The following is a 72,089-nucleotide window of genomic DNA, read 5'->3' as shown; positions in this document are numbered from 1 at the left end:
CATTAAATCTGGGCCAATTCCAGCACGTCCCATGTTTTGCACATACCTTGAATTTGGTGGTGCAGAATTTTTTAAAAAACGACAGGGGCGTGCAAGAGATGCTGTCGGTGGCCAGAAGAATTGCGGGACACTTTCGGCGTACAGGCACCACGTACAGAAAACTGGAGCACCACCAAAAACTACTGAACCTGCCCTGCCATCATCTGAAGCAAGAAGTGGTAACGAGGTGGAATTCAACCCTCTATATGCTTCAGAGGTTGGAGGAGCAGCAAAAGGCCATTCAAGCCTATACAATTGAGCACGATATAGTAGGTGGAATGCACCTGTCTCAAGTGCAGTGGAGAATGATTTCAACGTTGTGCAAGGTTCTGATGCCCTTTGAACTTGCCACACGTGAAGTCAGTTCAGACACTGCCAGCCTGAGTCAGGTCATTCCCCTCATCAGGCTTTTGCAGAAGAAGCTGGAGGCATTGAAGGAGGAGCTAACACGGAGCGATTCCGCTAGGCATGTGGGACTTGTGGATGCAGCCCTTAATTCGCTTAACAAGGATTCACGGGTGGTCAATCTGTTGAAATCAGAGCACTACATTTTGGCCACCGTGCTCGATCCTAGATTTAAAGCCTACCTTGGATCTCTCTTTCCGGCAGACACAGGTCTGCTGGGGTTGAAAGACCTGCTGGTGACAAAATTGTCAAGTCAAGCGGAACGCGACCTGTCAACATCTCCTCCTTCACATTCTCCCGCAACTGGGGGTGCGAGGAAAAGGCTCAGAATTCCGAGCCCACCCGCTGGCGGTGATGCAGGGCAGTCTGGAGCGACTGCTGATGCTGACATCTGGTCCGGACTGAAGGACCTGACAACGATTACGGACATGTCGTCTACTGTCACTGCATATGATTCTCTCAACATTGATAGAATGGTGGAGGATTATATGAGTGACCGCATCCAAGTAGGCACGTCACACAGTCCGTACTTATACTGGCAGGAAAAAGAGGCAATTTGGAGGCCCTTGCACAAACTGGCTTTATTCTACCTAAGTTGCCCTCCCACAAGTGTGTACTCCGAAAGAGTGTTTAGTGCCGCCGCTCACCTTGTCAGCAATCGGCGTACGAGGTTACATCCAGAAAATGTGGAGAAGATGATGTTCATTAAAATGAATTATAATCAATTCCTCCGCGGAGACATTGACCAGCAGCAATTGCCTCCACAAAGTACACAGGGAGCTGAGATGGTGGATTCCAGTGGGGACGAATTGATAATCTGTGAGGAGGGGGATGTACACGGTGATATATCGGAGGGTGAAGATGAGGTGGACATCTTGCCTCTGTAGAGCCAGTTTGTGCAAGGAGAGATTAATTGCTTCTTTTTTTGGGGGGGTCCAAACCAACCCGTCATATCAGTCACAGTCGTGTGGCAGACCCTGTCACTGAAATGATGGGTTGGTTAAAGTGTGCATGTCCTGTTTTGTTTATACAACATAAGGGTGGGTGGGAGGGCCCAAGGACAATTCCATCTTGCACCTCTTTTTTCTTTTCTTTTTCTTTGCATCATGTGCTGATTGGGGAGGGTTTTTTGGAAGGGCCATCCTGCGTGACACTGCAGTGCCACTCCTAGATGGGCCCGGTGTTTGTGTCGGCCACTAGGGTCGCTAATCTTACTCACACAGTCAGCTACCTCATTGCGCCTCTTTTTTTCTTTGCGTCATGTGCTGTTTGGGGAGGGTTTTTTGGAAGGGCCATCCTGCGTGACACTGCAGTGCCACTCCTAGATGGGCCCGGTGTTTGTGTCGGCCACTAGGGTCGCTAATCTTACTCACACAGCTACCTCATTGCGCCTCTTTTTTTCTTTGCGTCATGTGCTGTTTGGGGAGGGTTTTTTGGAAGGGACATCCTGCGTGACACTGCAGTGCCACTCCTAGATGGGCCCGGTGTTTGTGTCGGCCACTAGGGTCACTAATCTTACTCACACAGTCAGCTACCTCATTGCGCCTCTTTTTTTCTTTGCGTCATGTGCTGTTTGGGGAGGGTTTTTTGGAAGGGCCATCCTGCGTGACACTGCAGTGCCACTCCTAGATGGGCCCGGTGTTTGTGTAGGCCACTAGGGTCGCTAATCTTACTCACACAGCTACCTCATTGCGCCTCTTTTTTTCTTTGCGTCATGTGCTGTTTGGGGAGGGTTTTTTGGAAGGGCCATCCTGCGTGACACTGCAGTGCCACTCCTAGATGGGCCCGGTGTTTGGGTCGGCCACTAGGGTCGCTAATCTTACTCACACAGCTACCTCATTGCGCCTCTTTTTTCTTTGCGTCATGTGCTGTTTGGGGAGGGTTTTTTGGAAGGGACATCCTGCTTGACACTGCAGTGCCACTCCTAGATGGGCCCGGTGTTTGTGTCGGCCACTAGGGTCGCTTATCTTACTCACACAGCGACCTCGGTGCAAATTTTAGGACTAAAAATAATATTGTGAGGTGTGAGGTATTCAGAATAGACTGAAAATGAGTGTAAATTATGGTTTTTGAGGTTAATAATACTTTGGGATCAAAATGACCCCCAAATTCTATGATTTAAGCTGTTTTTTAGTGTTTTTGGAAAAAAACACCCGAATCCAAAACACACCCGAATCCGACAAAAAAAATTCGGTGAGGTTTTGCCAAAACGCGGTCGAACCCAAAACACGGCCGCGGAACCGAACCCAAAACCAAAACACAAAACCCGAAAAATTTCAGGCGCTCATCTCTACTGTTTATGTTACTAAAGTATTATTAACCTTAATAATATTGATGCCCACTTATTTCCAGTCAATTTTGACCACCTCACAATGGGGGTCATTCCGAGTTGTTCGCTCGCAAGCTGCTTTTAGCAGCTTTGCACACGCTAAGCCGCCGCCTACTGGGAGTGAATCTTAGCTTATCAAAATTGCTAACGAAAGATTCGCAATATTGCGAAAAGACTTCTCTGTGCAGTTTCTGAGTAGCTCGAGACTTACTCTGCCAGTGCGATCAGTTCAGTGCTTGTCGTTCCTGGTTTGACGTCACAAACACACCCAGCGTTCGCCCAGACACTCCTCCGTTTCTCCAGCCACTCCCGCGTTTTTCCCAGAAACGGTAGCGTTTTTTAGCACACACCCATAAAACGGCCTGTTTCCGCCCAGAAACACCCACTTCCTGTCAATCACATTACGATCACCAGAACGAAGAAAAAACCTCGTAATGCCGTGAGTAAAATACCTAACTGCATAGCAAATTTACTTGGCGCAGTCGCACTGCGGACATTGCGCATGCGCATTAGCGACTAATCGCACCGTTGCGAGAAAAAAATAACGAGCGAACAACTCGGAATGACCCCCAATATTGTTTTCATCCACTTTAGGCGTAAAGGTTGCAGCGAGGTAGCTAAGCTAATCAATAACGTGGTGCTTAAACTTCCAACATGGCACATCTAGGAGTGGCACTGCAGTGGCAGACAGGGTGGCAGTATAATGAACTATGCAAAAAATAAGATTTTAAACCTACCGGTAAAACTTTTTCTCCGAGTCCGTAGAGGATGCTGGGGACTCCGTAAGGACCATGGGATAGACGGGCTCCGCAGGAGACATGGGCACTAAAAAAGAACTTTAGGTATGGGTGTACACTGGCTCCTCCCTCTATGCCGCTCCTCCAGACCTCAGTTAGAGAAACTGTGCCCAGAGGAGACGGACAGTACGAGGAAAGGATTTTTGTTAATCCAAGGGCAAGATTCATACCAGTCCACACCATTCACACCGTATAACTCGGGTAATACGAACCAGTTAACAGCATGAAACAACACAGCCTCAGTCAGAGACTGAACAAAACTGTAACATAACCCTTATGTAAGCAATAACTATATACAAGTCTTGCAGAAGCAGTCCGCACTGGGACGGGCGCCCAGCATCCTCTACGGACTAGGAGACAAAGAATTACCGGTAGGTTTAAAATCTTATTTTCTCTTACGTCCTAGAGGATGCTGGGGACTCCGTAAGGACCATGGGGATTATACCAAAGCTCCCAAACGGGCGGGAGAGTGCGGATGACTCTGCAGCACCGATTGTGCAAACATGAGGTCCTCCTCAGCCAGGGTATCAAACTTGTAAAAACTTTGCAAAGGTGTTTGAACCCGACCAGGTAGCTGCTCGGCACAACTGTAATGCCGAGACGCCTCGGGCAGCCGCCCAAGAAGAGCCCACCTTCCTAGTGGAATGGGTCTTAACCGATTTTGGTAACGTCAATCCAGCCGTAGAATGAGCCTGCTGAATTGTGTTACAGATCCAGCGAGCAATAGTCTGCTTAGAAGCAGGAGCGCCAACCTTGTTGGCTGCATACAGGACAAACAGTGCCTCTGTTTTTCTGACCCGAGCCGTTCTGGCCACGTAAATTTTCAAAACCCTGACTACATCAAGGGACTCGGAATCCTCCAAGTCTCGCGTAGCCACAGGCACCACAATAGGTTGGTTCATATGAAAAGATGAAACCACTTTTGGCAAGAATTGAGGACGAGTCCGCAATTCTGCTCTATCCACATGGAAAACCAGATAGGGGCTTTTGTGAGACAAAGCCGCCAACTCCGACACTCGCCTAGCCGAAGCCAAGGCTAACAACATAACCACTTTCCAAGTGAGATACTTTAATTCCACCATCTTAAGTTGTTCAAACCAGTGGGACTTAAGGAAACAACACCACATTAAGGTCCCAAGGCGCCACCGGAGGTACAAAAGGAGGCTGAATATGCAGCACTCCCTTCACAAAAGTCTGTACTTCTGGGAGAGAAGCTAATCCTCCTGAAAGAAAATGTATAGGGCCGAAATCTGAACCTTAATGGAGCCTAATTTTAGGCCCAAATTCACTCCAGTTTGTAGGAAGTGAAGGAAACGGTCCAGATGGAATTCTTCCGTAGGAGCCTTCATGGCCTCACACCAAGAAACATACTTCCGCCATATACGATGATAATATTTAGCTGTCACGTCCTTCCTAGCCTTTATCAGAGTAGGAATGACCTCATCCGGAATACCCTTTTCCGCTAGGAGCCGGCGTTCAACCGCCATGCCGTCAAACGCAGCCACGGTAAGTCTTGGAACAGACAGGGCCCCTGTTGCAACAGGTCCTGTCTTAGCGGAAGGGGCCACGGATCTTCTGTGAGCATTTCCTGCAGATCCGGATACCAGGCCCTTCGCGGCCAGTCTGGAACAATGAGAATTGTCTGTACTCCTCTTTTTCTTATGATTCTCAACACCTTGGGGCTGAGAGGAAGAGGAGGAAACACATAGACCGACTGGAACACCCACGGTGTCACCAGGGCGTCCACTGCCACCGCCTGAGGGTCTCTTGACCTGGCGCAATACCTCTGTAGTTTTTTGCTGAGGCGGGACGCCATCATGTCTCTTTGGGGCAGTCCCCACCGACTTGCAATCTGTGCGAAGACTTCCTGATGAAGTCCCCACTCTCCTGGATGTATATCGTGTCTGCTGAGGAAGTCTGCTTCCCAGTTGTCCACCCCCAGAATGAACACTTCTGACAGCGCGCTGACATGATTTTCCGCCCAGCGAAGAATCCTGGTGGCTTCCGTCATTGCCACTCTCCTCCTTGTGCCACCTTGGCGGTTTACATGAGCCACTGCGGTGATATTGTCTGACTGAATCAGAACCGGTAGATCGCGAAGCAAAGTCTACGCTTGACGAAGGGCGTTGTATATGGCCCTCAGCTCCAGGACGTTGATGTGAAGACAAGTCTCCTGGCTTGACCAAAGACCTTGGAAGTTTCTTCCCTGTGTGACTGCTCCCCAACCTCGGAGGCTCGCGTCCGTGGTTACCAGAATCCAATACTGAATGCCGAACCTGTGACCCTCTAGAAGGTGAGCACTCTGCAGCCACCACAGGAGAGATACCCTGGCCCTGGGGGACAGGATGATCAACTGATGAATCTGTAGATATGACCCGGACCACTTGTCCAGTAGGTCCCATTGGAAAGTTCTCGCATGGAACCTGCCGAAGGGAATGGCCTTGTAAGACACCACCATCTTTCCCAGGACTCGAGTGCAGTGATGCACTGACACCTGTTTTGGCTTCAATAGGTCCCTTACCAGAGTCATGAGTTCCTGGGCCTATTCTATCGGAAGATAAACCCTTTTCTGGTCCGTATCCAGAATCATGCCTAAGAAGGTCAAACGAGTCGTAGTAACCAACTGTGACTTTGTGATATTGAGAATCCAGCCGTGTTGCTGCAACACCTTCATTGAAAGTGACACGCTGTTCAACAACTGCTCTTGTGATCTCGCTTTTATGAGGAGATTGTCCAAGTACGGGGTAATTGTGACACCCTGCTTGCGCAGGAGCACCATCATCTCCGCCATTACCTTGGTGAAAATCCTCGGGGCTGTGGAAAGCCCAAACGGCAACGTCTGAAATTGGTAATGACACTCCTGTACTGCAAATCTCAGGTACGCCTGATGAGGTGGATAAATGGGAACATAAAGGTATGCATCCTTTATGTCCAGTGATACCATAAAATCCCCCCCTTCTAGGCTGGCGATGATCGCTCTGAGCGATTCCATCTTGAACTTGAACCTTTTCAAGTTTAGGTTCAAGGATTTTAAATTTAGAATGGGTCTGACCGAACCGTCCGGTTTCGGGACTACAAACAGGGTTGAGTAATACCCCTTCCCTTGTTGAAGCAGGGAAACTTTGACCACCACCTGCTGAAGACACAATTTGTGAATCGCATTTAAAACTATCTCCCTTTCTGGGGGAGAAGCTGGCCGGGTCGATTTGAAAAACCGGCGAGGAGGCACCTCTTCGAATTCCAGCTTGTACCCCTGGGAAACAATTTCTATTGCCCAGGGATCCACCTGTGAGTGAACCCAGATGTGGCTGAAAAGTCGAAGACGTGCCCCCACTGGGGCGGACTCCCTCAGCGGAGCCCCAGCATCATGCGGTGGATTTTGTAGAGGCCGGGGAGGACTTCTGCTCCTGGGAACTAGCTGTGGTAGGCAGCTTTTTCCCTCTGCCCTTACCTCTGGCAAGAAAGGACGATCCTCGTACTCTCTTGTTTCTATTTGACCGAAAGGACTGCATCTGATAATGTGGCGCTTTCTTAGGCTGTGAGGGAATATAAGGCAAAAAATTTGATTTACCTGCCGTAGCTGTGGAAACCAGGTCAAAGAGACCTTCCCCAAACAATTCCTCACCCCTGTAAAGTAAAACCTCCATATGCCTCTTTGAGTCGGCATCACCTGTCCATTGCCGGGTCCATAGGACTCGTCTAGCAGAAATCGCCATAGCGTTGACTCTAGAACCCAGTAGGCCAATGTCTCTTTGAGCATCTCTCATATATAAGACAGCATCTTTAATATGATCCAGGGTCAATAACATGGTATCCTTATCCAGGGTATCAATTTCCGCCGATACGGTATCTGTCCACGCTATTACAGTGCTACAAACCCAAGCCGACGCTATCGCCGGTCTGAGTAAGGTACCAGAATGTGTGTAAATGGACTTCAAGGTAGTCTCCTGCTTGCGATCAGCAGGATCCCTGAGGGTAGCCGTATCTTGGGATGGCAGCGCTACCTTTTTGGACAAGCGTGTGAACACTTTGTCCACCCTTGGGGCGGATTCCCACCGTATCCTGTCCTTATTCGGGAAAGGATGCGCCATAAGAATCCTTTTGGGAATCTGCCGTTTCTTGTCTGGAGATTCCCAAGCCTTTTCAAATAACTCGTTCAGCTCATGAGACAGGGGAAAGGTTACCTCAGGTTTCTTTTCCTTATACATGTGAACCCTCGTGTCAGGGACAGGGGGGTCCTCTGTGATATGCAAAACATCTTTTATTGCAATAATCATATATTGAATACTTTTAGCCAATTTTGGCTGTAACTTTGCATCATCGTAGTCGACACTGGAGTCAGAATCCGTGTCAGTATCCGTGTCTACTATTTGGGATAGTGGGCGCTTTTGAGACCCCGAAGGTCCCTGTGACATAGGGGCAGGCAGGGCTTGACACCCTGTACATCCCCTGGACTCAGCTTTGTCCAACCTTTTGTGCAATAAATTCACATTAGCACTTAAAACATTCCACATATCCAACCAGTCAGGTGTCGGTGTTGCCGACGGAGACACCACAGTCATTTGCTCCACCTCCTCCCTAGGAGAGCCTTCTACCTCAGACATGCCGACACACGCGTACCGACACACCACACACTCAGGGAATCCTCTTATCTGAAGACAGTTCCCCCTTAAGGCCCTTTGGAGAGACAAAGAGAGAGAGAGTATGCCAGCACACTCCCAGCGCTAATGACCCAGGGAAAAAACACAATATGTTTACCCAGATAGCGCTGTTATCATCTATTTTGCGCCAAATTATGTGCCCCCCCTTCTTAAAAACCCTCTTTCACCGTGGTAAGCAGGGGAGAGTACGGGGAGCTTCCTCTCAGCGGTGTGCTGTGGAGAAAATGGCGCTGGTGAGTGCTGAGGAACAAGCTCCGCCCCCTCAGCGGCGGGCTTCGGTCCCGCTGAAAAATGTAAAAAAACTGGTGGGGGTCTCATATATACAGTGCCTAGCCTGTATATCACTATTTAAGCCAGATTTGGAGGTCCTTATTGCTGCCCAGGGCGCCCCCCCTGCGCCCTGCACCCTTACAGTGACTGCCGTGAGTGTGCTGTGTGGGAGCAATGGTACACAGCATTACCGCTGTGCGTTACCTCTATGGAGATCTGAAGTCTTCTGCCGCCTCTGAAGTCTTCTTTCTTCACATACTCACCCGGCTTCTATCTTCCGCCTCTGCGAGGAGGACTGCGGCGCGGCTCTGGGATGAACGGTGAGGGTGAGACCTGCGTTCCGTTCCCTCTGGAACTAATGGTGTCCAGTAGCCTAAGAAACAGAGCCTAACATTAAAGTAGGTCTGTTTCTCTCCCCTCAGTCCCTCGATGCAGGGAGTCTGTTGCCAGCAGGCTCCCTGAAAATAAAAAACCTAACAAAATACTTTCTTTTCAGGAAGCTCAGGAGAGCTCCCTGTAATGCACCCAGTCTCCTCTGGGAACAGTAATAAACTGTGGTCTGGAGGAGGGGCATAGAGGGAGGAGCCAGTGCACACCCATACTTAAAGTTCTTTTTTAGTGCCCATGTCTCCTGCGGAGCCCGTCTATCCCATGGTCCTTACGGAGTCCCCAGCATCCTCTAGGACGTAAGAGAAAGAAAAATAGTCAGCAATGCTTCAAACAGTGCATAATGCAAAGAAAAGAGGTAAGAGATGGAATTGTCTTTGGGCCCTCCCACCGGTATGCACTTATATTCCCGACTGTTGGAATCCCGGCAGTCGAAATCCCAACAGCAATTGAAATGCCGACGGTCGGGCCAGTAACCTAACTTGGGTGGTGGTCCATGTCACCACCCAAGGGGTAATAGAACCTTGTGGCGCCGGTATTTTGACCACCGGGATCCCCTTCCACCCACCCTTATGTTGTATATACAGTATTAAACAGGACATGCACAGTTTAACAAACCAATGATTTCAGCAACAGGGACTGTCATTTGTGGCTGAAATTATTGGTTTGTTTGGGCACCCACAAAACAAGCTGGCAATGGGCAGTGCACAAACTGGCTCTACATGGGCAAGATGTTGTCATCAGCATCCGATTCCTCATCCCCATCAGTGTGTATATCCTCTTTTTCACACAATATTAATTTGTCCCCACTGGAATCCACTGTATTAGGTGCCTCTTTATTTTGTGGACGAAATTGTTAGTAAAGGTCTTCCTCGTAGAACTGGTAATTTATTTTCATGAACATCATCTTTTTCAAATTTTTGGGAAGTAACCTCCTACGCCGATCGCTGACAAGATTCCTGGCTGCGCTTAAAACTCTTTCTGATTACACACTGGAGGGTGGGCAACTTAAGTAAAGCAAAGCCAGTTTGTTCAATGGCCCCCAAATTACCTTTTTGTCCTGCCAGTAGTGAAATGGACTGTCTGACATGCTTATTTGGATGCTACAGTATAACTGAAATAATCATCAACCATTCTTTGAATGGAGACTGTATAATATGCAGTGACAGTAGACATGTCACTAATTGTAGGCAGCTCCCCCAGTCTGGAAAAGATGTCAAAACTTGTTCCTGAGTGATCTTCATCACCGCCAGCAGGTCTCTTAGGAAAATGTTGCTTTTTCCTTGCAGCCGCAGTTGCCAGAGAAACTGAAGGAGGAGATGTTGCTGTGACACGTTCCGCTTGAGCTTACAATTTTCTCACCAACAGCTCTTTGCATCTCTTCAGATTTGTGTCCATCGGAAAGAAAGATACAATGTAGGATTTGAACCTATGATCAAGTATGGTCGCCAAAATATAGTGATCTGATTTCAATAGATTGACGACCCTTGAATCCTGGCGAAGCCAATTAAGGGCTTGATCTACAAGTCCGACATGCTTAGAGTACTAGCTTCCTTTCATCTCCTCCTTCAATTTGTCCAGCTTCTTTTTTAAGAGTCTAATAAGAGGAATGACCTGAATCAAGCTGGAAGCATCTGAATTAACTTCACATGTGGCAACATCGAAGGGTTTGAGAACCTTACACAACACGGAAATTATTCTCCACAGCACTTGACTAAGGTGCATTCCTGCTCCTTTCCCTATGTCATAGGTTGACGTGTAGCTTTGGATGGCCTTTTGCTGCTCCAACATCCCCTGAAGCATATAGAGGGTTGAATTCCACCTCATTACTACCTCTTGCTTCAGTTGATGGTAGGGCAAGTTCAACTGTTCTTGCAAGTGCTGCAATCTACATGCACTTGCAGAATGGCGAAATCGTCCCGAAAATTTTCAGACCACAGACAGCATCTCCTGCACGCCCCTGTAATTTTTTATTTTTATTTTGCACCACCAAGTTGTGTGTGCAAAACAGGGGACTTGTTAGAATTCGCCCAGATGTAATACTCTCACAATATTGGTGGCATTGCCAGGTATCACAAATCCGAGGAGAGTCCAAGTGGGGTAAGTCATTTTGCAATGATTTCTCTAAGAGGTTCTCAGTGGTATGCCTCTTAGTGAAACCGGTGATACAAAGCGTAGCCTTCCTCTGAATGAGTTGCCATTTGTGAGATGCTGCTGTTGGTGCTGCGGAAGGCAATACATCTACCCAGCGGGCTGTCCCAGTCATATAGTCTTTAGTTTTCCCTGTTCCAGTTTCCCTGTTCCACATATCCATGGTTAAGTGGACAGTGGGTACAACAGCATTTCTGAGGACACTAATAATGCTTTTTATAATGTCCTTGTACAGGCTGGGAATTGCTTTTCTAGTGAAGTTGAATCTAGATGGGATTTGGTACCGGGGACACAGTACCTCAATAAACTGTTTAAAACCCACTGCATTAAAGGCGAATACTAGACGCACGTCTAATACCAGCATAGTTGATATGGCGTCAGTAATCCGCTTTGCAACTGGGTGACTGCTATCATACTTGCTCCCTCTTGCAAAAGATTGTTTAACCGTCAATTGTTTTGTTAAATTACTACAAGTAGCCTTCCTGGTTCCCTTCTGGATAGCAGCAGCAACAGGCGTCTGAGGAAGCCCAAATAGGAGAGGAGTCAGTCATGAAATTGGATGCAAGACTACTTCCGATCATGACTGAGGATGTTGATGATGCAGGTGTTGGTGGTGGAGATTGCTCGCCCTTGGATCTAACAGAGAGAAGGGAGCAGCTAAATGACACTGGACTGGCTGTTACATTTTTAGCCAAAGTTTCTGAATTTGACATGAGTTTTGATGAATGCTCTCCAAGTGATGTTTAAGGGAGGATGTTCCTAGGTGGTTAAGGTCCTTACCCCTACTTACTATGGCTTTACAAAGGCTACAGATGGGTTGACACTTGTTGTCCGGATTTGGGTAAAAATAATTCCGCACAGAAGTGGATTTTTTTGTCTTTTGCTCAGGCATGACAATGGGCTTTTTCATTCCATGGGCAACAACTGTCTCCACTGGTGCCTCATTTAAACAAACATCATCAACATCCTTTTCATCAACATTCTTATTAGTACCAGCTACACAAATATCCTCCTCATCCTGGCGTACTTCTGCAGTGACAGCCTCAACTTCAATGTCAGCATGTTGACTTGTGCTACTCTTCCCAACACTTGCAGAGGGTGTGCAAATGGTAAAAGGAGCCTCCTCTTCCAGTACAGTATGGAAAATGTCAGTCATGGCACCCACAGACGCACTTGGACTCTCCGCAGGGATTTGTGATATTTCTGAGCACACAGTTGGCTCCTGTGCCTTAACAATTTTTCTCTGACGTCCTAGTGGATGCTGGGAACTCCGTAAGGACCATGGGGAATAGACGGGCTCCGCAGGAGACTGGGCACTCTAAAAGAAAGATTAGGTACTATCTGGTGTGCACTGGCTCCTCCCACTATGACCATCCTCCAGACCTCAGTTAGATTTATGTGCCCGGCCGAGCTGGATGCACACTAGGGGCTCTCCTGAGCTCCTAGAAAGAAAGTTTATTTTAGGTTTTTTATTTTACAGTGAGACCTGCTGGCAACAGGCTCACTGCATCGAGGGACTAAGGGGAGAAGAAGCGAACCTACCTGCTTGCAGCTAGCTTGGGCTTCTTAGGCTACTGGACACCATTAGCTCCAGAGGGATCGACCGCATGGAACTGGCCTTGGTGTTCGTTCCCGGAGCCGCGCCACCGTCCCCCTTACAGAGCCAGAAGCAAGAAGAGGTCCGGAAAATCGGCGGCAGAAGACTTCGGTCTTCACCAAGGTAGCGCACAGCACTGCTGCTGTGCGCCATTGCTCCTCATGCACACTTCACACTCCGGTCACTGAGGGTGCAGGGCGCTAGAGGGGGGCGCCCTGAGGGCAATATATGACACCTTGGCTGGCAAATCTACATCATATATAGTCCTAGAGGCTATATAGTAGTAAAATTACACCCCTGCCAGTATTCCAGAAAAAGCGGGAGAAAGTCAGTTGAAAAAGGGGCGGGGCTTCTCCCTCAGCACACTGGCGCCATTTTCTCTTCACAGTGCAGCTGGAAGACAGCTCCCCAAGCTCTCCCCTGTAGTTTTCAGGCTCAAAGGGTTAAAAAGAGAGGGGGGGGGCACAAAATTTAGGCGCAATATTGTATATACAAGCAGCTATTGGGAAAAATTCACTCAATATAGTGTTAATCCCAAAATTATATAGCGCTCTGGTGTGTGCTGGCATACTCTCTCTCTGTCTCCCCAAAGGGCTGTGTGGGGTCCTGTCCTCAGTCAGAGCATTCCCTGTGTGTGTGTGCGGTGTGTCGGTACGGCTGTGTCGACACGTTTGATGAGGAGGCTTATGTGATGGCAGAGCAGATGCCGATAAATGTGATGTCGCCCCCTGTGGGGCCGACACCAGAGTGGATGGATAGGTGGAAGGTATAAACCGACAGTGTCAACTCCTTACATAAAAGGCTGGATGACGTAACAGCTATGGGACAGCCGGCTTCTCAGCCCGCGCCTGCCCAGGCGTCTCAAAGGCCATCAGGGGCTCAAAAACGCCCGCTCCCTCAGATGGCAGACACAGATGTCGACACGGAGTCTGACTCCAGTGTCGACGAGGTTGAGACATATACACAATCCACTAGGAACATCCATTACATGATCCCGGCAATAAAAAATGTGTTACACATTTCTGACATTAACCCAAGTACCACTAAAAAAGGGTTTTATGTTTGGGGAGAAAAAGTAGGCAGTGTTTTGTTCCCCCATCAAATGAGTGAATGAAGTGTGAAAAAGCGTGGGTTCCCCCGATAAGAAACTGGTAATTTCTGAAAAGTTAGTGATGGCGTACCCTTTCCCGCCAGAGGATAAGTTACGCTGGGAGATATCCCCTAGGGTGGATAAGGCGCTCACACGTTTGTCAAAAAAGGTGGCACTGCCGTCTTAGGATACGGCCACTTTGAAGGTACCTGCTGATAAAAAGCAGGAGGCTATCCTGAAGTCTGTATTTACACACTCAGGTACTAGACTGAGACCTGCAGATAGTGCTGGTGCAGCGTGGTCTGTAACCCTGTCAAACAGGGATACTATTTTGCGAACATAAGACGTCGTCTTATATATGAGGGATGCACAGAGGGATATTTTGCCGGCTGGCATCCAGAATTAATGCAATGTCCATTCTGTCAGGAGGGTATTAGAGACCCGACACTGGACAGGTGATGCTGACTTTAAAAGGCACATAGAGCCTTATAAGGGTGAGGAATTGTTTGGGGATGGTCTCTGGGACCTCGTATCCACAGCAACAGCTGGGAAGAAATTTTTTTACCTCAGGTTTCCTCACAGCCTAAGAAAGCACTGTATTATCAGGTACAGTCCTTTCGGCTTCAGAAAAGCAAGCGGGTCAAAGGCGCTTCCTTTCTGCACAGAGACGAGGGAAGAGGGAAAAAGCTGCACCAGTCAGCCAGTTCCCAGAATCAAAATTCTTCCCCTGCTTCCTCTGAGTCCACCGCATGACGCGGGGGCTCCACAGGAGTAGCCAGGTACGGTGGGGGGCCGCCTCAAAAATTTCAGCGATCAGTGGGCTCGCTCACAGGAGGATCCCTGGATCCTTCAAGTAGTATCTCAGGGGTACAAGCTGGAATTCGAGGCGTCTCCCCCCCGCCGTTTCCTCAAATCTGCCTTGCCGACAACTCCCTCAGGCAGGGAGGCTGTGCTAGAGGCAATTCACAAGCTGTATTCCCAGCAGGTGATAGTCAAGGTGCCCCTACTTCAACAAGGACGGGGTTACTATTCCACACTGTTTGTGGTACCGAAACCGGACGGTTCGGTGAGACCCATTTTAAATTTGAAATCCTTGAACACATACATAAAAAAATTCAAGTTCAAGATGGAATCGCTCAGGGCGGTTATTGCAAGCCTGGAGGAGGGGGATTACATGGTATCCCTGGACATCAAGGATGCTTACCTACATGTCCCCATTTACCATCCTCACCAGGAGTACCTCAGATTTGTGGTACAGGATTGCCATTACCAATTCCAAACACTGCCGTTTGGACTGTCCACGGCACCGAGGGTCTTTACCAAGGTAATGGCAGAAATGATGATACTCCTTCGAAAAAAGGGAGTTTTAATTATCCCGTACTTGGACGATCTCCTTATAAAGGCGAGGTCCAAGGAGCAGTTGTTGGTCGGAGTAGCACTATCTCGGGAAGTGCTACAACAGCACGGATGGATTCTTTACATTCCAAAGTCACAGCTGGTTCCTACCACACGCCTACTGTTCCTGGGGATGGTTCTGGACACAGAACAGAAAAAAGTGTTTCTCCCGCAGGAGAAAGCCAAGGAGCTGTCATCTCTAGTCAGAGACCTCCTGAAACCAAAACAGGTATCGGTGCATCACTGCACACGAGTCCTGGGAAAAATGGTAGCTTCTTACGAAGCAAAATTCCATTCGGCAGGTTCCATGCAAGAACCTTTCAGTGGGACCTCTTGGACAAGTGGTCGGGATCGCATCTTCAGATGCATCGGCTGATAACCCTGTCTCCAAGGACCAGGGTATCTCTACTGTGGTGGCTGCAGAGTGCTCATCTTCAAGAGGGCCGCAGATTCGGCATACAGGACTGGGTCCTGGTAACCACGGATGCCAGCCTTCGAGGCTGGGGGGCAGTCACACAGGGAAGAAATTTCCAAGGACTTTGGTCAAGTCAGGAGTCGTCCCTACACATAAATATTCTGGAACTGAGGGCCATTTACAATGCCCTAAGTCTGGCAAGGCCTCTGCTTCAAAACCAGTCGGTACTGATCCAATCAGACAACATCACGGCAGTCGCCCATGTAAACCGACAGGGCGGCACAAGAAGCAAGATGGCGATGGCAGAAGCCACAAGGATTCTCCGATGGGCGGAAAATCACGTCTTAGCACTGTCAGCAGTGTTCATTCCGGGAGTGGACAACTGGGAAGCAGACTTCCTCAGCAGACACGACCTACACCCGGGAGAGTGGGGACTTCATCCAGAAGTCTTCCAACTGTTGGTAAACCGTTAGGAAAGGCCACAGGTGGACATGATGGCGTCCCACCTAAACAAAAAACTAGATATTGCGCCAGGTCAAGGGACCCTCAGGCAATAGCTGTGGACGCTCTAGTGACACCGTGGGTGTACCAGTCGGTTTATGTATTCCCTCCTCTGCCTCTCATACCAAAGGTACTGAGAATAATAAGAAAACGAGGAGTAAGAACGATACTCGTGGTTCCGGATGGGCCAAGAAGAGCTTGGTACCCAGAACTTCAAGAAATGATATCAGAGGACCCATGGCCTCTACCGCTCAGACAGGATCTGCTACAGCAGGGGCCTTGTCTGTTCCAAGACTTACCGTGGCTGCGTTTGACGGCATGGCGGTTGAATTCCGGATCCTAAAGGAAAAGGGCATTCCCGAAGAAGTCATTCCTACGCTGATAAAAGCCAGGAAAGAAGTAACCGCAAACCATTATCACCGTATTTGGCGAAAATATGTTGCGTGGTGTGAGGCCAGGAAGGCCCCAACAGAGGAATTTCAGCTGGGTCGTTTTCTGCACTTCCTACAGTCAGGGGTGACTATGGGCCTAAAATTGGGTTCCATTAAGGTCCAGATTTCGGCTCTGTCGATTTTCTTCCAGAAAGAACTGGCTTCACTGCCTGGAGTTCAGACATTTGTAAAGGGAGTGCAACATATTCAGCCCCCTTTTGTGCCTCCTGTGGCACCTTGGGATCTCAACGTGGTGTTGAGTTTCTTAAAATCACATTGGTTTGAGCCACTTAAAACTGTGGATTTGAAATATCTCACGTGGAAAGTGGTCATGTTATTGGCCTTGGCTTCGGCCAGGCGTGTGTCAGAATTGGCGGCTTTGTCATGTAAAAGCCCTTATCTGATTTTCCATATGGATAGGGCAGAATTGAGGACTCGTCCCCAGTTTCTCCCTAAAATGGTATCAGCTTTTCACTTGAACCAACCTATTGTAGTGCCTGCGGCTACTAGGGACTTGGAAGATTCCAAGTTACTGGACGTAGTCAGGGCCTTAAAAATGTATATTTCCAGGACGGCTGGAGTCAGGAAAACTGACTCGCTTTTTATCCTGTAGGCACCCAACAAAATAGGTGCTCCTGCTTCTAAGCAGACTATTGCTCGCTGAATTTGTAGCACAATTCAGCTGGAGCATTCTGCGGCTGGATTGCCGCATCCTAAATCAGTAAAAGCCCATTCCACGAGGAAAGTGGGCTCATCTTGGGCGGCTGCCCGAGGGGTCTCGGCTTTACAATTTTGCCGAGCTGCAACTTGGTCAGGGGCAAACACGTTTGCTAAATTCTACAAAATTGATACCCTGGCTGAGGAGGACCTTGAGTTCTCTCATTCGGTGCTGCAGAGTCATCCGCACTCTCCCGCCCATTTGGGAGCTTTGGTATAATCCCCATGGTCCTTACGGAGTTCCCAGCATCCACTAGGACGTCAGAGAAAATAAGATTTTACTCACCGGTAAATCTATTTCTCGTAGTCCGTAGTGGATGCTGGGCGCCCATCCCAAGTGCGGATTGTCTGCAATACCTGTATGTAGTTATTGCCTAACTAAGGGTTATTGTTGAGCCATCTGTTGAGAGGCTCAGTTATATTTCATACTGTTAACTGGGTGTAGTATCACGAGTTATACGGTGTGATTGGTGTGGCTGGTATGAGTCTTACCCGGGATTCAAAATCCCTCCTTATTGTGTCAGCTCTTCCGGGCACAGTATCCTAACTGAGGTCTGGAGGAGGGTCATAGTGGGAGGAGCCAGTGCACACCAGATAGTACCTAATCTTTCTTTTAGAGTGCCCAGTCTCCTGCGGAGCCCGTCTATTCCCCATGGTCCTTACGGAGTTCCCAGCATCCACTACGGACTACGAGAAATAGATTTACCGGTGAGTAAAATCTTATTTTTTTTTTAAATCTTCTACTGGGACTCATTATGAGACTCAGAACCACCAGTCATAAGCAAAGGCCAAGGTCTTAGCCTTTCCCTACCACTTCGTTTAGTGAATGCTATTTTTATGTTTCTCTGCCACTAACATTACTTGTGATTTTTTTTTTATTTGGCACTGTAAAATTATATTGCTTCTTTGTTTTTAACATGCACTGACTTTGATTTTACATGCCCTCTATACTATTGGGCATCGGCCTTAGCAGATAAGTTTGATGGACTTGCATTGTCAGGACTAGTGGCAGCAGCTTCAGCACTAGTACGTGATTCATGATCTCCACTAAATTATTCATCCTCCATTTCTATCAACAAATGCAAAGTGGGGTAAAGCATACACCACAATTTGTACCAAAAATGTAACACCTACAATGTCGCACAATACCTGTATGAGTCAGAAATAGTAATCAAACACTGATTTAATTTCACCAACAGTGTTGCACAATACATGTATGAGCATGACATAAAATATATTACTGTGGTACCACCTTCACCCACAGTGTCACACAATACATGTATCAGTCAGAAATAGTAATTGAACACTGTGGTTTAATTTTACCAACACTGTCGCACAATACGTGTATGAATCAGAAATAGTAATCGAACACTGTGGTTTAACATCACCAACAGTGTCGCACAAAACACGTATGACTGACTACACTGTGGTCTAACCGGCAGTGTCACCGGAAAAAAAATAGTAGACAGTAGTATGGGACTGGGATACACTGGGATTTAGCACCAAAAAAAAAAAAAAATAGATATATTTTTCAAATAATATATTTAGCTATAACTGGTGTAGAGCACCCCTAGGTTGGTAGAGGACCCCTTTATGTACAACAAAGCACGGACCACCTACAGTGTCACAATACATGTATGATTTTAATAAAATCAGTATGCCCCAGTTGCGCAGTAGTACTGTACAGTATGTCCCAGTAACAGTTTGCCCCAGTAGCACAGTATTACAGTTTGCCCCAGTAAGAGTATGTCCCAGTTTAACAGTATTACAGTATGCCCCTGTAGCACAGTATTACACAGTATGCCCCGGTAGCACAGTATTACAGTATGCCCCAGCAGCACAGTATTACAGTATGCCCCAGTAGCACAGTATTACAGTGTGCTCCAGTAAGAGACTGAGTATGTCCCAGTAGCACAGTATTACAGCATGCTCCAGTAAGAGACTGAGTATGTCCCAGTAGCACAGTATTACAGCATGCCCCAGTAAGAGACTGAGTATGTCCAAGTAGCACAGTATTACAGTATGCCCCAGTAGAACCAGTATTTCAGTAAGCCCCAGTAAGAGTATGCCTCAGTAGAACAGTATTTCATATCAGTATGCCCCAATAAGAGTATGTGCCAGTAGCACAGTATTACAGTATGTCACAGTAGTAGCACAGTATGTCCCTGTAACAGTATGCTGACATGCGTTCCTGGACGTAAATGGCGCAGAGTCCCGGCCGTGGCGCCTTTTAAGGATTCCAAGTTCTGTGAGAATTCGACAGCGGGATGGTAACATTCAGACTCGTTTTGGGAACAGAGTCTGGCGGGAAACCCGAGCTGGGCTCGGTCCCTGGCTCGTAACGCTAAATTCGGAGAACCGGACCAGCTCATCTCTAGTTGTAAGTAACAGTGACAGACTTGCCTACAATTGTTTAACTTGCACAACTTATTGGACCCACTTCAGTTAGGCTTTCATTCCCAACACTCCACAGAGAGAGCATTGACTAAGGTAGTGAATAATCTGATCACTGTTTAGTCTGAAGGCCATTTCTCACTTCTTAGTTTTTTAGATCTCTCTGCTGCTTTTGATACTGTTGACCACTCTCTTCTCATACAAACACTACAAACTCTAGGTCTTCAGGACACAGCCCATTCTTGGTTCTCAACCTACCTACCTAATCATTCTTTAAATGTTTGTTTCTCTGAATCGACCTCCTCTCCGCTACTTCTATCAGTTGGATTGCCACAAGGCTAAGTCTTAGGTCGTCTGCCTTTTTCAATTTATACTACATTTCTTGCTAAACTAATCAGCTCTTTTGAATTTCAGTATAATCTCTACACAGATGATACTCAAATCTACTTCCTCCCCTATTTTGGATGTCATCTCACTACCTCAACCTTAATATTTCCAAAACAGAATTAATTATATATCCACCGGCCAATAGTAGTTACCAACCTGATATCTCTATCACTGTTGATAACTCGACAGTCAACCCTATCCCACAAGCTCGCTGCCTAGGTGTCATTCTTGACTCTGAACTTACCTTTGTTCCCCATGTTCAATCTCCAAATCATGTTGCATACTGTACATCTAAAAAACATTCAAATACAACTATATTTTCCACGACACTGTAAAAACTAATTAATGCTCTCATTATCTCCTGCTTTGATTATTACAATTCTTTCCTTACTGGTCTTCCCCAAAACAGGCTATTCTTGTTCACAAAACGTTCGTCTGCTGATTCACTCTGTCAGTCCCTCCATTTATTAAGGGTATTCAATCGCAGTCAATATAAAATACTTACATCTCTTTGCTTATCTCAAAATATCTCCCAACCCGACCTCGCCGCTCTGTACAAGATCTGAGTATCTCATCCACACCCATTACTTGCTCCCATTCATGATTACAGGAATTTTGAGCTGTACATACTCCACTGAATGCCCTCTCATGCACAATAAGACTCTCCTCTAATCTCCAAACTTTCAAATGTTCCCTAAAAACTCACCTCTTCAGGCAAGTTTATCAGATTGTGGAACCGCCCACACAACTCTCATAAGCTTTCCTATCCAATTACATCCCCAGTGTACAGTCCACACATAGCCTCACACATTTTCTCTTTCTTCACTTTCGCATTCTCCTGACCTTTGGCCAACATTGCTGGGTGACCATATCATACAGCCCACCAAGAACCTTTGCAATCTGGCTGGTCCATTATGAATTGGTATAACCTATCCTTGTTTATCAATACCAATTTCCCTATAGATTGTAAGCTTTCGAGCAGGGCCTTCCTACCTCTAGGCCAGTCTGTTATTACCCAGTTTTGTTCTATTACTGCTGTTTCCAAATGTAAACAGCAACGGAATATGCTGTGCTTTATAAGAAAGTACAGGTTGAGTCTCCCTTATCCAAAATGCTTGGGACCAGAGGTATTTTGGATATGGGATTTTTCCGTATTTCGGAATAATTGCATACTATAATGAGATATCATGGCGATGGGACCTAAATCTAAGCACAGAATGCATTTACGTTACATATACACCTTATACACACAGCCTGAAGGTCATTTTAGCCAATATTTTTTATAACTTTGTGCATTAAACAAAGTGTGTCTACATTCACACAATTCATTTATGTTCCATATACACCTTATACACAAAGCCTGAAGGTCATTTAATACAATATTTTTAATAACTTTGTGTATTAAACAAGGTTTGTGTACATTGAGCCATCAAAAAACAAAGGTTTCACTATCTCACTCTCACTCAAAAAAGTCCGTATTTCGGAATATTCCGTATTTCGGAATATTTGGATATGGGATACTCAACCTGTATTATTATTATTATTATTATTATTATTAAATAAGCCCCCGGGGATTAATAAAACACCATAATTTACGGCGGCTAATTGAATTCCCCCCATAATATCTTAGTGAAACATAAGATGCCACAATGATTAGAGTTTTTCAAAGACAGACATCATTTTCTAAACTTTAGAAGAAAATGACATTTTTCAGCGGTTAATTGTATCTGTGCTGAATATGGCGGAGTGCCCTTCCCCCCATTTCCTCCTACCTATCATTTAATGAACATAGGGGATGATTCAGAAAGGACTGCTTATGCAATTTTTACTGCATTTTCCCCCATGGCGGGGTCCTGCACACATGCATGCCCCGTTCCTTGCAGTGGCAAGGCCAAGTACTGCGCCGCGAGACATAGTTTACTTGGCCTCACAAGCCGCCCTGCGACGGCCAGCTTACTCAGCCTGCCGTCGCAGATGAACATTGCAAACATTGGTTGCGATGTTCATCCCATATGCGATCGCATTGTAAATGCAGGAAGGAAATGCTGTGCACCTCTTCCTGCATTTGCATTGCTAAGGATTGCAAGCACAAAGCCGCTGCAAACAGCATTGCAGTTGCAATCATAAGTGAATTAGGAGGTCATTCAGATCTGATCGCTGGGCTGCGTTTTTTGTTTTCCTGCGTTCAGATAGTCGCTGCCTACAGTGGGAGTATATTTTTGCTGTGCAAGTGTGCGTTGCTATGTATACGCCGAGCTGCCAAAATTCTTTTTGTACAGTGTGTGCGCAGCCCAGGACATACTCCGCCAGTGCGGTAGATGCAGGCTGATCAGGTCGAAGCTGACGTCACACACCCTCCCTGAAAACGCTTGGGCACGCCTGCGTTTTTCCAGGAAACTCCTTGTAAACGCTCAGTTGCCACCCACAAAAGGCCTCTTCCTGTCACTCACCTTGCGAAAGCCCGTACAATCGGATTTATTGCACCATCCCGTCTAGGGTTACCACCTCATCCCTTTAATTCTGGACACATTTTAATTACACAGGCTCTGAGGCTGATTAAAACCAAGTGAAATGGACTCTTGAAGTCAGTCAGCCACAGAACCTGTGTAATTAATGTGTCCAGAATGAAAGGAATGAGGTGGTAACCCTAATCCCGTCGCTGACCGGCGATCCCCGTTGTTGTTGTCCGACGCACGTATGCAGTGCGGTGCATACACATACACTGTTATGACCTGATCGCTCGCTGTGCGAAAACGCAGAGCAGCGATCAGATCTGAATGACCCCCTTAGGCCCATAAACAGGTGTATTAGCGTGTCACTATAAGACACAAGCAGTGTCCCTCTAATAATGAATAAATCTGCCAGTCATTTAGATTCTTTTATCTACACTTTTCAAGCTAATTAGTACTTATGCTATTAATTTCTTACTTTTTACAGCTATCTAAATCCTGCTGCCTGGGACATCTGACTCCGTTTCCTTATTACAGGCACACCAATGACAAATGTTATGTGATGTGAGTGTGCATTGGCTTCCTATGTGAACAATAGCTTAAAGAACAATAATGTTTATCAAACAATGAGGCCGCGATCACTTTCTTCACACGTGATAGAACAGATGTTATAGTTATGAAGTAAATGTCTCATTGTAATACAATGAACCACTGTCCAGATTGGAAAACACAATTCTGTGCAATACAAGATAGTCTTTTCTATCAGCAATTAACTAGATGATTTAAAAACTACATGAGATTAGCAATAGGGGGCCAGTCAGTGAAATGCAGGTGGATGTGAAAGTTATTATTACCTCTATACTGACACTGATTTTTGGGGCTAATTCAGCTAGCCCCACAGAAGTGCGGAAATCGCTATTTGCCGATTTCCGCACTTCTGCGCATGATGGTGCGCACATGCGTGAGGTCTTAAACTTTGATCGCAGTTTAGGAGCCGGTAGGGGCATTGACGAGGTGTCTGCACCGCGTTTTGTGGGTGTCAAGCACCGTTTGGGAGGCGCTGTCCAGACAATGCAGGCGTGTCTGAACCGTCTGTGGGGCGGGCTGCGGCAGCTGCGTGACATCACACTCTGTGTAGGAAGGGGGCAACCCTAATCATGCGAGGAGCTCATCGCTGTAAATCGCTGCGCTCGCATGTCAGTGCGGGGGGGGGGGGTTAAGCGGGACCCGTCATGCAGGGCGGACTTTCCCTGTGCTGGGCTTTCCCCTACATGTTAGAGAATAGGGTAGTAGTTGTACGATTTGTCGCACAACTACAACCCATGCCGATTCAGGCTCTTTTTAATTAGCAGAATACGCAACCCTTACTGAATTAGGCCCAAAGAGCCTGTTAGCATGCTGGGGACGCCCATCGCAGGGCAAGGCCGCCCAGCATGCTGAGCGCTGCCTCCCCCCCTCTTCAACAAGCAGCAATTGCGATCGTTAGCAGAAATTAAGGATGCCTTCTGCTGGCGCAGCTTAGCTGACGATCCAACCTGAATCAGTCCCTTTGTTCGGAACCTCAGTGACCAGATAACTTTGCTGAGAACTTCTTACAAGTGGAGACCTTCACAGCTCATCACACATGTTTTCGGGAAATGGTTAAAACACATGAAAAGTAACATGCACTTTAAAGATGTTTTAGCGCTGCATTTTTACCAATACGAAATATTGGACTGGTGCATACCTCCCAACTTTTGGGAGACAGAAGGAGGGACGCCGCACCTGCCTGGAAAAGGGGTGTGGCCTCAGAAAAGGGTGTGACCTTGCAGCAAAGCCACAATCGCGAGGCACGCCCCCATATCTCATCACTATGGGGGCATGCCCAGCACTCTGTGAGCTGCTGGCATGCCCCCTCTCCCTCTTGTCTCCGCAAATAGACGCTGTGCGCAAGTGCACAGTTCTATTCACTGCAGCTCTGCTAAGCAGAGCCACGAGTGACAGAGCCTCCCAACTGCCAATCCCCCAACCACCACCACCGTGGGACACTGTTGTCCGCGGGTGGGACAGCGGGACAGTCCCCAAAAAACGGGACTGTCCCGCGAAAATGGGGCAGTTGGGAAGTATGCTGGTGTCGTACAGTCATGCATGTTAAGAGGCCATAATACTGTACTTCTAAAATGTTAAACATAGCATGCAATACAGTGGTGGGAAGACACTCATAAGAAATCGTGTTATTTTTTGTGTGCCATTTTCAGGTATCAGCTGAAAAAACGCATTAACAGCAGCTGGGTCATACTTACCTACTTCAGATTTCTCCTCTCCGGGAGAAGCCCAGAGAGGAGACGCTGAAGGAGACTTTGAGGGGCGGGCTGTGACATCATCAATCCCCGCCCCCACATAGTAAAACGCAGCGATATGCAGATCCGCAGGAAGGGGGCGGGGTTAAAATGACGTGATTTGTATCATTTTAACCCCTTCCCCTCCCCACGGACCCGCGAATACGGCAGATTATCTCTCCATCCTGCCCACATCACTAGGGTGCGAGCAGGATGCGGGAGACCTGCCTACTCTTCCGGGGGTGTGGGGGGCTACCCCAAAAAACGGGAGATCCCGCAGCTTCTGGGAGAGTAGGCAAGTATGAGCTGGGTGTGACTGAGATCTCATGAATAACAATACAACTGCAATAGTTTTAAAGCCTGGAGCATTTACAGTAGGCCTATACTTAAAATATCATGTATAGTGGCAGATGCTCAATTAGCCTAGTGATATCATTCAGGTACTTGAAAGGGAGGGGTTTTTCTAAGCAGGAAAAAACACATCTTGTTTCCCCCAGCATCCTGAATAATAGCAAAAAACAGAATTAAATCCCACACAATATGTTAGAATTCAGAGGGACTCACAAAATAGGCAGGCCTCCCCCCCCCCAAAAAAAAAAGATTTTATATATATATATATATATATAAACATAAAAAATAAATATATATACACATACATATATATACACACACACACACTTTCTCTCTCCCACTCACTCTCCCTCAACTTACCTATCACAGGCTGGCCGGAGCTGGAGCAGCCTGGTCCCGTGTAGCTCCGCCCCCTATTTATGACAAGATCTGGCACTGTCACAGGAGGGGGGAGAGTATGCTGCTAGCTTCTATTGAAAAGTCTCTGCCAAAATGGCCTCCGCCTCAGAGGAGACAGTTATTAAAGAAACTAGAGGAGCCTCCTCTAATATCTTTAATAACTGTCTCCTCTGAGGCGGCGGCCATTTTTGGAGGGACGTTTACAATAGAAGCTTGCAGCGTCCTCTCCCCCTCCTTTGACAATGCCAGAACTTGGTAATGAAAAGTGGGCGGAGCATTGCGGCGGGCGGACGGCGGCATGAGCAGCCCGGGCCCTCTCCTCCCTGTTAGAGAGGCTGGACCCGGGACATCTGTGCCCGCAGCCAGGGCCAGCACTACCACTAGGCAGCTTTAGGCAGCTGCCTATGGGCGGCGACCACTGGAGGGCAACACCGCACAGTTAGTGAATGAAAGAGAGAACGCTTTCTTTATCATCGTGCCTCGCCTCAGCTCAGCCAAGCTTCTCCTATTCTTTAAGAGACAAGGGGGGTAATTTTGAGTTGATCGCAGCAGCAAGTTTGTTAGCAATTGGGCAAAACCATGTGCACTGCAGGGGGGCAGATGTAACATGTGCAGAGAGAGTTAGATTTGGGTGGGTTATTTTGTTTCTGTGCAGGGTAAATACTGGCTGCTTTATTTTTACACTGCAATTTAGATTTCAGTTTGAATACACCCCACCCTAATCTAACTCTCTCTGCACATGTTATATCTGCACCTCCTGCAGTGCACATGTTTTTGCCCAACTGCTAACAAAGTTGTTGCTGCGATCAACTCAGAATTAGGCCCAAGGAGCAGCCAGGGATGTTGTGGGCGCCCACCAAGTCTGTATGTGTTCAACGTGAGTGACTGTGAGTTCTGTTTCTGCGATCCTGCCGTCCCCCCACCTCTGCGATAGCAGCACCCAGCATAGATATGCCACCCAGCATTGTGGAATGTTCAGGCTGCTGCCGCATGTGCTCCCGAGTCCAACATATTACGAGCTGGCACTGCAGCTCCCCCCGCGATTGGCTCCTGCGTCATGATGCCCTATATACGCCGGATACTATCTGACTGCTCCCTATGTCCTTGATATACGCCGGACTGCTCCCTATGTTCCTGATACACCCCTGACGGCTGCCTATTCCCCTGACTGCTCCCTATGTCCCTGATACACCCCACACTGCTCCCTTGGGGATCCATTTATCCATGATCATATTTGCAATATAACCTGGGTACGATATTAGCGCCCAGGATCGCATTTCAGAATGCGATCATATCGGGTGTATGTATCACCCGGCACATGCAGGGACAGGGGCTCCATAAGGAGACTGTCCCTGCAAAGCACCGAGTGTGGTGCATGGCTGCTGCACGTGCGCTGACAAAATGACCGCCATGCACAGTGGCCATTTCCGGCAGAGGGTTCCTGGGAAACCCTGCCAGAACTACATCCCACAAAGTGTAGCCCATAGGCTACAATGGGCTTCCACAATGAACAGAGTGGTAGATCTGTCAGCATTGCATCCCCCATAGAAACCTATAGGGGATGCAGCTGTGAGCGGCATACGTATGCACTGCAATGTGCAGGCAAATCGGCAAACAGCGACAGGATGGTGTGAAAATTTTGAGCGTACAGCTGTTTGCAAGATGATTGACAGGAAGAGGAGGTTTGTGAGTGGTAACTGACTGTTTTCAGGGAGAGTCAGGAAAAACACAGGCGTTCCCAATTGTTTTCAGGGAGGGTGACGTCATCTCCGGCTCCGATCAGCCTGATCACTTCGCACTGGAGGAGTAAGTATTGAGCTACGCACAGACTGCACAGAATGGAAAAAACAGATGGGGAGTGTGATGCGGATGGTTTTGCAGATGTCATCTGACTGAGGGGAATTTGCGCAAAGCGTACACATGCATTCACACAGGGTGAATTTTCACTCCCCCTGGGCGACGACTATCTGATCACAGGATAGTGTAATTTGCAGCACAGCGAATCGGGCCCTATGTACAATGGTGGATTGATACTGATGGGTGGGGAGAGTGATGTTACAGCAGCTCATATGCCCTGCAGTCTCACTTCACCTGCATTATTTCCCAGAAGATATGGGAGAGTTTTTTCACTGCTTATAATGTGGTGAGGAGTGAATGCTTTAAGGTGTATACACACGGTGAGATAAATCTGTAAGATTTTGACTATATAGTCAGAATGACAGAATCTTATGAAAAGTTAGTGCATATCTCAAGGTGTTAGGCAGCTTGCGACACAGATTCGATCCCGATGCACGCTCCCGTGGGGTCGGTATCGTAAGGCCAGATAGACTGTGCAGGCAAGTCAGTCTTTTAGTACAAAGTATAGTCAAAATTGGCACTTAGTCAAAATCGTACATAGACAAAATCTCAAGCAGAGATAGTCAAAATCTGTACAATCTGTGCTCTGGGGGAGTTCAAGGGAAATCACATAGTCAAAATCATAACATAGCAGGGATCTCACCATGTGTACACACCTTTACTTTCTAACATACTTGAAGAATAAATTCAACTTCTTACTGAAAAATATATTTTAGGCTAGATGCGTCATCGCTTGGAGAGTGATAAAATAGAGAGAGAAAAAGTATCAGCCAGTCAGCTCCTAACTAGAGATGTGCACCGGACATTTTATTCGGGTTTTGTGTTTTGGATTCGGTTCCGCGGCCATGTTTTGGATTCGGACGCATTTTGGCAAAACCTCCCTGAAATTTTTTGTCGGATTCGGGTGTGTTTTGGATTCAGGTTTTTTTTTTTTCAAAAAACCCTCAAAAACAGCTTAAATCATAGAATTTGGGGATCATTTTGATCCCATGGTATTATTAACCTCAATAACCATAATTTCCACTCATTTCCAGTCTATTCTAAACACCTCACACCTCACAATATTATTTTTAGTCCTAAAATTTGCACCGAGGTCGCTGGATGACTAAGCTAAGCGACCCAAGTGGCCGGCACAAACACTTGGCTCATCTAGGAGTGGCACTGCAGTGTCAGACAGGATGGCACCTAAAAAAATTAGCCCCAAACATCACATGATGCAGAGATAAATAAAAATAAAAAAGAGGTGCAAGATGGAATTGTCCTTGGGCCCTCCCACCCACCCTTATGTTGTATAAACAGGACATGCACACTTTAACAAACCCATCATTTCAGTGACAGGGTCTGCCACACGACTGTGGCTGAAATGACTGGTTGGTTTGGGCCCCCACCAAAAAAGAAGCAATCAATCTCTCCTTGCACAAACTGGCTTTACTGATGCAAGATGTCCACCTTTTCCTCATCATCCAATTCCTCACCCCTTTCACTGTGTACATCCCCCTCCTCACAGATTATTAATTCGTCCCCACTGTAATCCACCATCTCAGGTCCCTGTGTACTTTCTGGAGGCAATTGCTGGTGAATGTCTCCACAGAGGAATTGATTATAATTCATTTTGATGAACATCATCTTCTCCACATTTTCTGGAAGTAACCTCGTACGCCGATTGCTGACAAGGTGACCGGCTGCACTAAACACTCTTTCAGAGTACACACTGGAGGGGGGCAACTTAGGTAAAATAAAGCCAGTTTGTGCAAGGGCCTCCAAATTGCCTCTTTTTCCTGCAAGTATACATACGGACTGTCTGACGTGCCTACTTGGATGCGGTCACTCATATAATCCTCCACCATTCTTTCAATGGTGACAGAATCATATGCAGTGACAGTAGGTCTTTGCACCTCTGCACACTTGTGTCTGCCGGAAAGAGAGATACAACGTAGGCTTTAAACCTAGGATCGAGCACGGTGGCCAAAATGTAGTGCTCTGATTTCAACAGATTGACAACCCGTGAATCCTGGTTAAGCAAATTAAGGGCTCCATCCACAAGTCCCACATGCCTAGCGGAATCACTCCATTTTAGCTCCTCCTTCAATCTGTCCAGCTTCTTCTGCAAAAGCCTGATGAGGGGAATGACCTGACTCAGGCTGGCAGTGTCTGAACTGACTTCACGTGTGGCAAGTTCAAAGGGTTGCAGAACTTTGCACAACGTTGAAATCATTCTCCACTGCGCTTGAGTCAGGTGCATTCCCCCTCCTTTGCCTATATCGTAGGCAGATGTATAGGCTTGAATGGCCTTTTGCTGCTCCTCCATCCTCTGAAGCATATAGAGGGTTGAATTCCACCTCGTTACCACCTCTTGTTTCAGATGATGGCGGGGCAGGTTCAGGAGTGTTTGCTGGTGCTCCAGTCTTCGGCACGCGGTGGCTGAATGCCGAAAGTGGCCCGCAATTCTTCGGGCCACCGACAGCATCTCTTGCATGCCCCTGTCGTTTTTAAAAAAATTCTGCACCACCAAATTCAATGTATGTGCAAAACATGGGACGTGCTGAAATTTGCCCACATGTAATGCACGCACAATATTGGTGGCGTTGTCCGATGTCACAAATCCCCAGGAGAGTCCAATTGGGGTAAGCCATTCTGCGATGATGTTCCTCAGTTTCCGTAAGAGGTTGTCAGCTGTGTGCCTCTTATGGAAAGCGGTGATACAAAGCATAGCCTGCCTAGGAACGAGTTGGCATTTGCGAGATGCTGCTACTGGTGCCGCCGCTGCTGTTCTTGCTGCGGGAGGCAATACATCTACCCAGTGGGCTGTCACAGTCATATAGTCCTGAGTCTGCGCTGCTCCACTTGTCCACATGTCCGTGGTTAAGTGGACATTGGGTACAACTGCATTTTTTAGGACACTGGTGACTCTTTTTCTGACGTCTGTGTACATTCTCGGTATCGCCTGCCTAGAGAAATGGAACCTAGATGGTATTTGGTACCGGGGACACAGTACCTCAAGCAATTCTCTAATTCCCTGTGAATTAACGGTGGATACCGGACACACGTTTAACACAACTGCAGCTGCCAAGACCTGAGTTATCCACTTTGCAGCAGGATGACTGCTCTGATATTTCATTTTCCTCGCAAAGGACTGTTGGACAGTCAATTGCTTACTGGAAGTAGTACAAGTGGTCTTCCGACTTCCCCTCTGGGATGACGATCGACTCCCAGCAGCAACAGCAGCGCCAACAGCAGTAGGCATTACACTCAAGGATCCATCGGAGGAATCCCAGTTAGGAGAGGACTCGTCAGACTTGCCAGTGACATGGCCTGCAGGACTATTGGCGTTCCTGTCTAAGGAGGAAATTGACACTGAGGGAGTTGGTGGTGTGGTTTGCAGGAGCTTGGGTAGAAGAGGAAGGGATTTAGTGGTCAGTGGACTGCTTCCGCTGTCACCCAAAGTTTTTGAACTTGTCAATGACTTCTGATGAATGCGCTCCAGGTGACGTATAAGGGAGGATGTTCCTAGGTGGTTAACGTCTGTACCCCTACTTATTACAGCTTGACAAAGGCAACACATGGCTTGACACCTGTTGTCCGCATTTCTGTTAAAATAATTCCACACCGAAGAGGTGATTTTTTTTTGTAATTTGACCAGGCATGTCAATGGCCATATTCGTCCCACAGACAACAGGTATCTCCCCGGGTGCCTGACTTAAACAAACCACCTCACCATCAGAATCCTCCTTATCAATTTCCTCCTCAGTGCCAGCAACACCCATATCCTCATCCTGGTGTACTTCAACAGTGACATCTTCAATTTGACTATCAGGAACTGGACTGTGGGTGCTCCTTCCAGCACTTGCAGGGGGCGTGCAAATGGTGGAAGGAGCCACCTCTTCCCATCCAGTGTTGGGAAGGTCAGGCATCGCAACTGACACAATTGGACTCTCCTTGGGGATTTGTGATTTAGAAGAACGTACAGTTCTTTGCTGTGCTTTTGCCAGCTTAAGTCTCTTCATTTTTCTAGTGGGAGGATGAGTGCTTCCATCCTCATGTAAAGCTGAACCACTAGCCATGAACATAGGACAGGACCTCAGCCATTCCTTGCCACTCCGTGTCGTAAATGGCATATTGGCAAGTTTACGCTTCTCATCAGATGCTTTTAATTTTGATTTTTGGGTCATTTTACTGAACTTTTGTTGTTTTGGATTTTACATGCTCTCTACTATGACATTGGGCATCGGCCTTGGCAGATGATGTTGATGGCATTTCATCATCTCGGCCATGACTAGTGGCAGCAGCTTCAGCACGAGGTGGAAGTGGATCTTGATCGTTCCCTATTTTACCCTTCACATTTTTGTTCTCCATTTTTTAATGTGTGGAATTATATGCCAGTAATATATCAATAGCAATAGCCTACTGTACTGTACTATATATGTATACTGTTGGGCACCAAAATGCTGCACTGTAATACTAGAAGTTATAGAAAAGTATATATATTATTGTATATATCAGTACAGAGCGGTGTAACTGTGACCCATGTGTCTTGACAAGCAGTATAGAAGCTATAGAAAATAAGAAAACTATATATATTATTGTATATATCAGTACAGAGCGGTGTAACTGTGACCATGTGTCCTGACAAGCAGTATAGAAGCTATAGAAAAGTATATATATTATTGTATATATCAGTACAGAGTGGTGTAACTGTGACCATGTGTCCTGACAAGCAGTATAGAAGCTATAGAAAAGTATATATATTATTGTATATATCAGTACAGAGCGGTGTAACTGTGACACGTGTCCTGACTAGCAGTATAGAAGCTATAGAAAAGTATATAATATTACTGTATATCAGTACAGAGCGGTGTAACTGTGACCCATGTGTCCTGACAAGCAGTATAGAAGATATAGAAAAGTATATATATTATTGTACATATCAGTACAGAGCGGTGTATCTGTGACACATGTGTCCTGACAAGCAGTATAGAAGCTATAGAAAAGTATATATATTATTGTATATATCAGTACAGAGCAGTGTAACTGTGACCCATGTGTCCTGACAAGCAGTACAGAAGCTATAGAAAATAAGAAAAGTATATATATTATTGTATATATCAGTACAGAGCGGTATAACTGTGACCTATGTGTCCTGACAAGCAGTATAGAAGCTATAGAAAAGTATATATATTATTGTATATATCAGTACAGAGCAGTGTAACTGTGACCCATGTGTCCTGACAAGCAGTACAGAAGCTATAGAAAATAAGAAAAGTATATATATTATTGTATATATCAGTACAGAGCGGTGTAACTGTGACCCATGTGTCCTGACAAGCAGTATAGAAGCTACAGAAAAGTATATATATATATTATTGTATATATCAGTACAGAACGGTGTAACTGTGACCCATGTGTGTCCTGACAAGCAGTATAGAAGCTATAGAAAAGTATTTAAAATTATTGTATATATCAGTACAGAGCAGTGTAACTGTTGTCAAAGTCAGAAAAATATCTCTATGCACACTACCATATTTGCACCTCACACAGGTCCGTGCTGCGCATGCGTACGCTCTCCCGTACGTGCGCATACTCACAGTCGCGGGCACCCGCAGGCGCATGGTATGCGTATTTACGGTAGAGTTTATGCGATCGTAGCGTGCGACTCAATCATTACATATTTTCACTAATAATGTATTTTGTAGATCATGGTCCCTTTGATAGATTCTGAAAGTTTGGTTAATATAGAATGTTTATGAACAGAGGAATCCCTCTTTGTTTGATACGAAGGGTCAGACAGGAGTAATACAGTGGTGTTTAGTATCCATCGGAAGAATATTTAATTAGAAATATTCCGGTGTTGGTTTGAAGCAGATCAATCGCTCGTGCGAATAGTTATGGACATAAGAAGTTTATGAACATTTACTTTATTTGCACTTTATTACCCATGCGGCGGGAAACCCAGTTTCCCTCCCACCTGAGCAGTTGGAAATAGTCACAGCCCACCTGTATGAATCAACCTATGACCTTTTGTTATAATACGAAGCCGAATTCCTATGTCCAATGAACAATGAGATTGTAGGGACCATTGAATTGTATTGTGTGTGGGGCATAAATAGGCAAGCCGACCATATCCAACTTCACTCTCTTCAACGGTTCTCATTGCTGATAATCGGGAGCTGGATATCGAGGCGCATGCGATCGTTTCCCCTTGTGCGTAAGTTTTCTCCGTAATCATATTGTCTTACTGTGAGCCATCTCTCTCTCTCTCTGTCTCTCTCTCTCTCTCTATCTCTCTCGTATTTTCCTTTAATTGTATTGTATTGTATTTCCTGTGTAGTTTATCTGGTTAGTTGGTTTATGTTATATTGTAGTGTATCATTTGTACTGTGATTCCTTTTGCAAGTATAATAGTTATAATACATATAATAGGTTTTGGACCCTAAGCCCAGGTATCTGTGTATTCTTTATAAGGGTTAAGTATTCTCTGAGCGTCGGTGACGCTCAAGCAGCTTTGTAGTTAATCAGGTTACACCAGGTTGCACTTACACTCTGTCTCCACACTAAGGTATACTGTGTATCTCATCGTTAAAGGTATAGATATAAAGGTTTAACGTTATAAACGTCTGCACCGCTGGTGATCTCCTCGTGGTCCCGAGCGTACGCTACGCTATAGCGAATCATTACGTTAGTCGGCAGCCAATAGCGTGCCTGCCTGTGATCACTGGGCCGTAAGCGAACGTGACGCTTGAGCGTCTCGACTACGGTTGAGCGATCGCTACACAACTTGCGTACCCTTACGGTACTTCTTACGTAGATAGCGTACAGTGTTCTTAGACCTCTTAAAGTGTTTTATATACGATAAATATTTAGCTTTATCAATTGGCGGCTCGCCCGTCCTTCACATATCTGCACTAGGTAGATCAGCAGACATTATCCCTCAGCAAAGGGCGGGAGGTTGTATCCCTCGTAGTGCTGACAGGATAAGCGTCTGCTTCGCTTAGGTAAAGAGTGCTGAAGGAATCCGGGAACCGGAGGTAAGAACAAAACGCTAGTGCCTTTTAAAACTGTTTATTTTTCTGTCTTGCGTACACACGCACGCACACATATATATATCTGCATTTCTTTTTCTTTTTCATTTTCGTATATCACTCTCCTGTCTGCCAGTTTTATAGTTGATAGAAGTGCTAAAAAAGATTTGCCGTTATTTCATAGTTTAAGAGTAAAGGTAATATAGTTAAAAGATAGACAAACACGCAGTTTTGCCTGGGAGATAAGGCGAAGTCAGTGTGTTGTGTGGTAGATGATCAAGGATCATCTACATTGATAAAAGTATAAATTGTGTTACGGTGGATCTTTGCTTTGCGTATACGTGTCTCTAACAAAGACTTGCGTACGCAATCCAAAGGCCGACGCACGCAGCGTATATTACGCAACGGAGCGTCCGGTTACGCCCACGTAGCTCAAGTCACGATAAGTTGATTTTTAACGCAAAGCGATAAATAACGCGAGGCGAGAAATAACGCAAGTCTATTTTTGGGTGTCCGAAATTTTAATTAACAGATCCTGCTCCTAATTGGTAACACACCTGATCTGAAGAAAAATTTCTGCGCAGAAATAGAAATAGAAACAAAAGTGTACATGTGATGAGTGAGTGTTTTTACAATTTTTAAAGGTTGAACCACAAGAAAAGTCGAGTACTCGTGAGGTACATGCGTGTAAGTGACGTGCACGGTGGCTAGGGAGGCATCTCTGGTTAAATATACAATTTTGAGCATTAGAGTATAGCAGACCAGGAGGTCATACTGTAACAAGACCAGGAGGTCGTACTGTAACAAGACCAGGAGGTCATAGCAGACCAGGAGGTCCAGGTACAGCCGACAAGGAAGTCCGCTATACAGTTCACAGGCACAACACCGAAAAGGGTTGGTGCAACACCCATATAGGCCATATAAGCTCTGGCTGAAGGAATTCGCAGTCGTAAGTTTCGATTCCATTGGTCTTTCCGTACAGAAGCTTAGTTGTTTGTGTACTGAACGACTGGACCGCACGTAAGTGTGTGCAGTAGTTAGTAATCTGACCTAATACCATTAGAGTAAAGGGGTCACAAACGCTATCTGTACACTCTAACGTGATTTGTGTAATTTTTTTATTTTAAGGGAAGTTTGCTGCTCACTCAGGAACTATCCAGCAACCAATAGTTACTGGAAAGAGTAAGTGTTCTTCGGATAACCCTCGCAGGTTCCAGTAAATAGAGGTTCAGGTCGCAGGGGCCCTAGGTCGAGTACGCCAGCACCATATCGGTGTGATCAGGTCGTATTGGTCGGCGTGGGCGAGTGAGTGGGGTACTCGGTAAACCGCCACCGTCAGCCTATTGTTGACATTTGGTTTTTCGTAAGGGTTGGCTAAATAAAGCAACACTTTCGAACTATGGGGGCCACTTGTTCAGGTAGGGGGCGATCAACCTCGGTTCGGGTTGATTCAGTGGTCCGACCAATTGGGTCGGCCAGGTATATAATGTGTGAGAAATATGGAAGTCACACAGAAACTTTATGTGATGAATGGGAGAGAATGACTGTACATGACGGGGAGAAATTCCCAAGAGTAGGGAGCTTCAGCTCAGAAGTGTTACAAAATTTAAGGAGGAGGATATGTCTCATAAAATCAACAAAGAGACGAATCCAGCATTATGATTATTTACAGTTGTGGCAACAGGAAGGTGAGATACAGAGAGGTTTGGCTCAGGCGGCGGGATCTGGCTCTAACAGAAAACTGATTGCCATGGCCCCACCGCCACCATATATATCAGGAGAGAAGTTGATTGCGGAGAAAGACGCACTAAGGTGTAACACAAAATCACTTAGTAACTGTGTAAATGTTAATGATAATGTTAACCCATTAACCCATGCAAGTATTAACCCGTGCAAGTTGTACCCTGTTTTGAACTTTCCTCAGGAGTGTGATCAAGAGGACGAATCGGCAACGATTTCAGCGCTCTCTCTAGCAGCCACCATAGCAGAGACCACAGTAGGCACAGCTCCACCCACGAGATTAGTAAAGGCCCCTAGCGGAGGGATAGGTGAGGTCGTATCAACTGGTAAGTACGGCACCATGCATTATGCTGAAACTATTTCACCACAGCCTGTAGAATCTACACAGAATGAGGTTGTTAGAATTACGCCTGTTAGAGTAATAGCAGTGCCAAATGGGAAAACAGACGCATCAGGAGCCACTCCCATTAGGAACATTGCCATGTACACCCCATTTTTCCGAATGGAATTAAGGACCATAGTGTCTGAATTTCCTGACCCTAGAAAAGACTTAGTTGCCAGTCAAAAATACATCAGAGACTTAGGTAACACTGCAGAGCCCAACAATAAAGACTGGCAGATATTGCTGAGAGCATGTTTACCCTCAAATGTCGACGCAACTCAATTTTTAGCTGATTGCGGACTAGATCATGATGTACCTCTTACAGATGTGTACAACCAAGATAATGTGAAAAGAATAAACTTGCAGCTAAAAGAGTATTTCCCAGCAGTAGCTAAATGGAATAAGATATTCTCCATTAAACAGAAGGAGTCAGAGACAGCTGCAGAGTATTTTCACAGAGCATTATTAGAAATGGCAAAATACACAGGCATAGAGGACATTAAAACAGACACAAACCATCGGGAAGTAGCAGTATCGGTACTGATGGATGGTTTAAAAGAGTCATTGAAGACTAGGGTACAGATCACACAACCATGTTGGCGAGGTCTGTCTGTGGCTACTTTGAGAGAGGCTGCTATTGATCACGATAGAAACATCACCAGACACAGGGAACAACAAGGTGATAAATTAATGTCAGTAAGTATACAGGCTCTGACCACAAGGCAGCCTTTGTTTGTATCACCAAATCCTGTGGGTAAGTCAAGTATGGTTACTTGTTATTCTTGTCACAAACAGGGACACATGGCACGAGATTGTAGAGTAAAGAATCCACGAAACTCATACCAACCCCCTAGACAACGACACGACACACGACATTGGGAGCAAGGTCCGCAGAAACGGAGTTATGAGCCACATACAGGGGAAACAAAAAGATATCCCCCAAACAGAGACTGGCATGCCTCTGGTAGTTCCCAACTATCTCCCTCACAAGTAGTTGCTGCCAGCGGGATTCAGGGAGGTCACCATACCCAATAGGGGTGTGGCCATACCTGTAATCTGCAGCCAGTAAAATTAATTGCCAACCTTGGAAGTGAACCCGAGATCGCAATTAATGTAGCTGGTAAAACTTTAAACTTTCTTGTAGACACAGGGGCGGCCAAGTCGGTGATAAATTCGACAGTGGGCATGAGAACCACTGGTAGGACAATTCCAGCCATGGGAGTAACAGGAGTAGTCCAGCACTACCCTGTTAGCAAACCAGCCGAGATTACAATAGGGCCTTTGCATACCAAGCATTCCTTTTTGCTGGCTGCGTCGGCACCAACCAATCTCCTGGGAAGAGACTTACTGTGTAAAATGGGGTGCGTCATTTATTGTACTCCTGAAGGTGTATTCTTGGACATACCTGAGAAACACGCTCAGGAAGTGCGAGACATGTTAGACTCCCCATCAAAATTAATGTCACATACCATTATGACAAATAGGAATCCATCCCAAATAGAAGAGATGACATCTCAGATACCAGAGTCACTTTGGACAAAAGACGGACAAGACACTGGATTAATGGCAAACGTAGCTCCAGTAGTTGTACAAGTAAAAGATGGTAGGATAGCTCCAAAAATCCCACAGTACCCTCTGAAGCCAGAGGTGGAGTTAGGAGTTTACCCAGTAATAGAGCGCTTGCTACAACAGGGCATTCTGGTAAGAACGTCCAGCACTGCTAATAGTCCCATCTTCCCTGTGAAAAAGAGTGGGGGGAGGGGTTACAGACTAGTGCAGGATCTAAGGGGGATTAACAAAATAGTTGAGAGTCAGTTCCCCGTAGTGCCAAATCCAGCTGTCATCCTAATGCAAATCCCTCCCACTGCCAAATTTTTCACTGTTATTGACCTCTGCTCCGCTTTCTTTTCGGTACCTCTGCACCCTGACAGCCAATATTTGTTTGCATTCACATACAGAGGAGTCCAATACACGTGGACTCGATTACCCCAAGGTTTCATAGATAGTCCAAGTATATTTTCTCAGGCTTTGCATGATTGTTTACAGTCTTTCCAACCAGACAGTGGATCAGTATTGATACAGTATGTGGACGATTTACTACTGTGTTCAGATTCACTGGAAGCATCTCTGAAGGATACGAAACAGCTCCTGTTTCATCTTTCAGACACAGGACACAAGGTGTCCAAAGACAAGTTACAATTATGCCAAACTAAGGTAAAATATTTGGGACACTGTCTAACACAAGGACTGAGACACCTGACCGCTGATAGAATCCAAGCAATTAGAGACATGACTCTGCCACAAACCCAGCAACAGATCAGAACGTTTTTAGGAATGTGTGGGTATTGCCGTAACTGGATCCCAGGGTTTTCCATTTTGGCGTTACCTTTGCAGGAAATGGTCTCCTCAAACAAACCTGATAGGATTTCGCATACAGACGAGTCCGAAACAGCATTTGAGAGACTCAAACAGTGCCTAACGCAGGCACCAGCACTAGGTATGCCAGACTATGGGAAACCCTTTGAACTATACGGAACAGAAAGTGCTGGTTGCGCGGCAGGTGTACTAACCCAAAAACACGGTGATGCCAGCAGGCCAGTTGCATACTACAGCGCTCAGCTAGACACGGTAGCGCGATCCCTCCCCACATGCTTGCGAAGCGTTGCTGCGATAGCATTGCTAGTGACAAAAAGCGAAGATGTCGTGCTAGGCCACAACCTCACAATCCATACGCCACATGCAGTATCAGCCTTATTGAATTCTGCCCAAACCAGACACGTCTCATCAGCGAGGTTTACAAGATGGGAATTGGCACTAATGGCCCCCGTAAACATCACCATAAGGAGATGCAGTGCATTAAATCCTGCAACGTATCTCCCAGGTGTGCCTGGTCAGGCACAAAGGGTGGAAGGTGAGAGTGATGGGGAAGGAGGATTTAATACAAAGGAAGATACACATGATTGTATGGAATATTTGACCCAAAATTTTACCGCAAGGCCTGACATCAGTGACAACCCACTGGAAGATGCAGAACTCACGTTCTACACGGACGGTAGTTGCCATAGACAGTCAGACTCGGGAGACTTGTGTACTGGATACGCAGTCGTAGATGACCAAGACACCATAGAAGCGGAACCGCTAGGCCCACCTCACTCAGCCCAGGTTGCTGAACTGGTCGCCCTAACCAGAGCATGTGAATTGGCTAAGGGTAAGTCAGCCAATATCTACACCGATTCTAGATACGCATTCGGAGTAGTCCATGATTTCGGAGCCCTATGGCGTCTCAGAAATTTCATGACGGCCGCTGGTACACCGGTAGCGCATGCAGCTCACATAAAAAGGCTTCTAACAGCGATACAGGAACCCGACAGAGTGGCTGTTATCAAATGTAAAGCACACACATATAGCCAAGACCCGGTATCACTTGGTAACAGCCGAGCAGACGAAGCTGCTAAGTTAGCAGCTGCTACCCCCATACAGACAGACACCACACAATTGATGGTATTTAATACTATTAACACACAGAAGTTGTGTGAAATGCAAAATTTGTGTTCCACACAGGAAAAGGCAGTCTGGAAGGCAAAGGGATATGGCCAAGAGTCCTCAGGACTCTGGACGGATGGACATGGTAAACCAGTGGCCCCCAGAGCATATCTTCCATGTCTGGCTGAAGCAGCTCACGGGCTGACTCATCTAGGCAAGGAAGGGATGTGCAAATTGGTAAGAGCCTATTGGTGCGCCCCAGGATTCTCCTCTCATGCGAGTAAAAGAGCAATGTCATGCCTTACCTGTTTGAGAAAGAATATTGGAAAGGCAATACCTACAGAACCATCCCATATCCCACCTGCCGGCGGCCCTTTCCAGGTAATACAAATTGACTTTATACAATTACCCCCTTGTCGGAATTTGAAATATGTACTTGTTTGTATAGATGTTTTCTCAAATTGGGTCGAAGCATTTCCTGCGGCTACAAATACCGCTATGTTTACTGCTAAGAAAATTGTGCAGGAATTTGTATGTAGATATGGTATCCCTAGAATAATCGAAAGTGATAGGGGTACCCATTTTACAGGTGATGTCTTTCAAGGAATGTGTAAGTTGATGGGAATTGATAGCAAGCTGCACACTCCGTACCGGCCACAGGCGAGTGCGAAGGTCGAAAGAGTGAACAGCACTATTAAAAATAAATTGAGTAAAGTGATGGCAGAGACAGGATTGACATGGCCAGAAGCTTTACCCATTGTATTGTACAGTATCAGAACCACTCCCAGGTCCCCTCTTAATCTGTCTCCCTTTGAAATCTTGTTTGGTCGACAACCGCATGTCATGATTAACCCTCAGGATGATTTGAAATGTAACAATGAAGTAACTGTAAAGTACTTGATTAACATGAGTAAACAGTTAAGGAATCAAAATGATAATCTGAAGTTGGTGATTCCTGATCTACCTGATAGTAATTGTCATGACATTGAACCTGGGGATTATGTAATGATACGGAATTTTCTACGCTCAGGTTGCCTTATTGACAGATGGGAAGGACCATACCAGGTCTTATTGACTAGCACTACAGCATTGAAGGTTGCTGAGAGAGAGACTTGGGTCCATTCATCCCACTGCAAGAAGGTTGCTGATCCAGAGAAGTCCCGTGATAAGGAACAGACGGTAGAGGTTGTATCACTGGAGTGTCTGTTCCAGGAGGACTGAGGCGGCACCTGAGCCTTGAAGACCGAGAGCTGTTGTCGACTCCCCACTCCCTTTTATTATTTTCCTCCACTTCCCATCCCCTCTCCCTCAAATTTCTTTTTCCTCCTTCTCATTTTTCTCCATTTCCTCCTATAAGATGGACTTGCCCCAAGAGACTGTGATCCGGATTTTCCTGTTGACCATGATGTTGACCAGAGCAGTCTGTTCCGGCGAGAGTACCATGGAGGTCGATAGAGGTTCTGAAATGGGTTCTGATGATAAAGATGGAGGCGTAGTTTTCCAAGATCAACCTAACCAACAAGCAAAGGCGAGTATCAGAAAACGATCCGATAGCATTGACCATAGAAGAAATTGTGACGGATTGTTAGCTGAGGAAAACTGTATCTGTAGGCTCTGTAACAATGTCATTGAAGATGGGTGCATTAAGAAATGCCAATCCAGTTTTAATATCCATATGGACCGGCATCCATTGAGTGACTATCACTCCTTAGTGGGTAATGTGTTAAACAAAACAGATTGTTGGGTATGCTCTCAAGTACCTCAGGGTCATAGCAAATCAGGGCTAGTACCATTTCCTTTAACGATAGGGGAGGTACTTGAGTTAAATGGTGGGAGACCGGTGGACAGGAGGTTTAATATCTCCAGCCCTCCTAGTTTGAAGCTCCACCAATACCATGTGGATAGGTCCCTATTATGTTTCAACATCTCCAATCCCAGAAAGCCGGGAAATTGGGAAGTGTCATGGAGTAACCACACCATGACCTTTTCGCATAGAGCAGATAGAATGCCTACAGATACAGAGCTTGTACGCCACATAGCCAGTAGAGGAAAATCTTTCCGGTATAGGTACACCTTAGGAAATAGGATTACGAGAGTTGGAGAAGTATCACCAGGATACTGTGCACATATCGTACAACCTGATACGTGTATTAAGCAGATGGAAGAATTAGGGTTAGGAGAGTTCACCTGGAAGGTGTGTAATTGTTATGCACACCAGTGCCAGCAGGAAAGTACTGGTGTCAGAACTGTTATGCACTCCAGTGTCTGCAGGAATGTACTGGTGTTTGAACTGTTATGCAAAACAGATGGACTCACAGACAAACTGGGGGATATGACATAACGTACACAGAAGGTGATAGGGTAACAAAATACACACAAAGTGAACAGAGAAGCCCAGAGGCTAAGGAACTGGGTATCTCCCTTGTATTAGAACTGCTAAGATGGAAAAAGCAAGATGTTGTGTTTTAATACGTAGAGTACCCGAAATGCTGTTGCTAAGGGCAACAGCAAAACCCTAAAGGGTTACCAACGGGTGTGGCAGTAAACTCCTTGGTCAGAGATGGAATGATAGACACAAGGAGAATCTCCACAATCCAAATTCTCACTTGCAGTGCACAGGTTTTAGCTTACTGCCACTAAACTGACCCCTGACACCTAGCACAGTGAGACAGGATTAGACAGGCAAGTCTTAGAATACAGCCGCAAACTTGCTAAGTTCACAGGGTAGTAACAGAACCCCAGCAAGCTAAACGACTGACTCCAGTCTTACTGCTAGGTCTGGATTGGCAGAGTGTAATACCAAATTCCCAGGCCTATTTGCAGTAAGCAACAAACAAATACAAAGCTACACAGTACTGGCTAACGTTCATGAACTGACTAACCAACAAAGATTCAGCAGCATCTGCTTACCCTGAAAAGAGGCCTTATAAAGCAGGTGCTGTCCACGCCCCACTCAGACCTCACAGACTGTGAGCACAAAAACCAGCACCGGATCCCCTGCCGTGCACAGAGCCTATAACCACTGCACAGCAAAAGACCCGAACCGGAGTATCAGCTGCGCTCAGGTTACACCACTAGCACTTGTCTCCCGGTTGCCATGACGACGTGGCAGCACAGGGCAGGAGACCCTAACAGTACCCCCCCTCTGACGAGGGGTCAAAGAACCCCTACCACCGGGTTTATCGGGGAACTGCGAGAAGAAAGAGCGTATCAGTCTGGGGGCATGAAGATCACAACTGCGCACCCACGACCGCTCCTCCGGGCCATACCCCTTCCAGTGCACCAAAAATGACAGCCGACCCCGAACCACCTTGGAGTCAAGAATCCTTTCAACAACAAACTCCCTCTGGCCACGTATCAGAAGAGGGGAAGGTCTTCCACTGGTAGAAGGATTACTAATCGCCCGTTTTAAAAGGGAACAATGAAATGTTTTATTGATACCCAAAGAACGGGGCAGATCTAACTGAAATGCCACCGGATTGATAACCCTGGTGATCTTATAAGGGCCGATGAACCGGGGCCCTAACTTATGAGATGGCTGTCTCAACTTCAAATTCTTGGTAGACAACCAGACGAAGTCTCCTAATTTGAAGCTGCAGGGTCTTTTCCGCTTATCAAAAACCCTTTTGGTCACTAATGACACAGACACAAGGGCTTTCTTCACTTTCCGCCAAATACCTCTAAGGACCGAAACCACAGAGGAACCACCAGGCGTGGAGTCCACGGGGTCAAAAGAATTGGCCTTAGGATGATGCCCATACACACAAAGGAAGGGAGAGATCCCTGTAGCAGAGTGAGCCGCGTTGTTATAGGCAAACTCCGCCATGGACAGATGAGCAACCCAGTCAGTCTGACACTTGGAGACATAACACCTGAGGAACTGCTCCAAGGACTGGTTCACCCTTTCAGTCTGCCCATTAGACTGCGGATGGTAGCCTGACGACAAGCTGACAGAAATCTGGAGATCGGAACAAAATGCCCTCCAGAATTTGGCCACAAACTGGGATCCGCGGTCAGAGACCACATCAAGTGGCAACCCGTGGAGACGCACAACATGCAGCATAAATAATTCAGACAGGCGTCTGGCTGATGGCAGCCCAACCAGTGGAACGAAGTGCGCCATCTTCGAAAACCTGTCAACGACAACCCAGATGGCTGTCATCCCCGAGGATTTGGGCAAGTCCACCACAAAATCCATTGAAATGTGGGTCCATGGCTTAGATGGGATAGAGAGTGGATGTAATGGGCCAACAGGAACCCCTCTAGGAGTCTTATTTCGGGCACAGATGTCACATGCCCGAACCCACTGATCCACATCCTTAGCCACCGAGGGCCACCACACCGCCCTAGATAGCAACTCCCGAGTTCTGGCAATACCCGGGTGACCTGCCGACTTCTTGGCATGGAATTCCAGGAACACTCGCTGTCTTAACCTAGGAGGCACAAACAAAAGACCTACCGGAAGGTCTGGAGGAGCCTGCTCCTGTGCTCTAAGGACTAATGATAAGAGGTCCTGGGTAATGCCCACTTTAATACATGATGGGGAAACAATGGGCAACGGCTCCTCGGTGGTCTCCTGGATTGGAGCAAAACTCCGTAAAAAAAGCATCAACACTTTTAAGCGACGGACAGTCAGGCTGCAACCCATATGCCCAGACCTGTGGGTCTCCTTGTAGCAAGGAAATCACTATGCCCACCCGCTGAATCTCCGACCCAGAAGACTGAGGCCTAAGCCGGAAGTATAGCTTGCAGCTCTCCTTGAAACAAAAGAACTGCGAGCGATCTCCAGAAAAACGATCCGGGAGATTTACTTTCGGCTCCTTAACCCCTGCAGGTGCTGCTGCTGCGGGAGCTCCGCCAGCAGCCTGGGAGGTGTGCATTTTAATGGACAAATCATTAAATTGTCGAGTCAGGACCTGCACCTGATCGACCACCTGTTGCAACGTATTTTGAGGGGTATGCTCCATATTCCCACAAAATTTCAACAGGAGTATTAGGCTGCTGAATATGTTATGCACACCAGTGCCAGCAGGAAAGTACTGGTGTCAGAACTGTTATGCACTCCAGTGTCTGCAGGAATGTACTGGTGTTTGAACTGTTATGCAAAACAGATGGACTCACAGACAAACTGGGGGATATGACATAACGTACACAGAAGGTGATAGGGTAACAAAATACACACAAAGTGAACAGAGAAGCCCAGAGGCTAAGGAACTGGGTATCTCCCTTGTATTAGAACTGCTAAGATGGAAAAAGCAAGATGTTGTGTTTTAATACGTAGAGTACCCGAAATGCTGTTGCTAAGGGCAACAGCAAAACCCTAAAGGGTTACCAACGGGTGTGGCAGTAAACTCCTTGGTCAGAGATGGAATGATAGACACAAGGAGAATCTCCACAATCCAAATTCTCACTTGCAGTGCACAGGTTTTAGCTTACTGCCACTAAACTGACCCCTGACACCTAGCACAGTGAGACAGGATTAGACAGGCAAGTCTTAGAATACAGCCGCAAACTTGCTAAGTTCACAGGGTAGTAACAGAACCCCAGCAAGCTAAACGACTGACTCCAGTCTTACTGCTAGGTCTGGATTGGCAGAGTGTAATACCAAATTCCCAGGCCTATTTGCAGTAAGCAACAAACAAATACAAAGCTACACAGTACTGGCTAACGTTCATGAACTGACTAACCAACAAAGATTCAGCAGCATCTGCTTACCCTGAAAAGAGGCCTTATAAAGCAGGTGCTGTCCACGCCCCACTCAGACCTCACAGACTGTGAGCACAAAAACCAGCACCGGATCCCCTGCCGTGCACAGAGCCTATAACCACTGCACAGCAAAAGACCCGAACCGGAGTATCAGCTGCGCTCAGGTTACACCACTAGCACTTGTCTCCCGGTTGCCATGACGACGTGGCAGCACAGGGCAGGAGACCCTAACAGTAATATGGTTATGTCCTTCTCCGTCCCATATGTTCTCCCCGATGATGCATATTTCATATGCGGGAGAAAGGCGTACAAGTGGCTTGCCCCAAACTCTGAAGGATTGTGTTAAATTGGAAAAGTATTGCCTGAAGTGATGACTGTAACACATGATAAAATGAAAGACATACATCGTGGTGCCCAAGCTCCTTATACTTACACCCATTACGAGCACGTTGTTAAAAGACACCTGATAGAGAAGACAGAGCATCCGGCCTCTGATCTGATAAGTGAATCCACCGGGATTCAATTCTTAATCGCGTTAGATTTCACCTGCACCGCTAGAGGAGTGCTTAATTATAAATACATATCGGCGCTCGCAAATTTGTTAGATAATATCACTGAAATGTATGATGACACGTTTAGATATACTGGAAGGGAACTTCAAGCTTATAAAACAGAACTGGTGCAGCATAGAATGGTTCTTAATTACCTCACAGCAGTGACAGGCGGATATTGTGTTACATTGGCAACACAGTACGGCGTGAAGTGTTGCACATATATCACGAATAACACCGAGGATCCGGTCGAGGTCATAGACCAAAAGATGGACGATATTCTCCAATTGAAGTGGGAATTTCGCCGAAAACACAATCTCACCCTTGCTGCTGTAGGTAATGAGCTGACTGGTTGGGTGTCATGGTTGAACCCGCGAAATTGGTTCTCCGGTTTGGGAGACTGGGCTCAAGGAGTCATAATGGATGTTGGGAAGTTTCTCCTATGTATCTTAGGTGTTATCATAACGATCGGTTTGATATTTAGATGCGGTCAGGCTTTAATGAGGTGCAATCGTCGTACTAAGGTAATGAGTTTGAGGAGTGAGGAAACTGTAATTAACCTGGATTTGATTTATGACCCAATGATAGAAACAATGATGTGATGAAAATGCGATTTCTACGGTCCGTTTCTTTCACCTGTTTTTCTGGTTTTTCTCCAAGATAAAAAGACCCACTTGGACGAGGAAGTTGACGAGACGCTATACAGACAACGGATAGACCAAAGAAGAAGTTTTGACCACTTGAGATATGGACATTTGATGAACTTTGCCATGGATCCCCAGTTTCCCTAGAATTCTTAAACTTACGCTAGCCCAACATTTTTTGTAAATCTAATGGCATTGACAAAGCTTTTTGCTCACACCTAATGGGCAACACAGTGCAAAGAAGACGACTTTCAACTGATACCGAACAAAACTTCAACCGACAGATGTACATTAACCTGACATAGAATACCACCGCATTTACCGTAATTATGTCTTTTCTTCATTTCTACAACCCTCAGGTAATGACACACATAGTATAGGGAATACAGGCACAGATATCAGCAATCACATATTCCCCCATTCATGTATCATCAACTAAAATGTGCTCCCCATTTTGTTCAAAATCCGAAAAGAGCTCGGTAAAGTTTGACAGCCCATCCACAGACCCGTACCACGGGATAAGAAGGAATTCAAATGTATACTTCGCAATACCTCGAAGCTTGATTTACAACACGTACGGCACGATGATACATGACCCCCCAAACATGGACTCATACACACATGCTTCTGCTATCTCACTAGGTCATACCCTCTTCCCACCTACTCCTCTCTCCTCCCTTACCCAACCATGGAAATGAATTAACCCCTGACATATATTTTTCTCCTTTTGAAATGTTTTAGAAGGTGGCAGTTATTATTGACTGCCAAAGGGTGGACTGTCAAAGTCAGAAAAATATCTCTATGCACACTACCATATTTGCACCTCACACAGGTCCGTGCTGCGCATGCGTACGCTCTCCCGTACGTGCGCATACTCACAGTCGCGGGCACCCGCAGGCGCATGGTATGCGTATTTACGGTAGAGTTTATGCGATCGTAGCGTGCGACTCAATCATTACATATTTTCACTAATAATGTATTTTGTAGATCATGGTCCCTTTGATAGATTCTGAAAGTTTGGTTAATATAGAATGTTTATGAACAGAGGAATCCCTCTTTGTTTGATACGAAGGGTCAGACAGGAGTAATACAGTGGTGTTTAGTATCCATCGGAAGAATATTTAATTAGAAATATTCCGGTGTTGGTTTGAAGCAGATCAATCGCTCGTGCGAATAGTTATGGACATAAGAAGTTTATGAACATTTACTTTATTTGCACTTTATTACCCATGCGGCGGGAAACCCAGTTTCCCTCCCACCTGAGCAGTTGGAAATAGTCACAGCCCACCTGTATGAATCAACCTATGACCTTTTGTTATAATACGAAGCCGAATTCCTATGTCCAATGAACAATGAGATTGTAGGGACCATTGAATTGTATTGTGTGTGGGGCATAAATAGGCAAGCCGACCATATCCAACTTCACTCTCTTCAACGGTTCTCATTGCTGATAATCGGGAGCTGGATATCGAGGCGCATGCGATCGTTTCCCCTTGTGCGTAAGTTTTCTCCGTAATCATATTGTCTTACTGTGAGCCATCTCTCTCTCGCTCTGTCTCTCTCTCTCTCTCTCTCTATCTCTCGTATTTTCCTTTAATTGTATTGTATTGTATTTCCTGTGTAGTTTATCTGGTTAGTTGGTTTATGTTATATTGTAGTGTATCATTTGTACTGTGATTCCTTTTGCAAGTATAATAGTTATAATACATATAATAGGTTTTGGACCCTAAGCCCAGGTATCTGTGTATTCTTTATAAGGGTTAAGTATTCTCTGAGCGTCGGTGACGCTCAAGCAGCTTTGTAGTTAATCAGGTTACACCAGGTTGCACTTACACTCTGTCTCCACACTAAGGTATACTGTGTATCTCATCGTTAAAGGTATAGATATAAAGGTTTAACGTTGTAAACGTCTGCACCGCTGGTGATCTCCTTGTGGTCCCGAGCGTACGCTACGCTATAGCGAATCATTACGTTAGTCGGCAGCCAATAGCGTGCCTGCCTGTGATCACTGGGCCGTAAGCGAACGTGACGCTTGAGCGTCTCGACTACGGTTGAGCGATCGCTACACAACTTGCGTACCCTTACGGTACTTCTTACGTAGATAGCGTACAGTGTTCTTAGACCTCTTAAAGTGTTTTATATACGATAAATATTTAGCTTTATCACTGTGACCATGTGTCCTGACAAGCAGTATAGAAGCTATAGAAAAGTATATATATTAATTATTGTATATATCAGTACAGAGCGGTGTATCTGTGACCATGTGTCCTGACAAGCCGTATAGAAGCTATAGAAAAGTATATATATTACTGTATATCAGTACAGAGCGGTGTAACCGTGACACATGTGTCCTGACAAGCAGTATAGAAGCTATAGAAAAGTATATATATTATTGTATATATCAGTACAGAGCGGTGTAACTGTGACCATGTGTCCTGACAAGCAGTATAGAAGCTATAGAAAAGTATATATTATATACTGGTGGTCCCCAGTCCCCACAATGCAGCACACTGATCAGATATTTGCAGCACACTGAGCACAGATATTTCCAGCACACTGAGCACAGATTACGGAGTTTTTCAGGGAGAGATCGCAGCCACGTCATCTCCGTTCAATCTCCAAAGCACGAGTGAAAATGGCGGCGGCGCGCGGCTCCTTATATAGAATACGAATCTTGCGAGAATCCGACAGCGGGATGATGACGTTCGGGCGCGTTCTGGTTAACCGAGCAAGGCGGGAAGATCCGAGGCTGCCTCGGAACCGTGTAAAATAGGTGAAGTTCGGGGGGGGGGGTTTGGATCTCGGAGAACCGAACCTGCTCATCTTTACTCCTGTCATTTTTCAAACCCATTAGGGGAAATGGTTCTAAATTGCACACCCTCCAGTAATGAAAGGTGCTATGCTGCTGAGAATAAAGTGGTATACACAGACAAAGGGGGTGCAGATGCACTAAACGATCATTACAGTATAATAAAATATAATATGTCATAAGAGGTTGTTGATATATCGTTGGCCAATGATATCGGCCTGCCCACCCATTGTCCAGGTCACCTCTTGTCGAGCAGGTTCCTAACACTATGGGGGTCAACATCTGGAACGCAGGGAACCCCCAAACATGATCCAGCAAAGGACCCCCCCAGGGCATCACACTAAAAAATAGTGATAGTAAAGTGATATAAAGTGTAGGTATGTGAAGGTCCCTACTATGAGTTTAAAGGTAGGGAGTATGTGAAAGAAAATGTGCATACATAAATAATAGACAAACATGATATAGTAAGTGACTGTGTATTTAAATGGTGATGCCCTGAGACAGCCCAGCCAGAACAGGCACGGGGGACCCTACGTCCAAATGCCAACCCCAACCCCGGCTACAGAGAGGCTCACCGCAGAGTGAGCAACGGGAACGAGGCACCACATCGTGAGGGCAAGTTCCACCTGACAGGCCGGGACGCTGGCCTCCCAGAACACGACCCCCATCAGAAACCATTCATTGAGAGAGAACTGCTTCTGGGCACAGTTGCTCGGACTTATACTGGGGGACACGGAAGTCCCTTTAGGAAAAGTTTGCCTCCGGATATATTCAGAATAGAGACATTCTTTGCTCTCAAGACTGTTCATTACTGTATTCATCATACAACATCAAGTTTGCATTCATTTCTCTATACCTCGGTTTCTTCACACTGCATGTATGATACTGCTATGAACATAGATAATACTGTGTGATCACTCAAATTATGTGTGGATTAATATATATGCAATATTGTACTGTCTGTAATACTGAGCATTGTGACTGCAAAAATAAACGTATTTACAGACCATATAGACACTTGTTTCTCACATACAACACAGAGTATAGGGTTGGGCGCAGGTATCAAAAACCTGAACAATATAACTAGCCATTTGGAGTCTGGACAACTCCTCGGATACCAGCAGCCCCCCGCAACAAGACACAAATACTGCTGCGCTCTAGGCAAACCCCTTGCTTCCATAGGATCTTGATTGACTGTAATGTTTGTTTCAGTTCAGGATACAAGAAAAATCCAACAAGTTACATCTTGTCCTTATATTACTATTGATCATGTCCATGTAGATCCAGGAAGTGGAAACTATTCCAAAAAGGATGTCATCATTCAGAGTCTTGGAACGTTAATGGAAAAAAGTGTCCACAAATAAAATTCAGCCAAAGCCGTGAATCTCAGTAACAGTTCAATTTCAACTGACCGGATTATTATTGGGTACACTGGTAAATTCAGTCACCCAAATCTGTAAGTATATTCTGTGGCTGAATAGAATTGGTGGCACCAGAGCCGGATTAAGGGGAGTCACAGGGGGTAAGTACCCTGGGCCCCCCTGACCTAAGAGGCCTCCCGCCACACACCACATATTGGATCTTAAAGACCGATCCGCAACGCCACAACTCCAGCCACTAGCAGCCGTTATACTGACAGCGCCTGAGCGCCACACTGCCGCTGTGCTGCCAGTGACCGCCAAATTTGAAAAGCTGCACCGGCTGTCAGTGTACTTGACTGGCCGCGCGGCTTGCAGGGAGGAGCCAACCCGGGGAGGGGAGAAGATAGCGGGCAACCAAGCACATCAAGGGACATGTCGGTGGAGGTCTGGAGGAGCATGCCGAAGTCACTGCAGTGTGTGCAGCCAGGCAGCTTCACATATGACAGTAAGGCAGAAGTATTTTTTTTTTAATCAATTCAAATAAAATGTACAGAATATATATATATATATATACAAACAGAAAGTTCAGCACTCACCATAGCAAGCTTACTTATCCTCACAACATCAATATATATATATATATATATATATATATATATAAATACACATATACACGCACACACATTGATCCGGCTCTGGGTGGCACTGAGTATCAGGTGTGCGATATTCTGTAATTGTGACCAGTGTCTAGTGATCAGTGTGTATCAGGTTGAAAGGTGTGAAGTAGGCAGGATGGGAAGACTAAAACCTGTGGTATCATATCTGTTAGGAGGTGATGTGGCCTAGTGATGCGATTTATGATAATCGTATAATTTTGGCCCCATCCTCATAGGCAAACGCATGGGGGGGGGGGGGGGGGGTGTGTTCTGGATGCACGGAAGCCCCCCTCCTCTTGGCAAGTGGCTCAATTTAGGACAATAATAGCAATGGCATATTAAATGATTACTAGGGCTGCCGCCACATCATGCTGTTTAAAGGACAGTGCAGAGCTGCTGCACATGCCCAGTTTGCTGTGTATGTGGATCTGAGTCCTCAATTAGTCCTCTGGACCAGAGAGTAGCTACCAGGAAGTAGAGACAGTAGCCTTACCATGAGGTGGGAGAACGTGTGCTTAGAAAATACAGTTCTGTTTCCTACTGGTTTTATAATGTTTGTGTATTTATTTATGGTATGTTTAACCTTTCCTGACCATTTATTTACATTATTTAAATATGCTTGATACAGCCAATACTATAGACCATCTATAGTGTTAAATATTAATACTGTATGCTATACAGTATCCAGTGTATAAATAGACCAGTGTTTACATTAATGTGCAGCGTTATTACTAGGTTCTTCTGACACTCCCGCACTTGCTCCAATGTTCTGCAGAGTGAGAGATTATGGATTGTATTTGGAAACCCGCCTCTAGAAATATTGCATTTGCCACTGATCCTCTATTTAAATACTCTCAATTTGCTGCATTTTTGTCTGGAGGGGGTGGGGCTTAATGCCTGGCCCATCACCTTCCACTTGCATGACCTCTCCGGGTTTCTCCTGTATATGAAATTTTAAAACTAGGCAAGTATGTCCCATTTCTCTGACGTCCTAAGTGGATGCTGGGGACTCCGTCAGGACCATGGGGAATAGCGGCTCCGCAGGAGACAGGGCACAAAAGTAAAAGCTTTAGGATCAGGTGGTGTGCACTGGCTCCTCCCCCTATGACCCTCCTCCAAGCCTCAGTTAGATTTTTGTGCCCGGCCGAGAAGGGTGCAATCTAGGTGGCTCTCCTAAAGAGCTGATTAGAGTAAAAGTTTTGTTAGGTTTTTTATTTTCAGTGAGTCCTGCTGGCAACAGGCTCACTGCATCGAGGGACTTAGGGGAGAAGAAGTGAACTCACCTGCGTGCAGGATGGATTGGCTTCTTAGGCTACTGGACACTAGCTCCAGAGGGACGATCACAGGTACAGCCTGGATGGGTCACCGGAGCCGCGCCGCCGACCCCCTTGCAGATGCTGAAGAGAGAAGAGGTCCAGAAATCGGCGGCTGAAGACTTCCCAGTCTTCTTAAGGTAGCGCACAGCACTGCAGCTGTGCGCCATTGCTCTCAGCACACTTCACACCAACGGTCACTGAGGGTGCAGGGCGCTTGGGGGGGGCGCCCTGGGCAGCAATGAAAGTACCTATGCTGGCTAAAAATACATCACATATAGCCCCTGGGGCTATATGGATGTATTTAACCCCTGCCAGGTTGTCAGAAAAACGGGAGAAGAAGCCCGCCGAAAAGGGGGCGGGCCTATTCTCCTCAGCACACAGCGCCATTTTCCCTCACAGAACTGCTGGTGGGAAGGCTCCCAGGCTCTCCCCTGCACTGCACTACAGAAACAGGGTTAAAACAGAGAGGGGGGGCATTTTTGTGGCGATATTATTACATATTAAGATGCTATAAGGGAAAACACTTATATAAGGTTGTCCCTGTAAAATTATAGCGTTTTGGTGTGTGCTGGCAAACTCTCCCTCTGTCTCCCCAAAGGGCTAGTGGGGTCCTGTCCTCTATCAGAGCATTCCCTGTGTGTGTGCTGTGTGTCGGTACGTGTGTGTCGACATGTATGAGGACGATGTTGGTGAGGAGGCGGAGCAATTGCCTGTAATGGTGATGTCACTCTCTAGGGAGTCGACACCGGAATGGATGGCTTATTTAGGGAATTACGTGATAATGTCAACAAGCTGCAAGGTCGGTTGACGACATGAGACGGCCGGCAAACCAATTAGTACCTGTCCAGGCGTCTCAAACACCGTCAGGGGCTTTAAAACGCCCATTACCTCAGTCGGTCGACACAGACACAGACACTGACTCCAGTGTCGACGGTGTAGAAACAAACGTATTTTCCATTAGGGCCACACATGTTAAGGGCAATGAAGGAGGTGTTACATATTTCTGATACTACAAGTACCACAAAAAAGGGTATTATGTGGGGTGTGAAAAAACTGCCTGTAGTTTTTCCTGAATCAGATAAATTAAATGAAGTGTGTGATGATGCGTGGGTTTCCCCCGATAGAAAATTAAAGACGCTCACACGCTGATCAAAACAAGTGGCGTTACCGTCTCCAGATACGGCCGCCCTCAAGGAGCCAGCTAATAGGAGGCTGGAAAATATCCTAAAAAGTATATACACACATACTGGTGTTATACTGCGACCAGCGATCGCCTCAGCCTGGATGTGCAGCGCTGGGGTGGCTTGGTCGGATTCCCTGACTGAAAATATTGATACCCTTGACAGGGACAGTATTTTATTGACTATAGAGCATTTAAAGGATGCATTTCTATATATACGAGATGCACAGAGGGATATTTGCACTCTGGCATCAAGAGTAAGTGCGATGTCCATGTCTGCCAGAAGATGTTTATGGACACGACAGTGGTCAGGTGATGCAGATTCCAAACGGCACATGGAAGTATTGCCGTATAAAGGGGAGGAGTTATTTGGGGTCGGTCCATCGGACCTGGTGGCCACGGCAACAGCTGGAAAATCCACTTTTTTACCCCAAGTCACATCTCAGCAGAAAAAGACACCGTCTTTTCAGCCTCAGTCCTTTCGTCCCCATAAGGGCAAGCGGGCAAAAGGCCAGTCATATCTGCCCAGGGGTAGAGGAACGGAAGAAGACTGCAGGAGGCAGCCCCTTCCCAGGAACAGAAGCCCTCCACCGCTTCTGCCAAGTCCTCAGCATGACGCTGGGGCCGTACAAGCGGACTCAGGTGCGGTGGGGGGGGTCGTCTCAAGAGTTTCAGCGCGCAGTGGGCTCACTCGCAAGTGGACCCCTGGATCTTACAAGTAGTATCCCAGGGGTACAGATTGGAAATTCGAGACGTCTCCCCCTCGCAGGTTCCTGAAATCTGCTTTACCAACGTCTCCCTCCGACAGGGAGGCATTATTGGAAACAATTCACAAGCTGTATTCCCAGCAGGTGATAATCAAAGTACCCCTCCTACAACAAGGAAAGGGGTATTATTCCACACTATTTGTGGTACTGAAGCCAGACGGCTCGGTGAGATCTATTCTAAATCTGAAATCTTTGAACACTTACATACAAAGGTTCAAATCAAGATGGAGTCACTCAGAGCAGTGATAGCGAACCAGGAAGAAGGGGACTATATGGTGTCCCTGGACATCAAGGATGCTTACCTCCATGTCCCAAATTGCCCTTCTCACCAAGGGTACCTCAGGTTCGTGGTACAGAACTGTCACTATCAGTTTCAGACGCTGCCGTTTGGATTGTCCACGGCACCCCGGGTCTTTACCAAGGTAATGGCCGAAATGATGATTCTTCTTCAAAGAAAAGGCGTCTTAATTATCCCTTTCTTGGACGATCTCCTGATAAGGGCAAGGTCCAGAGAACAGTTGGAGGTCGGAGTAGCACTATCTCAAGTAGTTCTACGACAGCACGGGTGGATTCTAAATATTCCAAAATCGCAGCTGATTCCGACGACACGTCTGCTGTTACTAGGGATGATTCTGGACACAGTCCAGAAAAAGGTGTTTCTCCCGGAGGAGAAAGCCTGGGAGTTATCCGAGCTAGTTAGGAACCTCCTAGAACCAGGCCAAGTGTCAGTGCATCAATGCACAAGAGTCCTGGGAAAAATGGTGGCTTCTTACGAAGCGATTCCATTCGGCAGATTTCACGAAATAATTTTTCAGTGGGATCTGCTGGACGAATGGTCCGGATCGCATCTTCAGATGCATCAGCGGATAATCCTGTCTCCAAGGACAAGGGTGTCTCTTCTGTGGTGGCTGCAGAGTGCTCATCTACTAGAGGGCAGCAGATTCAGCATTCAGGACTGGGTCCTGGTGACCACGGATGCCAGCCTGAGAGGCTGGGGAGCAGTCACACAGGGAAGAAATTTCCAAGGAGTGTGGTCAAGTCTGGAGACTTCTCTCCACATAAATATACTGGAGCTAAGGGCAATTTACAATGCTCTGAGCCTAGGAAGACCTCTGCTTCAAAGTCAACCGGTGCTGATCCAGTCGGACAACATCACGGCAGTCGCCCACGTAAACAGACAGGGTGGCACAAGAAGCAGGAGGGCAATGGCAGCAAGGATTCTTCGCTGGGCGAAAAATCATGTGATAACACTGTTAGCGGTGTTCATTCCGGGAGTGGACAACTGGGAAGCAGACTTCCTCAGCAGGCACGACCTCCACCCGGGAGAGTGGAGACTTCATCTGGAAGTTTTCCACATGATTGTGAACCGTTGGGAAAGACCAAAGGTGGACATGATGGCGTCCCGTTTGAACAAAAAACTGGACAGGTATTGCGCCAGGTCAAGAGACCCTCAGGCAATAGCTGGGACGCTCTGGTAACACCGTGGGTGTACCAGTCGGTGTATGTGTTCCCTCCTCTGCCTCTCATACCCAATGGTACTGAGAATTATAAGAAGGAGAGGAGTAAGAACTATACTCGTGGCTCCGGATTGGCCAAGAAGGACTTGGTACCCGGAACTTCAAGAGATACTAAGAAGGGACTTGCTTCAGCAAGGATCATGTCTGTTCCAAGACTTACCGCGGCTGCGTTTGACGGCATGGCGGTTGAACGCCGGATCCTAAGGGAAAAAGGCATTCTGGAAGAGGTCATCCCTACCCTGGTCAGAGCCAGGAAGGAGGTGAACACACAACATTATCACCGCATTTGGCGAAAATATGTTGCATGGTGTGAGGCCAGGAAGGCCCCACGGAGGAATTTCAACTCGGTCGATTCCTACATTTCCTGCAAACAGGAGTGTCTATGTGCCTCAAATTGGGGTCCATTAAGGTTCAAATTTCGGCCCTGTCGATTTTCTTCCAGAAAGAATTGGCTTCAGTTCCTGAAGTCCTGAAGTTTGTCAGGGGAGTACTGCATATACAACCCCCTTTTGTGCCTCCAGTGGCACTGTGGGATCTCAACGTAGTTCTGGGATTCCTCAAATCACATTGGTTTAAACCGCTCAAATCTGTGGATTTGAAATATCTCACATGGAAAGTGACCATGCTGTTAGCCCTGGCCTCGGCCAGGCGAGTGTCAGAATTGGCGGCTTTGTCTCACAAAAGCCCATATCTGATTGTCCATTCGGACAGGGCAGAGCTGCGGACTCGTCCCCAGTTTCTCCCTAAGGTGGTGTCAGCGTTTCACCTGAACCAGCTTATTGTGGTAGAACAAAGAAATACTCAGAGAAGCGCTACCATTAAACAGCATTAATAAAATTTATTATTAAAAGACATAAAAACTATCACAATTCAGTGAATAAACCAAATATCCTGTTGTGTGGTTAACTCATATATTATGTATCAAACATTGGTAACAAAGATGGTTTGTTGCTGTTTAATGCTAGCGCTTCTCTGAGTATTTCTTTGTTCTGTAACTTTTTTGGTTGAGGATCAGCACCTCAACTTTGGGAAGCTGCAACCAGCAAAACAGCATTTATATTTTAGGTGTCTCATAGCCATCAAACTAGCGCCCACCCACTTTTCTTCTTTTTAGCTTATTGTGGTACCTGCGGATACTAGGGACTTGGAGGACTCCAAGTTGCTAGATGTTGTCAGGGCCCTGAAAATATATGTTTCCAGGACGGCTGGAGTCAGGAAAACTGACTTGCTGTTATCCTGTATGCACCCAACAAACGGGGTGCTCTTGCTTCTAAGCAGACGATTGCTAGTTGGATGTGTAGTACAATTCAGCTTGCACATTCTGTGGCAGGCCTGCCACAGCCAAAATATGTAATTGCCCATTCCACAAGGAAGGTGGGCTCATCTTGGGCGGCTGCCCGAGGGGTCTCGGCTTTACAACTTTGCCGAGCTGCTACTTGGTCAGGGGCACACCCTGGCTGAGGAGGACCTGGAGTTCTCTCACTCGGTGCTGCAGAGTCATCCGCAACTCTCCCGCCCGTTTGGGAGCTTTGGTATAATCCCCATGGTCCTGACGGAGTCCCCAGCATCCACTTAGGACGTCAGAGAAAATAAGAATTTACTTACCGATAATTCTATTTCTCGTAGTCCGTAGTGGATGCTGGGCGCCCATCCCAAGTGCGGATTGTCTGCAATACTTGTACACAGTTATTGTTACAAAAATCGGGTTATTATTGTTGTGAGCCATCTTTTCAGAGGCTCCGCTGTTATCATGCTGTTAACTGGGTTCAGATCACAGGTTGTACAGTGTGATTGGTGTGGCTGGTATGAGTCTTACCCGGGATTCAAAATCCTTCCTTATTGTGTACGCTCGTCCGGGCACAGTATCCTAACTGAGGCTTGGAGGAGGGTCATAGGGGGAGGAGCCAGTGCACACCACCTGATCCTAAAGCTTTTACTTTTGTGCCCTGTCTCCTGCGGAGCCGCTATTCCCCATGGTCCTGACGGAGTCCCCAGCATCCACTACGGACTACGAGAAATAGAATTATCGGTAAGTAAATTCTTATTATCTAGGATATCTGCTAGGCTGTGCATGTGAATAAAATACAGGGGTCTATGTACTAAGCCTTGGAGAGAGGTACCAACCAACCAACCAACCAACCATCTCCTAACTGTCATTTTTCAAACATAGCTTATTGGCAGTTAGGAACTGATTGGCTGGTACTTTAGCTCTCTCCACTTTATCACTCTCCAAGATGTATTACATAGGGGTCTATTCATGATGCAGTGAAAAGAGTGGAGAAGTGATTCAGTGGAGAAGTTGTCCATGGTAAGTGGTAACCAATCAGCATTGAAGTAACATTTATCAAGTGCTTGCTATAAAAATATATGTAGCAGCTGATTGGTTGCCATGGGCAACTTTTCCACTGGCTCACTTCACTCTTTTCACTGCTTCATGAATAGACCCCTTAGTGACAAATGCTGTACAGTACATTCAGAGCAGAAACACAGCTGTATTTCTGACTACACTGTCTAATGCCTATGTGATTGGTTAATAAATATGATGGGGCTAATACGCAAGTCTGCTTAGCGGAGAAATCTTGCGATTTTTAGCCACTGCGCATGCATTGAATCTGTGAATACATAACTTTGAGCAACTACGGTGATTCATTCCTGCCATTTGCGGCTGGGGTGGGGGGAGGGGGGAGGGGGGGGGGGGGGGTTGTAGCTAGCCTTAATATTAGTCACCATGCAGAAGCTGTATTACATTATTACCATATTTAAATTGCAGGAGATTGAAAAACAGTCCCCTGAATCGATTCAGAAAGACAATTATAGTTTTAACTTACAAAAAATAAAATAATCATCTCTGCCAGTTTTAGGTAACTAACAATTGCTAGCTAATGTAATTCACTAAGCTGGGAACAGTAAGCATTGTTCAGTTGCAGGAACTGAAGCATACACAAGCAGTTAGAAAACATCCAGCAATGAAACTATAAAATTGGTACATGTTCTTTGCTAGACTATCAAAATGGTTTCTGTCAAAACAAAACATAAAAGTACATTAAAAGTGCGGCTGATGAAGAATTGCAATTTGCTGACAATGCACCTTTTAACTTTGTAAGCAGCTTCCAAATATCAGTGCAAGTTTTTCCTAATCATATAACAGGCTGCACATCCATATTCTGCTAATGTAAGAAAAGGTGTTACAGTACGGTGCAAAACTGACAAACAAAACACATACTGTACTTAAGGGCAAAAGCTAAAGCTTACAAAAGCTACAAGTCAACAAAGGGGCAGATGTATTAACCTGGAGAAGGGATAAAGAAGTGATAAAGCAGTAATAAGCGCAAGGTGATAACGCACCAGCCAATCATTACGGGTTTGAAAAAATGACAGTTAGGAGCTGATTGGCTGGTGCGTTATCACTTTGTACTTATCACTGCTTTATCCCTACTCCATGTTTAACACATCTGCCCCAAAGTATCCTAAACCCATACAGTATAAAATCACATGAACCTTGATATAGGTCACAGAGCTTAGAGGTGACTTCTCCCACTCTTGTAGTTCACCATAGTGGTTTATTTACTCACTAGAGGCCTAATGCATGTTTGTACGCAAATGCAAATGCGATTTTCTAGGTTACAGAGCTGCTAAAATTAGGAAGTGAAGCTGCCGCCCAGAAATGAAAAGAGACACCCACAAGACTCATCACAACCTCAGCTGCAATATATTAGCGGACTAAGCGCAATTATGGAGTACATCAAGGTTAAGGGTATCCCTATGGCTGCACAGGCTGGACACGGCAGTAGCGACTCAGATGCCATGTTTTTTGTGCACATACAAGCTCGCAGCTAGCAGTAGATACACGCCCCAGAAATGGCCATGATACATCTGCATTTTCCCAACCACTTTTTTGGGGGTGGTCAGGTGTGGGGGTGAGGGAGCAACACAGTGTGTTCCTAGCCCCCGCTACCCCTGCAGTGCCATGGGAGCGCCGGGGGCTGCGGGGGTGCCAGCCTGCCCCCTGTGTAAAAAAGACCTCCAAAGACAGCCACTGCAAAGCAAGAGACAGACTCTAGGGGTCATACTTGACCTCTAGCTCCTGTCAGTGATATGGAAGTGCAGGGAATGCAGGTGCCAGTGGGAGAAGATACAGAAATGCATCTTCTCCCATGAAACACCTGACAACGAGCATGAGACCCCTAGCAATGAGCAGGAGACCCCTGCCAACGAGCATGAAACCCTTGACAATGAGCAGGAGACCCCTGACAATGAGTAGGAAACCCCTGACAATCAGCATGAAACCTTTGGCAACGAGCAGGAGATCCCTGGCAATGAGTAGGAAACCCCTGACAATCAGCATGAAACCTTTGGCAACGAGCAGGAGATCCTTGGCAATGAGCATGACATGAGACCTCTGGTAACAAGCATGGAACCAAGAGTATGAAACCCTTGGCAACAAGCATGAAGCCCCTGATGAGCATGAGACCCCTGAATACTTTGCTTATCTCATAATCATTAACTGAAGATGACACAACCTCTGTAAGTACAGTTTTACACACACACACACACACACACACACACACACACACACACACACACACACTACTGTGCAAAAAGTTTTAGGCAGGTGTGAAAAAAATGCTGCAATGTAAGAATGCTTTAAAAAATAGAAGTGTTAATAGTTTAATTTGATCAATTAACAAAATGCAAAGTGAATGCACAGAAAAGACATCTAAATCAAAGCAATACTTGGTGTGACCAAGCTTTGCCTTCAAACAGCATCAATTCTTCTAGGTACACATCATTCAGTCTTATTAGCACATTAGCGCTCTATGGGGGTCATTCCGAGTTGATCGCTAGCTGAATTTGTTCGCAGCGCAGCAATCAGGCTAAAAATCGTCAGTTCTGCGCAAGTGTGTGCAGCGCAATGCGCACCCGCAATGTACGGGCACAACGAACGTTGTCGTTTTGCACAGGGTCTAGCGATGCATTTCAGTTGCACTGCTTGTCGCAGAGTGATTGACATGAAGTGGGCGTTTCTGGGTGGCAACTGACCGTTTTCAGGGAGTGTACGGAAAAATGCAGGCGTGCCAGGAAAAACACAGGCGTGGCTGGGCGACCGCTGGGCGGGTTTGTGACGTCAAATCCGGAACTGAATAGTCTGAAGTGATCGCAAGCGCTGAGTAGGTTTTGAGCTACTCTGAAACTACACAAAAAATTTTTGTAGCCGCTCTGCAATACAACCATTCGCACTTCTGCTAAGCTAAAATACACTCCCAGTGGGTGTCGGCATAGCGTTTGCACGGCTGCTAAAACTAGCTAGTGAGCGATCAACTCTGAATGACCCCCTATGTGCATGCTTATTACACTTTCTCCAGTCGTGGACTCAGCAAAGCCTGAAATCAGTGGCATAACTCCTAGAGACATTGGAGGCACTGGCTGCCAGGCTCCAGCTGTCAGGGGGGCACCAAGAAAGAAAGACCGAGGGGGTTGCTGGACTAGAACAGAACTCTCTCCACTCATTTCATAGTGATTTACTGCAGTCTGCTGTCCAAGTTCACAAACCCCCTTTGCAGCCCCATTGAGCTGAAGAGTATTGAAATGTGTAATAACCAGCGCTGGCGCTACCACTAGGCAGCTGCCTCTGGGCAGCGACCACTGAAGGTCGACACCGCACAGTCAGTGAATGAAAGAGAGAACACTTTCTTTATCATCCTGCGTCGCCTCAGCTCAGCCAAGCTCCTCCTATTCTTTAAGAGATGAGGAGAGCCAGGGATGTCGTGGGCGCCCACCAAGTCTGTACGTGTTCAACGTGAGTGACTGTGAGTTCTGTTTCTGCAATCCTGCCATCCCCCCACCTCCGCGATAGCAGCACCTGGCATAGATATACCGACGCCCCGCATTGTGGAATATTCAGGCTGCTGCCGCATGTGCTCCCGAGTCCCATATATTACGAGCTGGCACTGCAGCTCCCCCTGTGTCATGGTGTCCGCTCCAGTACTACCCCGCCCGCAATTGGGCTCCTGAATCAGTTACCCGCTCCGCTACCGCATCTTGTTACCCGCTCTGGAGCCCACCCCCCTTGCGATTGTGCTCCTGAATCAGTTACCCGCTCTGCTGCCGCATCTTGTTACCTGCTCCAGAGCTCCCACCCACCGCGATGCCACCCCCCCCCCGCAATTGGGCCCTCTCTCCCGAATGTTACCCGCTGCCCCTTCCCCTCCTGCATCTTGTTACTAGCTACCCCACCCCCCCATCACGGTATCTGCCACGAGAGTGAACATTCCGGGAGCCCCAGCATTGGACAAAGAAGGCCGGGGGCACCGGGACTGACACTGCTGCTGCTACTACTTCAGGTCAGTCACTGTCTCTACTTGCCTGATGTACAGTACACCCACAGCAAGTCTCTAGTACAACCCCATGCCCTACATTATGCAGCATATCTGATTGCTTTCTATGCCCCTGACTGCTCCCTATGCCCCTGATACACCCTGACTGCTCCCTATATCCCTGATACACCCTGACTGCTCCCTATATCCCTGCTTCCTATGTCCCTGATAGACCCTTAATTGCTCCCTATGTCCCAGACAGCTACCCATGCCCCGATACACCCGACTGCTCCCTATGCCCCTGATACACCCCTGACTGCTCCCTATGTTCCTGATACACCCCTGACTGCTCCCTATTCCGGATTGCTTCCTATGCCCCAGACTGCTCCTTATGCCCCTGATACACCACTGACTGCTCCCTATGTCCCTGATACACCCCTGACTGCTCCCTATGTCCCTGATACACCCCTGACTGCTCCCTATGTTCCTGATACACCCCTGACTGCTCCCTATGCCCTAGACTGCTCCTTATGCCCCTGATACACCACTGACTGCTCCCTATGTCCCTGATGCACCCCTGACTGCTCCCTATGTCCCTGATACACCCCTGACTGCTCCCTATGTTCCCGATACACCCCTGACTGCTCCCTATGCCCTAGACTGCTCCTTATGCCCCTGATACACCACTGACTGCTCCCTATGTCCCTGATACACCCCTGACTGCTCCCTATGTTCCCGATACACCCCTGACTGCTCCCTATGCCCTAGACTGCTCCTTATGCCCCTGATACACCACTGACTGCTCCCTATGTCCCTGATACACCCCTGACTGCTCCCTATGTCCCTGATACACCCCTGACTGCTCCCTATGTTCCTGAGACACCCCGACTGCTGCCTATTCCCTTGACTGCTCCCTATGTCTCTGGTATACGCTGGACTGCTCCCTATTCCCCTGACTGCTCCCTATGTCTCTGATATACGCCGGACTGCTCCCTCTATGTTCCTGATACACCCCACACTGCTCCCTTGGGGACCCATTTATCCATGATCATATTTGCAATATAACCTGGGCATGATATTAGCACCCAGGATCGCATTGCAGAATGCGATCATATCGGGTGTATGTATCACCCGGCACAGGCAGGGACAGGGGCTCCATAAGGAGACTGTCCATTCAAAGCCCCGAGTGTGGTGCTTGGCTGCTGCACATGCGCTGACAAAGTGACCGCCATGCACAGCGGCCATTTCCGGCAGAGGGTTCCTGGGAAACCCTGCCAGAACTACATCCCACAAAGTGTAGCCCATAGGCTACAATGGGCTACCGCAATGAACAGAGTGGTAGATCTGTCAGCATTGCATCCCCCATAGAAACCTATAGGGCAGGGCTGGCCAAACGGTCCTCGAGATCTACCAACAGTTCATGTTTTCCAGGCCTCCTGGAGATCTGTAGAATTGTCAGTTAGGAATGAATGCAGCACATCTTAATTAGTAATGACTACACCTGTGCACCAGCTAGGTGGTCTGGAAAATGTGAACTGTTGGTAGATCTCGAGGACAGGTTTGGCCAGCCCTGCTATAGGGGATGCAGCTGTGAGCGGCAGTGGAGGGATTGCAGCAGGTATCAGAGATACTTACTATGGTCCCTCCTTCTTACATTGCAGGGATACATAATATTTGTGGCTAATCATTACACCTAACCTTAATACCTTAACCCAAAGTGGAAAATCAATATCCCTAATACCCTAACCCCATCCCCGAAACCAACCGTGATACCCAAACCACTAAATTATCATGCAGTGGCTGTGAAACTTGTAAGAGATGCCGTGTCCGAACATTTTCTCCTGAGGGGCTCCGTATTTGCTGAGTTTTTGCTGTTGATTTGCCTAGGGTAATGATAAACCTTGCACAGGCCCTTGTAATAACAGATCAAAATGTGTGTATACAGTAGTGAGCAACAGCTCTGATGTTGTGTCTTAAGGGCCCTACACACTAGCAGATAACACTGAACGATATGAACGTTCTCGTTCATATCTTTCAGTGTGTAGACACCAATGATGAATGATGTACGTCCCCGCGCTCGTTCATCGTTGGTGCCCCGTCGCTTATGCAAGCAGGCCAATATGGACAATCTCGTCCATATTAGCATGCACTGCTATGGAGCCTGGGGGAGTGAAGAAACTTCACTCCCCCCGTCACTCCTCCCCCGTCGCCAGGTTGCCCGCCGGCAGTATTGGCCAACGGGCACCTCGGCAGAACATCGCCGTGTGTGTAGGGGGCATTAGAGAGAGCAAAAGTTGTTTTAAGGACATGCACTAATTAGTAGAATAAAACTTTTAGTGGGGTTTTTATCTAAGCTTCGAGAGATAAAATTGTGAGAGACAAATTGTGAGCACCGTAACACACAAAACAATACACAATAAACTTTAAAAAAGTGTGCAAAAGTAGTTACGCCAATGTGCATAAAGTGTGTAGGCCACCTGTAATTTATAAAACTCAGCCTGCTAATATTATTTCACGCAGGCAATTCCAATCAAACGTCTGTAGGGGTTGTGCTAACAAATACTTGAATTAATTAAGCTGTAGTTAATTCTTTATAGACTAGTAAAAACAATTTAATATTATTTAATAGTATTTAATCATGGTCACATAAGCATGATGAAATAGTTACCCAGACACGTATAATCATGGTAAAGAGAATGATCATGGTAGTCATGGTACAGTGAATCCAAATATAAAGACATAGCAAGCTAATTTATAATAGGCATGATGGATGATAATTAGTATTATCTTTTATTTATAAAGTGCTGAAATATTAAGCTGTGCTGAACACCGAGTAGATAATGATACAAACAAACTACGTACAATGACATGCATCAGACGGTAATAATGTTTCTACCCAAACAAGCTTACACCTGAATAGTGTGCATTTGGTATATGACTATGGGGGTAACTCAGACCTGATCGCTGGGCTGCTAACTTTGCTGTCCTGCGTTCAGATAGTCGCCGCCCAAGGGGAGTGTGCGATCCATGTGTACGCCGAGCAGCTAAAAATCCAGTGTGTGTGTGGTTTGTGCGCAGCCCAGGACTTACTCCTACAGTGCGATGAGAACAGGCTGATCAGGGCCGGAGCTGACATCAGACACCCTCCCTGAAAATGCTTGGGAATGCCTGCGCCAACTTTTCCGGACACTCCCAGTAAACGGTCAGTTACCATCCGCAAACGGCCTCTTCTTGTCAATCACCTTGCGGACGCCCGTGCATTCGGAATTTTCACACAACCCGGTCGCTGGTCGGCGCTGCCTGTTGTTGTTTGGTGACGTGCATACGCATGTGCAGTCTATCGCTGAAAACGCACAGCACCGATCAGATCTGAATCACCCCCAAGTTAGCTGGAAATACCAAATTTATGCCCATATTTATCAAGCCATGGAGAGTGATAAATTGCAGGATGATAAAGTCCAAATCAACCAGCCCCTAACTGTTATGTTATAGGCTGTGTTTGAAAAATGACAGTTGGGAGCTGATTGGCTGGTACTTTATCACTGCAATTTATCACTCTCCAAGGCTTGATAAATCTGGGCCTTACAGTTTCAGTATTGCCTCCATTATTAAAGGGTGTGGTATGAAATGTCTACATCAGAAGAGACTGAATGTCAGAATGTAGACACGTGACAGGTCGCAATGCACAATGCTGACATGGACATAATGTCAACCACCAAAATGTTGATACTGTGAATGCCGACATACTGTACAGTTTTTAGCTTATTTCAAGCCTAACCCTAACATGGACTTTGAAATTCACAATGTCAACTTTATGCCCACGTTTACATACTGAGTGTCGACATAATGACAACATACCACTATTAATTATAGTAACAAATAATCATTAATGCAATATCATATACTGTATATTACAAATAATGTATGAATGAAAGGATGGGGACATCAGATAAGAAAATAAGGTAGTACAGTGTCCCAGTGCCAAAATATGTGATGCAATTGCTTTATTAAAGAATAAATACAACGAGGGAGATTTACTAAGGGGGTTTTGGCAAGATACATACATTTTGGGGCTTTTATGTGCAGTATGTAATAATGAATGGGCAGTAGTGAATTTCCCACTAGGCACATGAGGCACGTGCCTAGGGCCACACTTGTTTGGTGGCAGCACTTGGATACTTGTGTTTGTCCTGCCAGACCACGAAGTACCAGTAACTGCAAAACATTTCTACTGTACTGAGTGTAGATGGGGAGGACATACGCATACTGCCCCAGTAACCTGTCACACTTAGTAAATATGTATACATAATTCAAAATAAAAAAAATGGTCACAGTGGCTTTTTTTTATTACTCTATTAAATTGGCTATCATCAATCAATAAAAATAATAAAATTAGGCAGGCAGGGGGGCGGACGTTACTGTTGTGCCTAGGGGCGCCCTCACTCCTAAATCCGCCCCTGTGAATGGGCAAGCCGCACATCTAATACATTATTTTGAGCATCAAAGTTTAAATGTTAAAACCACAATGTCAGCTTTAGTACATAGAAGGTTTAGAAACCATTCGATGATTTAAGTAAAATAAAATAAAATAGTGGTTCCAGGGCCTGCATGCTATCCTCATATTTCAGTGTTTTACCCCATGTTCTACACTACAGAAGCAAACTAGGAAGGTAAGAAGAGTATTGTCAGCAGAGATACAGAGATAATCAGAAATGTCGACAGGCACAAGGGGGATTATTCAGGTTTGTTAGCAAACCAATAAAGCACACTAATGGGCAAAACCATGTTGTACTGCAGGTCAAACTTACCGACATTCTGGCTGCTCTCTGCGGGAGAGAGCAGCCAGGTCGGCTCAACAGGCGGGCCGGGGAGCGCTGTGACGTAAGGAGGCGGTGGGCCGGAGGCGGAGCAAGGGCGGGATGGGGGCAGGGTTACGGTGATGCCTCCTTTAAGCCACGCTCCCGCTCTGTAAAGTCGCGATCATCGGCATTACACTGCAGGGGGCATGGCTATGATGACGCGATTCAGCAAGAATCGCGTCATCGACTGCCCGGAACGCCCACTTTACACACAAAGTGGGCGGACGGGCAGGGTGGACCCCTCAAATCGGGAGACTTGCCTGCTCTTCCGGGGGGCCAGGAGGGTCACCCGATTTTCGGGAGCCTCCCGGCCATTCCGGGAGAGTAGGCAAGTATGCTGCAGGTGGGGCAGCTGTAACATGTGCAGAGAGATTTAGATTTGGGTGGCATGTATTCAAACTGAAATCTAAATTGCAGTGTAAAAATAAAGCAGCCAGTATTTACCCTGCACATAAACAATATAACCCACCCAAATGGAAATTTCTCTGCACATGTTACATCTGCCCCACCTGAAGTGCAACATGCTTTTGCCCATTTGTGTGCTTTTTTTTGTTTGCTAACAAACCTGAATAAGGCCCAATGTCGACAATCCATGTTAGTGTTAGGCTGCAGTTAGAGTAGGATTAGGGCAGCAGGGGTTAAAGTGAGCTGGAACGAGACAGAACGCAGTTCCGCCTCCTCCGGCTATCCTAACCCGGCGATGTGTCCCCGTCGCTGCAGGGAGATAACGGGCGCTTGCTGAGATTGTGTTACCAGCGGGCGCCCATCTCACTTACTACAGTGGCAGCCGTAGGCAGGGGCTCAGTACTGAGCTCCGGCTTCCGGCGCTGTCACTGTGCACTATGGGAGAGACGTCATGACGTCTCTCCCATAGTGCCGAGGAGCGGGCGCCCGGCCGGACACGGAGCAGGGCTTGGTGAGTATGGTCTGTGTTTTGTCTGGTTTTTTTTCCTTTGTAGCGGCGCATCTACTGGGGGGGGGGGGGCATTACTACTAAGGGGCATCTACTGGGGGCATTACTACTGGGGGGGCATCTACTGGGAGAAACTACTGGGGGGCATTACTACTGAGGGGCATCTACTGGGGGCAAACTCCTGGGTCGCATATCTACTGGGGGCATTACTAGTGGGGGCAAACTACTGGGGGACATTATTACTGGGGGCCAACTACAAGGGGGCAAGCTACTGGGGGAAAACTACAAGGGGGCAAGCTACTGGGGGCAAACTACAAGGGGGCAAACTACAAAGGGGCTAACTACTGGAGGCAAACTACAGGAGGGCATTACTACTGGGGGGCATCTACTGGGGGGAAACTACTTGGGGATATTACTACTGGGGGGCATTACTACTGAGGGGCATCTACTGGAGGCAAACTCCTGGGGCGCATATCTACTGGGGGACATTATTACTGGGGGCAAACTACAAGGGGGCAATCTTCTGGGGGCATTACTACTTGGGGCAAACTACAGGGGGCTAAACTACTGGGGGCATAACTACAGGGGCTAAACTACTGGGGGCATTACTACTGGGGGCATTACCACTGGGAAGCTAAACTAAAGCGGGGGTGGGGGGTAAACTACTGCAGGGGCATTACCACTGGGTGCTAAACAACTGGGGGCATTACTACAGGCAACATTACTACTGGGGGCAATACCATTAAGAGCATTACTACTGGGGGCCCTACTAATGAGGGCATTGTAAAGTGGGCACTTCATAAGGGGCATCACTCCTGGGGACATAAGGGGGACTACTATTTCGGGCATTGCATAAGGGGCACCACTACTATGGGGTCTATATGAGGGGCACTACCAGTACAGTGGACAGTGCATAAGGAGCACTACTACTGTGGGCATTGTATAAGAAGCGCTACTGCGGTGGGAATTATGTGTATTACGGGGTGCTACTACTGTGGGCATTATTATTATTGCGTGGCCATGCCCCTTTCTTTTTGAGACCACGCCCTTTTTTACGGCGCGCGCAATACCTTTATTACGTGGGCGCTGTGGGGAGGGGGGGTGAGTTCCACCACCTCTCTAGGACCACTTTAAGCACTGTAGGGCAGGGTTAGAATTAGCAACATTTTTGTCGACATTTCGTATCACATCCCCTAAACTTAACCCCACCAAATTCTGTGGCAAACCCAAAGTTACAAATTTTCAAGGAAGAATGAGCAAATTTAGATCTGTCCCCATGTTCAAAGTACATGGAGACGGGATACGTTCGGCCTTAGCCACCACTCCCGAATGGTTAGCCATAGCTAGGTCGTAAAATGAATAGGTCATTAAGCGAGGAGCCGCATACTTAATACGGGTAATCGTTTTTATTTCTTTTAAATAAAGAAAAGGTCTAAATGAAACTTCAATTTGTTAACTTTTTTTTACTTGGCATAACTCTTACATACTGTACAGTATTACAGAACATAAAAATACAATCAGAAAAATTGTAAAAGTGACTAAAGTGCTGTTTCCAGCTGGTCATAAGTCTGATAGCTGTTAAAGAGGCATCTGTTTTCATCAGGTGGTAAATAATGATATATCATGTTATATTTATTTAGAACTTTTTTTTTTTGGGGGGGGGGGAGTTTGCTGCACCCGGAAACCGGCAGTGACGTATCCGGATGCGGGAGGGAGCCCAGGACGCGAAGGAGAGAGGTAAGGGTATTTAAGATTTAAATTGAACACGATTTGGTTATGGTTATGCTGCTTGAAAAAGGCTAATTAAAGGCCGAAACGTTGCAAAGCTTATGCTGCCTAAGCTGTGAGTTATTTTGGATGATTAAGACCGCTGAGTGCCGTATCTTGGACTGACTGTATGCATTATTGAATGAGCACCGCGGCATTAACATAAGAGGTGAGAGTGCCAGTTACACGCTGCATATATATATATATATATATATATATATATATATATATATATACACAGACACTCACTTTTGCAAAAGAAAAGAAAAAAAGACCAGCACTCACGTTTTGATGATGAAAAGAAAAAAGGGGTTTATTCCTTACAGAAGAAACATCTGGACATGATCCTAGTACTAGGATCATGTCCAGATGTTTCTTCTGTAAGGAATAAACCCCTTTTTTCTTTTCATCATCAAAACGTGAGTGCTGGTCTTTTTTTCTTTTCTTTTCCAAAAGTGAGTGTCTGTATCAATTTCCAGGACCCTGCACCACCATGTCAATTTTATTTGATTTTTACTGAGTGCTGTCATTTTGCTGTTTTATATATATATATATATATATATATATATATATATATATATATTAGGTCTACATTTATAAGTGCATTAAATTCAGCTATGACTTTGTTCCAGTGTTTTTTTAACATTTATTGTCAGAAATACTGATGGGAACAAAAACGTGGATAAAAATCGAAGCCAGCCATGCTGTCATCTTTCCCCTACTCACCTTCCAGAAGCCAGGAAAGGGCAACGTAAGGACATTTAATGTGACAGTGTGACTAAACTGTCAGCAAGTTACTAACAAGTCAGGCAAGGCATGGTAATAACACTGTATGGGGTACATCAGTGCAAAATTATGTAATTAATTTTGACTCATGTTCAATTTTCTGCTCGGTGAATTATGAAAATGGCAAATAAAATTACACTGCCATTTAACAAAAGCTTTTAGCATAATATTGTGATAAAAATTTCAATGTCTCTACATGGTTACATTATTCGTTCATTAATTGTCAGATTGTTGAGCTACGCAGTGTGAGATTCTTCCGTTTCTCAATTGACAGGAAGCAGAAATGTATGGATTTATGTTACTTTCTTCATAGAGAGTCATTTAGTCCTCACAAACTGACATTTCTGAAGGCATAACGCCCATTCTATGTACAATTATGGCCTCTTTAACACTTTAACGGCTATCTGAAAAGGGATTTAGTTGGGATCCCGGCAGTCAGAATACCAGCGCTGGAATCCAGACAACTGTCACAATGCCGGCGCCGGAATCTCGAACATAAATATACTGTGGAGGGTTATGGTTAGGCTGCGGGGTTAGGGTTATGGTTAGGCTGCTGGGGGGGGAACGTTAGGGTTAGGCTGCGGGGTGAGGTTTAGGGTTAGGCTGCTGGGGGGAGGATTAGGCTGCGGGGGGTAGGGTTATAGTTAGGCTGCTGGGGGGGAGGGTTAGGCTGTGGGGTGAGGTTTAGGGTTAGGCTGCGAGGGGAGGTTTAGGGTTAGGCTGTGGGGGGTAGGGTTATAGTTAGGCTGCTGGGGGGATGTTTAGGGTTAGGCTGTGGGGGGTAGGGTTATGGTTAGGCTGCTGGGGGGATGTTTAGGGTTAGGCTGCGGGGGGTAGGGTTATGGTTAGGCTGCGGCGGGGGTGAGGGTTATGTTTGGGCTGCGGGGGGAGGGTTAGGCTGCGGTGGGGGTGAGGGTTAGGCTGCTGGGTGGAGGGTTAGGGTGAGGCTGCGGGGAGGGTCAGGTTTAGGCTGCAGGGAGG

Source organism: Pseudophryne corroboree, chromosome 5 (assembly GCF_028390025.1).
Source record: "Pseudophryne corroboree isolate aPseCor3 chromosome 5, aPseCor3.hap2, whole genome shotgun sequence".
Taxonomy (NCBI): domain Eukaryota; kingdom Metazoa; phylum Chordata; class Amphibia; order Anura; family Myobatrachidae; genus Pseudophryne; species Pseudophryne corroboree.
The sequence above is the reverse complement of the archived record's forward strand: the minus strand, read 5'-3'. Positions refer to the sequence as shown.